The sequence below is a fragment of the Thamnophis sirtalis genome, unplaced genomic scaffold, assembly GCF_051295495.1.
Source record: "Thamnophis sirtalis isolate CommonGarterSnake01/CBP01778 unplaced genomic scaffold, rThaSir2_p1.2 scaffold_24, whole genome shotgun sequence".
Classification (NCBI taxonomy): domain Eukaryota; kingdom Metazoa; phylum Chordata; class Lepidosauria; order Squamata; family Natricidae; genus Thamnophis; species Thamnophis sirtalis.
This window is the reverse complement of record NW_028261404.1, coordinates 260503-332591: the sequence shown is the minus strand read 5'-3', so window position 1 is coordinate 332591 and position 72089 is coordinate 260503. Positions and strand designations below refer to the sequence as shown.

Here is a 72089-nt window from a genome sequence, read left to right as displayed (position 1 = left end):
TGATTGAGGGGGGGCTACTGCATTTCCCTACGATAGCCGTGTCCATCCGGTATCCTGGGTCAGAAGCCTGTGTGGGGTGATTGCTAAATCCTTGTTGTCTGGTACCCTGGGAGGAGTTGGGGGGGCAGCAGTGTTCCCTTGACCCCTTACAATGTATGTTAAATCATTTTAAAGAAGGATATGTGACTCAGGACTATGGCATTGAGTGAAGCAGGCATGAGCTTAAAAAGTTTTGTGAATCTGAATGGCCCACTTTTGGTTTTGGGAGGCCTAACAAAGGCAATTTTTGATCCCAACATAGCTTTGAATGTCCATAGGTTAGTGTTTGATCCTGATCAAACAGGATCCATATATTGACGTGTAGTACAATTTGTTGAGGAGACAGCTTGGCTAAAAAACAAATGCAAAAGACCAACAGTGTATTCTTATGGCTGCTTGGGTTGCACACCCCAAATGTCCCAAGCAGAGACCACCAATCCTAGCTAGTGCCCCAGAAGACTTGCCAGAACAGGAAGAGGATCACCACGACCCTCACCACGACCATGCCAAAGGGGGGCTACACCTAGTAGCTCAAGAGACTTGAGGGCATCAACAAGCCGAGCATCTGTGGAGTGGATAGAGTGAGGGCTGGACGGTGTGACCTCTATGATGTCAGAAGAAAGTCCTGTCAGAGGGACAGGGGATGGGGACCCTCTGAGCTCACCAGAATTTTGGGAGAAGAAGGAAGAGGAGATAGAGCAGTCTGAAGAGAGGGAGAAGATTAGAATTGCAGTGTCTAACATTCTAAAACCTGATGTTCCTGCTCACACCAATCTGGCTGACTTTACTGAGCAACAATTCCCTTCAAGGGACCCGAGATGGAGCCCCTATGAGCCCCACCAGTTGATTCTGCTACGTAATCATCAACAGTTAATTGTAAGGGCTGTCTGGCTGGAAGGGAAGCCAGCCACTAAAATGTCTGAACTCTGCCGAAAGCCCTGAGGTTTTTTTTATGCTAACCACTAACCTTCCTGAAAATGCTCGGATGCTAGCTATGGCCTTTATTTCTCAGTCATCCGACACAAGCTGTAGAAGCTGGAAGGGGCACTGGGGAAGCCCCTCAAGGAGCTTATGGAAGTAGCTAGAAAAACTTACGTCAATAGAGACTTGTTGGAGGAAAAGAAAAAAAGAATCAAAAGATGCAGAAAAAAGCAGAAGTGCTCGCGGCAGCAATTAGGGAGGGGAACAGGCCCCCACCCTTGGGACGGAACCGATGTGCCATCTGTTACGAACATGGCCACTGGGGAGGGGAGTGCCTCAACTGGGACTGGGCTCCACCCCCTGAGGAAAGGGAAGATGACCGCCCTAGGACCCCCCCCCCCTACCAAGCTGCCCCAGGAGACGTGAATCTCACAGGAGGCCCTTCAATGGCATGCAGAGGAAAATGGTTTTCAGTCATTGATTCAAAAGATGCTTTCTTGTTTGCCTTCGAATGCCCAGTCACAGGCAGAAAGCAGCAATATGCTTGGACACGTTTGCATCAAGGCTTTGAAAAAACTCCCCCACCTTATTTGGAGCTGCATTAGCCATGGATTTGAAACTTTTAGACATTGCCCCACCTGATGTGGTTTTGCAAGATGTAGCTGACTTGTTGGTCACAGGCCAGACGGAGGAAGCTTGTCATGCCACTGCAGCGGCCCTACTGCTCCTGCTACGAGGCCTCTCGGACCAAAGCCCAATTAGTCCAATTGGAAGTTAGGTATTTGGGCTACAACATCCAGCAGGGACAAAGGACTCTGGGCCATGAGAGGAAGGAAGCCATTTGCCAATTGCCGGCCCCACGAAATAGGAAGGAATTAAGGAGCTTTTTGGGGGCAGCAGAATTTTGTCGCATTTGGATTCTCAATTTCGCATTGTTAGCAAAGCCACTCTATGAAGCTACCAAGAGGACCGGAAAAGGAGCCCTTGAGGTGGGAAGAAGAGGAACAGAACAGCTTTTTGGAATTGAAGCATGCTGTGACTCAGGCTCCTAGTTTTCTGACTTGACATCCTTTTCAGTTGTTTGTGGACATTAAGCAGAATATGGCCATTGGGATACTGACCCAAGAGTTGGGAACATGGTATCGTCCGGTTGCATATTTGTCCAAACAGCTGGATCAGGTGGCCAAAGGGTGGCCAGCCTGTCTCAAGGCTGTGACAGGAACTGCCCTACTTACCCAGGAAGCCAATAAGCTCACCTTTGGACAGCAATTAAATATCTACACCCCCCATGCTCTTCGAGTTGTCCTAGACCAGAAAGGTCATTTGTGGCTTACCAATCCACGAATGTTGAAGTATCAGGGGCTTATTACACATAACCCCCTCATCAAGTTTGTCCAATCTATGCTTTGAATCCAGCAACCGTGTGGCCTGAACCAGACTCTGAAATTACTCATGATTGTTTGCAAACCATTGAAGAAACCTATGCCAGTCACCCAGATTTGAAGGATAAACCCCCATCGCACAAAGATGCAACTCTTTGTACAGATGGAACCAGCTTTCTACATGAGGGCGTGCGAAAAGCAGCTTATGCTGTAGTCACCCTTGATGATGTGTGGGAAGCCATGCCCCTACCACCAGAGACCAGTGCCCACTTGGCAGAACTCACAAGGCTTTGGAATTGGCACGAGATCTACGAGTCAACATTTGCACAGACTCCAAATAGGCCTTCCTAACCATCTAAGCCCATGGAGTTTTAGGAAAAGCTCTTCACAGGAAAAGGGACTCATCACAGCTGGAGGAAAGGACATCAGATATGACCCCAAATTATGCGTTTGTTGGACAGTGTGTGGGCCCCCAAACAAGTTGCCATTTTGCATGTATGGGTCATCAGAAAGGGGTTTCAACAACTGAAAGAGGAAACAACAAAGCTGATCAAGTTGCCAGAGCAGCAGCCTTGGATCCCCCTTCTCTACAAGCCACATGCCTCACTCAGCCCCAGGAAGGACAACCCCCATCGTATAGTCACTCAGGAACCCAGCAAGCTGAAGCAATAGGGGTGGAACTACTAGATGGGTGGTGGGTTCTGCCGGACAAAAAGGTGTTTGTTTCCCAGCAGTTGGCATGGGATGCTGTCTCCTCCCTGCATAAGCATTTGCACTTAGGAAAAATGGCTTTGAAAAAAGCCTTGGCTCAGGGAGGTCTATATCAACAATTTGTCTAGCCTGGCAGCTGCTGTTTGCTCTCAATGTCAGGTATGTGCTGCTAATACCCTCCGTCAAGGCCCAGTTCAGGTGGGAGGGTCAAGAGGGCAGATCACACCATAGAGGATAAGTTGGCCAAAATTTGTCAGGAAACCCATCTCAAATGGCCGGATGATGCCCACAGCATGGCGTTGCTGGCAAAGAGGTGCACTCTCACCGAGGAGTTGGGTGTCTCACCATTTGAATTGTTGTATGGGAGGGTTCCTAATTTGCGTGGCCCACAGGTGTTGCCCAACCCCAAGTTACAGACATGGTGAAGCTCAAACAGTTGCCAGCCCTGAATGCCATAGTCCACAAATTGCAAAAATATGTTTTGTCTTGTCGTTCTCATGGAAATGTAACTCCAGTCCACAACTTCCACCCAGGACAAGAAGTCTGGGTGAAGGACTGGTAGAAGGAACTATTGGGCCCCAAATGGTGTGGGCCGTATACTGTTGTTGTTTTTTCTCCCCTTGTTGTTAAGGTAACTGAAATTAGGCCTTGGATTCACTGGACCCGTTTTAAATTGGCTGCACAGCCCCAGGCCTGCTGGAACAGCCAGGTCTTGGTGGCTTTACAGAAGGCTGGGAGAATGGTAAGGGTCCGGATAGTAGGCTATCCTAAACAGGGTGGCTGGACAAGATTCTGCAGATGCAATAAGAGCAGAAAAATTCGCACATTTTGCCGCCCGTATCGCCACTAGATATGTCCTAATAAAGGCTCTTAATTGTGTTCGGTTGGATTCAGAGTTACTAGCCCTCCAGCATCGCTCTAGGTGTCTCTTTTGGCGCTTCATCTCCCGGAATTCCTTGGTAAACCAAGGAGCCCTCCTGGATCCACTGCCGCAGAGAGGCCGTAAAGGCGCAATCCGGTTTAGATCCTCCGCCGCCGCTATATTCCAAGCAGCGACCAAGGACTCTGCCGGACTGTGAGCCAGAGAGTCAGGTATCTCATCAAGTGCCGTCTGAAATCCCATAGGGTCCATCAGGTGCCTGGGGCGGAACCACCTAATCGGTTCCCCCTCCCTACAGTGGGGGATTGGTTTCCAAAAGTCAAGCCTCAGTAGGAAGTGATCTGACCATGACAAGGGCAAGATCTTAATGCCCTTCAAATCTAGATCATGTCTCTACTGCTCCAAGAGAAACATGAGATGGAGCGTGTGACCTGCTGTATGAGTCGGACCTTGAATTACCTGGGTCAAGTCCATGGCTTTCATGGAAGTAATGTACTCCTGTGCTCCATCATAGCGTTCGCCGAGAGACTGCAGGTTGAAATCCCCCAGCACTATAAATCTGGGGAACTCAACCGCGAGCTCGGCTACTGACTCGAGGAGCACAGGCAGGGCTGTTGTAACGCAGTTGGGAGTTAGGTATGTTAGAAACAAACCCGCTTGACCCCCAAGGTCCAACTTCACCAGAAGGGACTCACACCCGACAGTCTCCGGAGCAGGGATCCTACGAGGAACTAGTGACTCTCGGATGATGACTGCCACTCCATCACCCCTTATCTGGTGTCACGGCTGGTGGAGCACCTGAAACCCTTCTGGGCACATTTCAGTGAGGGGGACTCCACCCTCTTGGCCCAGCCAGGTTTCAGTAATACATGCCAGGTCTGCCCCCTTGTCTAATATTAGGTTCCGGACGAGAGGAGCTTTGTGAACCACAGACCTGGCATTTAGCAACAGCAGCCTGAGACCAGGGCCCTGACAACTCTCGCCATCTGGTCCTGGAGTGGAGCTAACAGGGCCGGAAGGAGGGATCGCTGTGACGTAGCGAACCCTCCTTCCCCGGTAATGGCTAGCCCTATAACTCCCGTCAAACCTGCCTCTCCCAACTATGACCGGGATGTACTGGCCCGTCCCCGCACCCGTAGACCTCACTTCCCCTCCCGTGGCCTCCATTCTCCCCAGCAGGCCATTCATATCATTCATTCTGGGACGAGAGGTAGGCCTGGGCCCCCTACCACTTCTGCTTATGCACTCAGTGGAGGAGGCACCAGGCTGCACTCTCAGTCCTCTCATGCATACCCACGGTCACTCTCTCATACATTCCCCACTATGGTCAATTAAAAAAAAGGGTACAAGAATACAATAGGTAATATAAATTAGTTAAAATTAAGTGGGTTCATACATCAACAATCATACCATACACACTCCATCCATAAAATTGCGCAGGTCTTGAAAGTCCAGTCAAGTGGATTTGTGCAGATATGGAGGTGAGGATCAATGATAGTGAAGGAGGGAGAGTTCCTCTGTTCTCTCCCTTCCTGTATGTCTGGAAGAAGCCAAAGAGGGGCCAAGGGCCCAGAGTCTATAATGGCTGGGGTAGTTGCAGATGTGGGGGATATAGGTGCCAGTTTGGAACAGGAGGCAAGTTCATAGCCTCATCCCCCCCCCCGCTTCTTGCTGTTAGTCCAGAAGAGGCGCAGTCGAAGAAGAGCAGCGTGCAAGCCCCGCAGCGGCAACAACCCGGAAAAGGAGGCCGCAGCAAGAGAGAAAGTGGGGGGAGGCCTGGAAGAACTGTGGCGATAGCAAGGCCCAGCCTCCCAGTCCTGGCCCACATAGCCACAGTGCCTCACCACCCCCTCCTCGGGGCGGGGCACAGACCATTACTCCACAACGTCCAGCCCAAGTCCAACAAGTCCAGCAGTCCCTGTATAAATCAAAAGAAAGACCTCTCTCCAGCAGCACAGCTAAAGGGCACCCACTGTCTAAGCACCGCCGCCGCCGCCTACGGAACACCACAGTCGCCGCCGCCGCCAGCCAGCAAGGGGATGTAGAGAGCATGGGAACGATGTCCAGGGGCTGCCAGAATGTGACCCCCCGAGGCACTCGCCGCCCAAACGATACCGCCGCCGCCGTGCACAGAATGTAATATAAATATATTCAGTCAGTAAAATACATCACTCTTTGAAGGTGTCACAGATCAACAAATACCTCAAGAGTTGTCAGTTATTCTTATTTAGGTGATCAGACAAGGTCACATTTTTTTCTTACTTTATTTATGGGCACAACATTTGTTAATGTTATAGTCTTCATAGATCTCAAATTGAAGCTTCATTGGTTTCAGGCAGGGCCAGTACATAAATAAAGCCATAACGGTTAAGATATTATGGAGTTAGTGTCTAACCCATAATGTTATGTTACAGGAGCTGAAGCCCAAATACCCAGTGTTGGACTGCAGACATGGATGAGGGAAGGGTTCTTTCTCTATCCATTCATCTATCACAAGAGGCCCTATTTGGGATAAATGGCAATTTAGAGGAAAAGAGCATTATTCCTACATTTTGTTCCATGCTCTGGAACATGGAACATCTTGCACAGCTAATATCTTACACAGCTAATATCAGATAACAAATTCCTTAAAAAACTGAGATTCCCCAACATACTGTCAAATTTTATAGAGTGTGAATATTTGCAGCTTTTTTCTCCAGCAAGGACAGACTGTATTTCTGTTTTTGACAGGCTTACAAAGGAAACTGCACAGAAAATTAAGAAGTATCACTAATTCAGTTAATTCTCAGGAATAGGGGGAAGCCCCAGTTCAGTCAGCAACAGCTGAATGCAAATGTGAGAGAAATAACCATTTTTTTAAAAAAGTTAGTCAACCTAAAATATGAACAGCCTACAAAACAGATGGTAAGGAAAATGCATCAACAGTAGTGACATTCCCTGCTTAGCAAATAAAAACATTTTTTTCAGCTTTCCTTCTACCCTCCAGAAATATCATTGAATAATCAGATTTGGAAGATGGCCAAAAGTCCCTTAGTTCAAAAGTGTGTACTTTCAAAAACAGTCACAGCCTGGGAAATGGGCAAGATAGTAGGTGATCTTTTTAATCATTTTCAATTCCACAAAATCAGATTACAAAAGCATACTTGAGATCTTGGGCAATTGAGTACATGGGAGAAAGAGGGGGGAGCGGAAGAGATTTATACCCTCCCTTGGGCTTTGAACTTGCTTCCTGTCCCTGTGAAAGAAATGTATTCTGATTGGCCATGCAGGAGTAAATTTGCAGGTTGTCTTGAGTCCCAGGCTTGGTTGAATCTTGCTGGGTGATGTAATGAAGGGGCTCTGGGCAATATGTTTTCCATGGCGTGGGCTCTTTTTGGCCACTAGAGGCTACCTTTCAGGAAGCATATAAAAAGAGGAACCAGGCAGGGAGAGAGTGGGAACAAAGCCACTGGCCCGAACCGCAGGACCGATGGCAGGGAGTTGGCGAGGCTCTGCATGGCTGGAAGCCCATCCGCGGAGCCGGGAAGACAAGGAACGTGAGGGGGACCAGGGGGGCCTTGTCCTTCTGAAGAGGACTTGACGAAGAGGGTCTGTCCCCAAAGAGGGCAGATGTGTGGCATCGGTCTTGGGATCTTCTGCGGAGCCCCCCAGGGAAAGATACCATTGCTCCCATCACTGGTCTTCAGCTAATAAAGCTCTTTTTCTTCCTTTTGCAGTAGCAGCCTTTACCAGCAAGGATTAAAACACAAGTATTCTTACATAAGTATTCTTCATGATTCTTATTTAAGTATTAAATGCACAAAATAATTGCTATATTTTCTTTTTGTAGGTCATAAGGGCAAAAAAATGACATTGACTTGGCCATGCCTACCCAGTCACATGACCACCAAGCCACGCACCAAGCCACGCCCACAGAACCTGTAGGGAAATTTTTTAGATTTCACCACTGATCAGGACAAATAGAAAGAGATGGCTTTAGGTTGTGTAGTGCCCTTTTGACGGTATCTTCAGTAAAATCAATGTGGATTAGATCATTGCAATTAGTTAGGATAATGAAATGTCTGCAAAAAACCAAGCAAGCACAGAGAGCGCCAAGGATCCCTCATTCCAATCCTGAACTACAAATATTCTTTATTGGTATTATTTGGTCATTTCTGTCAGTCAGGTTTAAATGGTTTAATCAGGGATCTTCATTTGTGTTTAGAAATTGAACTTCAGCTTTAAACTGAAGACTTACAAACAGTCTTAATATAGCTGTATGTTACAGATTTAAGTAACTCTGCATGTCTTTCATGAGGGATGATGTGTATTTTACACATGCAAAACTACTTCTTCATTTAAAATGAAAAATAGCTTCATGTATTTTCTTAAAAGAGGGCTGTTTTCCTACTAAATATCAAAATGAGCTTCACATCTAAAGAATGTACTACATGTAAGATCAATGAAATTAGAATTTCATTCAAGTGCTTTGTACAAAAATTTATATATCTGAAAATAGATTTATAGAACATACACATCTAATGTGCAGTCAGTATGCCTGTATTATATGAATGCTAATCAAATGGATGTCATTTTAATTTGTGCAAAGTTATCACCCAACCCTCTCCCAGAAAAATGAAATATCCTAGGAAATATTGAAATGGCAGAATATTATATTTCCCTGGATGTGAAAAGGAAGAAACATTTTTAAAGAGAGAATAGCTCCCTGCAGCTTCCTGCCCCCACCCCCTTTGTCAATGGGCCATTAAGATGGCCAAGCCAGTCTCTTTACATAATAAAGAGTTATCCCCTTCAGCTCCAGGGGGATGGGATTAAGGCATGATAATATTGGCCCTTTACCCAACTCACCACATGGCATCTGAGAACTCAACCAAACCTGGATTCAAAACAGAGCCTAGAGAGTTGTCCCTGCATGGCCCCATGGGAGTCTGACAACCAATCAGAATACAAGAACAAGATCAAAAGCCAGAGAGGGCATAAAACCAGGGACTCAGCATCGCAGCCCGCCCTTCTCTTTTTCTCCACCAACACTGAAGCATGTGATCACCTTTTCTGTTCAGGACTCAAGCCATGTGGTCCTGTCCACCATTAAACCATCTTTCCAAGCAGCAGTGTCTTTTTCCCCACTTGGAGCTGAACCCAGAAGGACATTTCTTTCAACAATATGACCCAGATAAGCCTCCCATGCTGGCACAGACCCCACTAAGTCTGTGGATGGACTTTATCTTGACCATAGCCATTTGGATCTGGGTTTGAACTCAAAGGCTGTCTGGAAAGAAGGTGAGTGCCTCTAAATTTTAATTCTCTAAAATTTAATTTTAAAGCATGGCAAAGTGTGGGAAATATGTGTATGCCTGCATGTGTGTGAGTGATGATGAAATCTTTCTTTCAATCACAGCTGGATCTTGGTTCCTCTGTGTGTTTTACCAAGAGAGCCTGGAAAGTATTAGGGTCAGACCAGAGCACAGGACTTTCTGTTAGGGAAAGGAGAGTGTGTGTGTGAAAATGGATGGAAAAGTGATTTTTGTTGTTGTTGTTGTTGCTTTTGTCCTATGAAAGCAAAAAAGCAAAGGCCCATTGTGCATAAAGAGAGAAGGAGGTTCTGGTACTCCGTGACCCAACAAAAGCACGAACGTCATAAGCGCGCCGACAAAACCGCGGTGCTAAAACCGCGATGTCAAAAGTGCGCCGACAACAGCGCGCCGACAACAGCGCGCTGACAGAAGCGCAATTTAAGTTAAGGTAAGGTTTAGGGTTAAGTTTAGGGTTAAGTTTAGGGTTAGGTTTAGGGTTAGGGTTAGGGTTAGGGTTAGGGTTAGGGTTAGGGTTAGGGTTAGGGTTAGGGTTAGGGTTAGGGTTAGGGTTAGGGTTAGGGTTAGGGTTAGGTTTAGGGTTACGTTACAGTGCGCTTCTGTCGGCGCGCTTTTGTTGGCGCGCTTTAGGGCTAATTCATCGCTCATTCGTCGCACGGTTTTGTCACCGCGCTTTAGTCACCGCGCTTTAGTCAGGCGCGCTTTTGTTGTGTGCGCATTTGTGGTGTAACCCTGGTACTCACTGCAGAGGGGCAGAGGTCCTACCCAGATCACCTTTTTGGATCCGGAAAACCTTAGCGAAATTCCCTACAAGGAAAGGGGCCGAATACTTCGTTGAGGGAATCAAAGTCCTTCCCGGAATTTTTTTCCCAAAAAATTTTACAGCGGGTCACCCGGCTAGGCCAAAGTGAGCCCTACATCTAAAGGGTCATGGGAAGCTCGTGGGTGACAGAAATTTCCCTTGGAGATTTCTTTGAAGCCTGGGATGCCAGGCACATGCCTGCCTATCTTGGTTGGCATGGAGAGCAAGAAAACTGTGTGGCAAATGAGCTTTGCTGAAAGATGATACAGGAAAACTAATTTAGCTACATAAAGGTACTTAAAAGAAAATTTTGTCTAACTCAGTCATTTTATTATAAAGACCTTTAGTTTTTCTATCTTCATTATATCTAGATTGTATCTGTACATATGAATACCAGTTCATTTCCATCCCTTCTTGTTTCAACTCTTGACTAGATTTGAGCTCACCCTCTGTATTCAATAATTCTGTATATCTAACTGTTTGTTCCTTTTTATATATTATCGGATATGAAAATGCTTCAATTGTTGATATCCAGACTGGAATTTTTAAATAATGTAGTCTTTTAATCTTTTCCCAATTTAACAACAACGCCTCCCTTACATAATGTCTTCTAAAGTAACCATGTGATTTAGTACCCTTATACCATAAGAAAGCATGCCATCCCAACAGCAAGTCGTGACCTTCTACATTCAATAATCTAGAGTTTTTTAATAATATCCATTCCTTAATCCACATCAAGTTTGTTGCCTGATAGTATAGCTCCCAATCAGGTAACCCAAAATCTCCTCTCGATCTAACATCTTGTAGTAATTTAAGTTTTATTCTAGCTTTTTTCCCTTGCCAAATAAATTTCAAAACTATTTTATTTAAATCTTGAAAAAAATCCTTACCCAATCTGATTGGGATTGTCTGAAACAGATAACAGATTTTTCTCTCCCTTCTGCCCACCTTCCCTTACCTCTTTCTTCTTCCCTTACCTCTCCTCCACACTTCTTCTTCCTCGTGACCCGTCAAAACCGTGCTCGACTAAACCGCGCTCGACTAAGCCGCGCCCGATTAAACTGCGTCGCTGACATCATCAACAGGGTGACAACAGCCAGCACGGAGAAAGAAGGGCGCTTTAAATAGCGCTTTGAAAGCAAGCCAATTCAACTTAAGGTAAGGGTTAAGTTTAGGGTTAGGTTTAGGGTTAGGTTTAGGGTTAGGTTAAGGGTTAGGGTTAGGTTTAGGGTTAGGTTAAGGGTTAGGTTTAGGGTTAGGTTTAGGATTAGGTTTAGGGGGGGTTAGGTTTAGGTTTAGGGGTTAATTTTAGGTTTAGCGTTTACAGCGTGCTTCTGTCTCCGCGCTGTTGTCGCCCTGTTGATGACGTCAGCTACGCAGTTTCGTCGAGCGCGGTTTAGTCGAGCGCAGTTTAGTCGAGCACGGTTTTGTGGTGGAATCCTTCTTCCTCTCCTACTTCCTCTCCTTCTCTTCCTCTCTCTTCTACCCTCCACTCCTTTCCTTTCCTTCGTCCCTCCATTCTCTACTTCCTTCCTCCCCTCCTTTCCTTCCTTCTTCCCTTCCTTTCTTTTTCTATTGTTATAGGTGTCTCTTTCAGATCCCAGTTCATGTTTTCTTGGGGATGGTATTTCCACACACCCAACTTTGTTTCATATCCTTTCCTTTTTTCTTTAGGATTCTACAGTCTATTTTCCAGCTATCATCCTGATTTGAATTCACAAATCTTAGTCCCCTTGTTTTACTCATAATTATTATTTTTGAGTGTTATTCTATTTTTTCATTTTATTCCTTTGCTCCATCCAACTGTACCAATTATCCCATATCGATAAAATTCTGATTCTTCTTTTCCCTGTATTTCTTTCATTAATTTATCCATTTCGGCACAGTCCATAATTTTTCTTATTATTTCATCTTCATTTGGGGTTAGTTTATTTTTCCACTTCTGGGCGAAAGCGATCCTTGCTGCTGTAAGTATATGTAATATTAGATATTGTATTTCTTTTTTGTATTTCGTCAGTATAATCCCTAATAGAAAGAGTTCAGGTTTCCAATCTAATTTAACCTTTGTTATTTCTTCCAACCAATTTTTGATCCTTTTCCAGATTTTTTTTTTTGCCTCTTCACAAGTCCACCATAAATGATAATATGTGCCATGTACCGAATCACATTTCCAGCAATTTGGAGAGGTATTTGTTGAAATTTTGGCCAACCTTGATGGTGCCAGATGCCATCTATAAAGCATTTTGTACTGGTTTTCCTTGTATGGATTGATAGTGTCATTCTTAAATTCCCAAAAATTTTTCCCATTTGTCTAGTTCAATGTTATAGCCAAAGTTCTGTGCCCATTTTATCATTGGTTCTTCTACAATTTCCTCTTCCATTTGATACTTCAAGAGGAATTTGTATATTTTCCCTATCATCTTTCTGTCCGGACTTTGAATAATTTTATCCAATTCGTGTGGTTCTGTTTCAATACCATATATTTTAGTTTCTTTATTGTATTTAGTTTTAATTTGGAGGTAAGTTAGCCAATCAACTTTCATATTCTGATCTGCCAATTCTTCAATTGTTTTTAAATTTCCCCGTCTGTCAATTAGATCTCTGTATTTTAGGATTTTGTTCCAATCTGTAAAATTTGGGTGTGTCATTCTTTCTGTTGGTGATAGCCAATTTGGGGTTTTCACATAGTGGATTCTTTTGATTTTGAGCCATTGTTGCAGTAAAGTTCTTCTAATTAAACGAGAAAACAAATGCTTTTGTGAATTTATGTTTTAATTTTATTAACCTTCCAAGCTAGAGCAGCTGTGTTTGTTAGCTGAGAGAATGGCACAATTTCAAAAGCAAACGGAAATTCTAAGCTTGCAAAAGATACTTTCAGAAATACAGAAATTATCAAATACATATGAGAGGATAAAGATGATGCTGGAAGACTTAGAGCATATAACAGCAAAATATGATGAAGAAGTTGAGAGCCGAGGTGGCGCAGTGGTTAAATGCAGCACTGCAGGCTACTGCTAGATCAGCAGTTCAGCGGTTCAAATCTCACCGGTTCAGGGTTGACTCAACCTTCCATCCTTCCGAGGTGGGTAAAATGAGGACCCAGATTGTTGGGGGCAATATGCTGACTCTCTGTAAACCGCTTAGAGAGGGCTGAAAGTCCTATGAAGCGGTATATAAGTCTACTGCTATTGCTTTGTCTATCAAATGCAAATTGTGGTGATTAAAACTCAAAAAATAGAAGTGGGAAATGAATATAAAGAGATTAAATCTGCTGATATTTATGGTGATTGATTTGTCTCTGAAAATGGAAAGAATGGAATACTGAAAGAGGAATTAAATGGAGAGGAAATTTATCCCAGAGGGCAAGATACAGAAGAAGAAAAAAATCAAAGAATCTATGGATTTAAAGAGAGAAATTATATTAGCAAAAACATTGATAACACTGCTGACAATCAAAGATAAGCTGACTAAGGAAACAGAAAGAGGGCATCAAGATTACATGAAAGATCTTATAAACAAGGAGTTGCTAAGAGGAGTCCATACAAAGTTGATCAAGAAGATGATTAGAGGACTGGCACCACAAATGGCAGAAGATATGAGACTGTTTTGCTATTGGAAAGATAGAGGTTGATAGATGGAAGAATATAATTTAAAACTAGTTAAATTTAGTGAAATTTATTGACAATAGATATGGTTTAAATAAATAACCTTTAATGTTACTAATGTATACAATGTGTAGTGTTATGATGAGTATAATTGGATATGACTATTGAATGGTACCCATGTAAGGAAGATTAGCAATCCCTTTGGATTATACATAAAAGTTAATAATAACAATTTTAAAAAAAGAACTAAGTTAGATACAGTTAAAGTTTTGATTATTAGGGAGAAAATGTTATGACATAGGATATAGTCAAATAAAAGAGGGATAAGAATAACAACGTATATATAGTTATGGGTATAACGTAAGGAAACTGGATGTAAACTTTAAACAGTGATTTGGAAAGGAGGATTAGAAAACTTTGTTATTAAATATTATGGATGTTTAGCTAGAATAGGACATAAGGATTTAGTGTTAGTGGAGGATTTTAGAAATAGAAATAAATTTTGGTATATTTTATGATGGGCGTTTAAACAATTATAGTCAAATGAAAATGGAGATATGATGATGGAGACATGTATGAATATTTGAGTTAAAATACTTACGTTAATATGAATTATGTTTGTTGACTGTGGAAGAGACGCACGAAAGTCTTTTTGTGACCAACTGATACACTTTCTATAGCATGTAAAGAAGGATGTTGTATTTGTTTCAAATTAAAAAAAAATTAAAAAATTAAAAATAAAGAAACAAAGGACTGCTAGCTCAAACTATAACTCTGGAATTGGCTGCTGGTGATTGCGTCCTGATAAAACCTGACACGAGGAAAAAACTTAGCCTGGAGCAGACTCTACCAAGCCTGACTGACCACTCTTACCAGCAAGCTAAGCCCAATACCATCCAGCAGATATGAAAGAAAGGACCCTGAGATGGACAAGTAAAGACCCAAAGACTCTTCAATCCCCAGAAGACAGCTGTAAACACTATGGGGGAGGGTGGAAATTGATTGTAAAGTTTTCTTTCTTTGCTTCCTTCACAGAAATTCATTTTAAGGTTTCTTTCATCTCTCATTTATATTGTAATCAGTTTAATGTATTCATGTAAGAATTATATTTTAGAATGGCTAGCACAGCAAGTTCTGAACACCTTAGATTTCTGTCTAGTGGGAGGGAAATTTTGTCCAAAATGTCTGTATTTTCTGTATTGTAGAAGCAGCTGCACACATGCGCGTGTGCACACGCACGTGCGCGCGCACACGCACGTGCGCGCGCACACACAGACCCCATTCAGAATTAGATTAAAACTGTCTCCCCCACACAAAGCTTATCCTAGGTTGATTTTTGCCCTAGCACAAAAAAGCCTAAGCAGTGATATCTCCCTGTTAATCCCATAGGGGAGGGTCAATTCTCCTCAGGCAATTCCCCCACTTGAAGAGTAGCAGAAAGGATCTTCAAAACCCAAGCCCTGACTGACTCAAAAATGATGCTGCCTCATTGCCCAGTAAAGCAGGATATGTTGCACTGGTGGTCTCATGAGTAGGAGTCCCAGGGCTCATTGTGTGTAATTTTAAAAATATTAAATAGCCTGGATTGCACACTAGCTAAACTCAATTTGGCCTCACTAAAATAAGAGCTAGGGCAGGTTCAAGAACCATCCCTTCAAAATGGGCAGCCTGTAACTTAAAGGAAAAGCATGGGTGTGAAGAATTTTGGGACTTCTGCTTGCTTGAAACCTGTCTGGAAGCTCACAGAAAGTGATATCTGACATTAATTGGCATGGAAAATTGGATACTGTAAATTTCTTTCCAGAAATTGTGCCCTGGCTGGTAGACCTTCATGGTTGAAAGCTCTCTGGGAGCCACTGAAGAGATCCTTCTGCTGTCTCTCTCAATGACTTTCCATCAGGAAACAAATTAAGTCTCCCCGATCTGTCCAATTTTAATCTTTTGTCAAAAACATGTTTGTTCCACTCACATGTTTTGAAAAAAAAGGAGGGATTGTAGGAAGTTAAAACCCATCCCTCTCCCAGAAAAATGAAATATCCTAGGAAATATTGAAATGGCAGAATGTTATATTTCCCTGGATGTGAAAAGGAAGAAACATGTTTTAAAGAGAGAATAACTTCCTGCAGCTTCCTGCCCCCACCCCCTTTGTCAATGGGCCATTAAGATGGCCAAGCTAGTGCCTTTACATAATAAAGAGTTCTCCTCTTCAACTCCAGGGGGTGGGATTAAGGCATAATAATATTGGCCCTTTACTCAACTCACCACATGACATCTTAGAACTCAACCAAACCTGGATTCAAAACACAGCCTAGAGAGTTGCCCCTGCATGGCCCCATGAGAGTCTGACAACCAATCAGAATACAAGATCAAGATCAAAGGACAGACAGGGCATAAAACCAGGGACTCAGCATTGCAGCTCCCTTCTCTTTTTCTCCACCAACATTGAAGCATGTGATCATCTTTTCTGTTCAGGATTCAAGCCATGTGGTCCTGTCCACCATTAAACCATCTTTCCAAGCAGCCTCCATGTCACCAGTGTCTTTTTCCCCACTTGGAATCGAACTCAGAAGGACATTTCTTTCATCAACCCAACTCACTACATGGCATCTGTGAACTCAACCAAACCTGGATTCAAAACATAGCCTAGAGAGTTGCCCCTGCATGGTTCCATGGAAGTCTGACAACCAATCAGAATACAAGCTCAAGATCAAAGGCCAGAGAGGGCATAAAACCAGGGACTCAGCATCTCAGCCCGCCCTTCTTTTTTTCTCCACCAACACCAAAGCATGTTAAAGCTGGATAAAATGTGAATTAAAATATAAGAATAAGACATGGCAAAACGGAAAGCCTGCTTGTAAGTCGTGTACAAAGACAGGAAAATATCATCAGTCTTAAACCACAGAAGTCCAGAAAAGGTTCCGGTAAATGTCCTTATGTCAAAAGCCCAAAAACACAAGGTTCAGCTAAAGTTCGTATAGAGACACGTAGTCAGTACCTATGGCCCAAGACAAAAGGAGAAGTAAGACCATATCTACTTATAAAGCTTCTTTCCTCAAGGTAACCAATAAGAAATGAGTTAAGTGTTTCCATGTTACGCTGCTTTTGAGAATGTATAAGAATGCGTGCTTCGATAACAAAGGTTGTTCAGAACTTGCAATACTAGCCTTTGGCTAGTTTTCTGAACCTGGCTGCCAATAAACTTCTCCTTGCATCCTGAGACGCCTAAGCCCTGTCATTTTCTGCAACAATTAGGTCATCTTTTCTGTTCAGGACTCAAGCCATGTGGTCCTATTCACCATTAAACCATCTTTCCAAGCAGCCTCCATGTCTCCAGTGTCTTTTTTCCCCATTTGGAGCCGAACCCAGAAGGACATTTTTTTCAACAAATTAAACGGCTCCTAAAGGCTAGCATCTGATGAATCAGATGAATTTAAACACAGCCTCTCTAATCTGATATGTTCCAGATGTGTTGCTTTTTAATTTCCATGTTCCAGTTAGGATGTCACACTGACTAGAGATCAGGACATAAGTACATAGGAAGGGCAGGGATTGAGGAAATGTGCTTTTAGGTGGCAAGAACTGTATCCTACACTCAAGGCCGGATTTAGATGAAAAGAGGCCCTAGGCTATTCCACTTATGAGGCCCTTTCACCTCCCATTTTTAAGTTTGTAAATTACATGAGAGACAATAAAATACATCATTACTGTGATTATATATCAATATATATCAATATATATAGCTGGCCTCCCGACGGAGGGCGGCTCTGCTCTGCGGCAAAGGCAGCGAGGCCAGCCGCCTCCCCTGCTGCACTCAGCTGCCCGGCTCGGCCCCCTCGCCCTCACCTGCCTGGCCACTGGTGGGCTCCGCGTCAACGGGGCGGCTACTGGGAGCAGCCGCGCCTCTCGCCCAACCGCTGTGCCAGGAACGTGGGCGGGCTCCCCAACTGCCATGGCGCTGGAACGATCTTAACCAATACATTTTTATGTTTGTTTATTAATCATATGCGTAGAATTTCTCCTTATTTTCGGTTCAGTGTTTTAGTGTTCACTGTTTTTAGAATAGTGTAATTTTAATTTTGCTAACAAGGTGGCACAGTGGTTAAATGCAGCACTGCAGGCTACTTCAGCTGACTGCAGTTCTGCAGTTCTGCAGTTCAAATCTCACTGGCTCAGGGTTGACTCAGCCTTCCATCCTTCTGAGGTGGGTAAAATGAGGACCCGGATTGTTGTTGGGGGCAATATGCTGACTCTGTAAACCACTTAGAGAGGGCTGAAAGCCCTATGAAACAGTATATAAGTCTAACTGCTATTGCTATTGAATGTAGGCCCCTCTTGATCTTGAGGCCCTAGGCTGAAGCCTAGTTAGCCTATAGGAAAATCCGGCCCTGCCTACACTTACCAACTGAAGCCTATGTCTACTCATTTACTCGTCAGAAAATTTCATTCATTGTGCAACAATAGTGGAACCCTTTTATTCAGTGCATGGTTATTCCAGCCACGGTACTAAGTGGGGTTTATCAATCCCTTATAAACATGCTCAAGAGCGGCACCAGCTGCTGCCAGCACTCTTGCAGCTTCTGTAAACGAACAAAGGAGATCCACAGCCAGTGTCCAAACAACCCACACATTTGTGTTTTCTTCTTGCTCCATAATGACTGGGGAGGGGGAGAGGTCTCATGCTTTCCAATCCTTCGAAAATTTCTCCCGGGAAGTAACGCATGTTCTGCCCATCCCTATCGATTTCCTCGCTCCGTCGCCTCCACTTCCTTTAGCTTGATGGCACGGCATGTATTGGCCCCTTGATAAAGGAAAGTGGCCAGCGGCAACGAGGAAATCTACACGCTTCGATCTCTTCGAGAACTGAGTATTTGTAGCTCAATTAATCGCCAGGATCGTCTGCGCTTGGGCCGCTCTTCCAATCCAAAGGCGTCTGCTCGGGCGCTACGAGCCAATCCGCCGTCAAGAAGTGGGCGGAGGCGGTAGAGCAAATGCCCAGGGAGGGTTGAGTGCACGGCCAGAGCGCCGGTCTGCCGCTACCGCCTCCGCCTTTCCAGTTGCTTCAGACCTCAAACTTCAAACGTAGACCAAGCCTGTGCAAAGGGACATGCATGGCGGCTGGGAAAGGCGAGCGACGCGGTAAAGTCCAAGGCGCAATCCAGACTCGCATCTTTTCTTGGACTTGCCATGAATCACTGGTTCCTGCACCATCATAATACGAGGTAAGCTTTCCAGAAAGGATGATCACTTTGCAAGACCCAGTCATTCATAGGGAGCTTCTCAGCCCAGAGATTCCACATGAAGCTATGTATTAAATGGAATGGGAAGAGAACACGGATGTTCACAATTTCTTTCGCGCTTAACAAACAAAACTCTGTCCTTTGCGCGCGATCCTTTAGCAAAGAGTAGCGTCCTTATGATTTCATAATCATCTAACCCAATAAACCCTTTACCACAGGGCCTTCTAGTAACGTGGCGCTGCTTATTTTTGAAACCTGTATTTGCCGTCTAAAAAGGAGGGTTCACGCAGTGTCGGAGAATAATTAAATTTGATTCCAAAGAGTGGGAGAGGTTGCCCAAGCCTAGCACGGAAGCATCAGTCATTTCAGCAAATTTAGGGAGCAGGCCAGGGTTTAGCGTTCTTTTGAGAACGGTGCTCCCGAATATCTCGCAGACATCCAGGATAGCAATGATGTTCTACAGAACGTTGAGGCACCACAACTCCACAGGATCACTTGTTCTAGAAACTTTGGAATTCAGGTGTGCTTGGTGGTAGGGATGCCCTGATGGAATGGCCATCTTTCCCAAATCTATTTTAATTTAATCATAGAACAGTCAAGGATTGTCGCTGATAAAGTGATCATAGTTTGTCCTATGATGGCACGAATTTATATTTAGGTTACAGTCATTCTTTTTATATTTTCATTTATAAATACTAGCCAACCTATACAAATATTATGAATAAAAACATCCGCTCTCTGCTTTTTGGATGGTGTTTTTCTGACACTAATTGCTAAACCATGAACCAGAATGAGAAAAAGAAGTAATGAAATATAATACTGAAAATATGTCGAAGTGTAAAGTAAGGAATTTGAGGTATCACAATCAAGATGAACCAATAAATCAAAGAACATAAATTCTTAATGAACCCAGTAAGAAAAAAAGGACGAAGAATTTACTCTATGTATGTAATTGAACTGCTGGAGATATCTATAATTATCTGTAGATTGTAGGCCTACACATAATTCTATAAGAGTAAGTTGTATAACTTACTGGATGTCTATGTTGACATTCATACAATTTTGCAATCAATATGTACTGAAGTGAAAAAGGTTGGAGGGAGAGAGAAATGCTTGGTAAACAGAGGAAAAAAATCAGTCTGAAATTGTCTGGATCAGCTAGAATGGTAGGTAGAGTAATTGCAACAACTGGGGAAAAAAGATTGTCAAAATTACATGGTGAGATGACTTCATAGTAAAAGGAGAAGATACTATATGAATCAAAAACCTATGTCACAACAGACTACATAAAGGTAAAAAAAGATAAATCTGACTATAATTAATAATGTAAGTTGTTACTTGTTTGTTTATTCAGAAAAATCCAGTGTATGTCCACCTAACACAAATTAAGGTAGATGGTATTGTTTGCAACTGATACAACCATAACAGTCACTGATGACTGACAGCAAAACTATTAAGAAACATACTATTTTATATATATATATATATATATATATATATATATATATATATAGAGAGAGAGAGAGAGAGAGAGAGAGAGAGAGAGAGAGAGAGAGAGAGAGAGAGAGAGAGAGAGAGAGAGAGAGAGAGAGAGAGAGAGAGAGAGAGAGAGAGAGAGAGAGAGAGAGAGAGAGAGAGAGAGATGTCTGCAAAGTTTCCTGTGTATATTAAATAGACAGCTAAAGAGTTATATTTTATTTTTAATTTTGGTAGAGAATATGTTGAGGCAATTAAAATGCCGATGTGTTTACTTTAGTACATTTGATTAATTGAATCTGCTGGGTACATTAATAAATTAATAATGCAGTTTTCAATAAACTTCTGAATATGAAAGTAATACTTTTAATGAAATATGTTCAATTGTGACCTAGATTTTTGGTAGACATGAAATGCTTCCTATGCTAAGTAAGACTAGCATTCATCAGCAAATTCCTAACAGATTAACCGCCTGTCCTTTACGTAAACAACACAAAAAACCAATAGTACATTTTCATTCATTTTTATCCAAGGCTAGTAGATATTTTGCATTTTGGAAAGAATGAAGCAATTGTGTTTTTTTTTTCTACTAATAAGAACTGCAAGCCATTGAATTTGACAGTACTAGCTGAAATAAACATTTTGTTTTTTCTGGATCTTTCATTAGACTGAAAAATGCTTTTAAAAGGATTAAAAATAATTATATGTTATCAGATACTTCAGGGAAAGTGCAAGGAAATTCTCTCCAAAATTGCATAAAACCTATACATTTAAATGCAATGCATACATTGATTAAGAATAGTTATGACCAGTTAACCAGTTTGGTTAACTTAAAATTAAATTAAATTTCAAAAGTGCAAAGACTTCTGGCCTAGAGTAAAGAAATAATTTAGATCTCATACTTTAGTATCAATCTGTTATGATGGTTCAGCAATCAAATTAATGGGATTTTTGTCTTCTAGATGTTTACCCTAAATTCAAATCTATGTTATTGATAAATAATTTTGAATTTCAAAATGTATTAGTTTTTCTAATTCTTTTTTCTTCTAATACTTTTTTCTTGTAAAATAATAAAAATAAAATTAATATCAATGGTTCTAGTTTTTACCAGCTTTTTCTGGAATGATTGACAGTTAAGAAAGCAGAAATACTTATTCTTGTAGCTTGTCATTTTTAAATTCACATTCAAATGAATGTCTTGTCTGGTAAATCCCATTCCTCTTCCATAAAATCTTTCAACCACAATCTGGACCATTTTCCACATATATCTCTGATGTTAAAGTATTTTGCTCTATTCTCTGTTAGAAAGTCAAGCGTAAATGTTCTCCTTTAATTGTAATCTTATTTCCTTCTGATTCCCTTTAATGTGCAACCTTCAAAACCTTCATGGTTTTTTTTAGGAATTCAAAAGAATATTTAACATAGGAAGGATTCTTATAATTAACTTAAATCTTTAACTTAAACTTTAAATCTTATTAAGAATTGAGGTTTGGCAGAATGTTATGTCCACATAATAAACTACATTGCAGCTATGAGCTTAATTGGACCCCCTCAACTCCAAGTCAAGGGCTCATAAGCTAATCACAAAAACTTCAGTTCCTACAGTTTACTCATGAGAAGCAGCTTTCCAGAGTTCACATGGGTGATCTTAAGATCTCTCTTTTATCCGGATTGATTTTTAATGGCCATCTGAAGTAGCTTCTTCAGAAATGCTTAATTCACAGTGACTACTCACCAGACGTCAATGCAATCTGTCAATGACAACAAAATAAGAGGGGAGAAAAAGCATGGGTTGTTTCATCTGGCTTTCTGTTTCTCAACTCTACTAATTCCAGTGTAAAATGTATCCAAGGTTGTCTTCTCCTAAGTATCTTCTTTGAAAGCCATTCTACATATGGTAGCCCAGTCAATGCAATTACATTTAAATTGAGCAGAAATAATTAGCAATAGATCCAATGGTGGATTCCTACCGGTTTGACCCGGTTCGGCCAAGTAGGTAGAACCGGTTCTATTGTCAGTGGCACCATCTTTATTTTTGCTATGCGCAGAACAATCTAATTGCAGAAATGTAATCCCCCCCCTTTTTTCTTATTTTCTGTGCATGCGCAGACCCTTTTAGGTGTAAATGCATACACACACATTTTTGCGCGCCGAACTGGCAGTAATGCCGGTAGCAACCCACCCCTGAATAGATCAACTATCTATTCCAGACAATTCTAGATTTTTTTGTCATAATATGTCCATTTCAGAAAAAACAATTGCCTTGAAATGGAAGTTCCCTATGTACAGTTACAAGTCAGCTACATATAGATGTAATTGGCCATTTGGTCATCAGAGCACACATCTCACTTTAAAATGAACTACAACTGTATATGTTTTCCTCAGCACCTTAGAAAACAATATTTGGAGGTCTGGCTTTCCACACTAGAGTTTTGAATTCCTGATAGATGTTTGCCATCGTGAAGCAATGGGCTGTAATATTGTCAAAATAATTTTTGATCAGCCCTTTATGTTTAGAATTATATCTTTTTGTCTCTAATTTTACATATAAAGTAGTGCAGGTGCTAAATGCTGCCTTTTTATAAGCATTCTGTTTTTTACATTCTGTACTGCTAAAAACATGTTTTCATATCTGAATGTGTGTTCTTTGTGTGCACTTAAGCATTCTTGGTATTGCGCAATTGTTTACTCCTAAATGGAATTCTTCTTCAGTGCAGAAATTGAGGAAAATGCTCCATGAAATCGATAATAATGATCAATATCAAAAAATAAAAATAAAATAAACCATCTATTTTGTAGATAATCGAATGGCTTATCCAATAGATAATTCAATAGATAGCTGTTCCTTTCCACGGCATTGGAGTGAATTTAAGGAGAGATTCTTTTTCAGTCTAAGCTCAACTGTTAGCAACCTCATGGATATATTCATATTTTTCTTAGCAACAGTATAGATGAGGTTTACTATTCCATTGTTGGGTTATTTAGATTTCCTTAAAACTTCAAAATCTAGCTTGGTTTTCTTCAAAGTAAACACTAATCAGACTTGACCTGCTTTGATTTTGAGATCAGCCATGATGGGGGAGGGGTTGACAATTAGTGGGGTGTTGTTATGACACAGACTGAAAGAGAAGAAATTCTGAAACCATCGTGGATTGAGTTTTGTGGTTTCAGTTTAGATGCATCTTAATCAGGAAGTATAACTCAAAAACAGAATTGCAGAATACACTTGTTATTTATTTGACTTAAAGTGCAACTTGTGAAGAATACATTTTGTCAGGGCACAAATTCCCATATAACCATGTTTGCTGAAAACAATTATATTTTCCTGTCATTTTTGAATTAGAGGTAAAAGATGGCAATGTAAATTCTAACATATCACTGTTAAAAAATAACCCCATAACCCCCAAGTTTTTCAAAATCAGTCTAACCTCCTTATCACAAAAGGACCACATCAAACTACCAGAAAATTAGATCAGCTGTTTTCATACCTATTATTATTTTAAAGGAACACCTAGATTCCAAATGAGATTCTGTATATTCAGTAATCGTAACTTGTGCCTCATAAAGAAACCTATCATTATGTCCAAATTTTCCCAGAAAATGAATCTGCATTTCAAGTGTGAATCTTACCTGGGGGCATGACAGTGAATCTGAGAACTAGAAAGCTCATTCAGAATGTGTAGGTGAGTTTTTTTTTTAACAGTTTTTCCAGAGCTGCAGTAAACCAGGAAACCATTTATTTAACAAGATAGGTTTCCAGCGTTTATTCAATATCATCATTGTTTTCCTCTTAACAGAGTAAGTCAACTTTATTTGCATAGCAATACAATAAATCTGCCAAGAACATGTTTTATAGCTGTTAATTTAGCCTTATTACATTTTGATTAAACACTAAGAGTTCATTTCTATACATTTCTATTTTTGAGGCAAGTCCTAAGGTGACAATGGCTGTAAGTCTCTGGTAGGCGTACATTGGATTTAGAATCTAAATTTATATATTTATTTTTTAAATAGTTTTTGTCTCTCTTCAACCCTCTTTGCCTCAGGAAACTTGGGGGCTGTTTGAGAAAACAATGGCAAAAAGTTGTTGGGTGTTAACCCATTGCAAATATGAATGTTTGTGCATTAAATACATTTAGTTATTAGTTATATCCATTCTTCAATGTTTAGCACAACCTCTAAAAAAGGAAAGAAGTAAGAAAGAGAATTCCTTTTTTATTTAAGCCTCTCAAATCACTCTGGTGTTTACAGATTATGGTAATATCCAAACAAGCTAGAACTGCAGGATTGGGATTTTCTAATTCTTATCTAACAGCATTAAGTAGTTACAGAGATGAATGGACAAGCATCAGGGTGGTGTGTGTCTGAAACCATTTTTAAACCAGCACATCCGCTCTTACTGTTGGAAATAAATCCTTACAAAAACTTGTATCGGTAAGAAAAGAATTTTATTTACAAAAATAAAAGAAAACAAAAAGCAGTTTGCAAAGTGCGGTGAGCTTGAGCAAGACTTCAACTGTAAATTCTAGGCTCAAGAACACATTCCTGAATTCAAAAGTAAGGGTTTTATACCCGGTCCCTAACACGGCACCCCTTTCCCTCCCCTTTGGTCCCATTGGATAGGTCCTCAGGGGTTACAACTAATCTGAGGTGCCTATTAAGAATACATTAAGCCTCTTCCCGCCCCTTCCTGCCCCTGTGCAGTTGCAGTTTTAATCCCCAGATAATCCCCAGTCAGAGGCTTTTATTTTTAAATTTTAGCATTCCCTACCCTTTCTATTCTTTAACCATCTTCAAAAATAAAACTTACTTATTAAAAAGTTCCAAACTCTCCCCAATTTCTTAAGCGTTTTCATATTTCAAAATTGCAGTATGTTCAGTTACCACTGCTAACATCATCATTTGCTTATCTCTTTTCTGTTTTCTGTTGGTCCTTCCTCGCTTACATTTTACCCCTTGGATGTTGTTACATAACCTTAGGTTCTGCTGGTCCTTACAACTCTGGTGCAATGTTTGCCTAATTTCCTTTAACTGATTGCAGTATAAGGATGATAGGTTATAACAGCTCAAGTTCTTAGGGGCCTCAGACTCCCGATAGTGTAGAGCCTGGTTATTTATTGTCCAATGGCTTTGGCCATCTAAAATACACAGCCCCTGTAAAGTTCAAAAAAGTTCCAGTAACACCAACACTTGGAAAAGGCTCGTCATTCTGGGATTAGATCCTCAATAATGGCAAGCCACACTCTTCCTTACAGTCTCCATGTACTGGGGCAGCAGTAGCACTCGTACCAGCACTTACAGTCACAGAACCAACACATCCGCAGTGGTTACTTATATTCTATTGCCTTCTAAGGGTTAGTTTCAGGGGGTCGGCTTGAGGAATGCTTTCCCACTCTATCTATTATTTACAAAATTATTATCCACTGGTCTTTTCACTCTGGTATAGTGAGTCCAGTTTTTTTCTGCTGTTCAGACAGGTGTTTCAGATTTCAATAGCACCTGGAAAGTTTCTTCCCATGGGTGTAAGTTTCTCCTCTTTCCACCTTCGGATCAGCACCCAGTCACCGATTTGGAATTTGTGGACTGGAAACTCCAATGGAGGTGTTTGTGCCAACACTCCTTGTTCTCCTGTAGCTCCGGTGGGAGGGGTTACAACTGGGCTTGTGACAGCCTGATTGATCCAGAGACTGAGGGATTTTTCTTTAATATCACCTCCTTTTCCTTCTGGCTCCCAGTTTCCCTCAGTCTTTTGGTCCAGTCACTTGGCTCCAAGCGAGGTTATTAGAGATTTGAGTGCTTCTGAAGTATTTGAGATAAATTTGCAATTGATTTGGCTTAATTGGAAATCCTAAATTTGCTAAACAATTTGGATTTGCCTCCGAAGGGGGGTTATTTCCCTCCGCGATCAGCGGAGGCCGTTTCTGAGCTGTGCGAAGGGCCCGCGGCTTAAAAGCTAGCATCAGGCAGCTGGAGACAGCAGTAGCGGCAGCAGTTTCCTTCGTGGAAATTGCGCTTTTTGGCGCCGCTTGGATCAGCTGTTTGGCAGTGCGGGCAGCAAGCAGAGCATGCGTGCAGCAGTTTCCTTAGGCCTAGAGGCTTGCCATGCGCAGGAGAAGCCGGGAGGAATGCTGACTGCACGGAGGCTTTCGGAGTGGTGTTTCTGGTCAGCATGAGGGTTGGAGGACCCAGGCTCGTTGCGAGGGTAGCCCCCTTAGAGCCCTTCTTGTAGTCGGGATCGTCTCCACATGTCGTGGCCATTTTGGAAAGTGGCCTGATAGGCCTGAACTGTTCGCGATCCCTGCAACACCAGCAGCACACGAGCCCACAGAACAAAGAGGTACAGAGGCCTGAAGACACGTGAGTGAAGCATGGCCTCTTCAGTTTCAGACAAGGCCCAGGGGGATATGGTGGAGGAGTCCCAGGGGGGGCTTAGACCCAGGGCAGCGGCCCCCAGGCCCTCAGCTGACCAACGCCCTTCCAGGGCCACTGCCAGGGACGAGTCACGGCGCCAGAAGGCCCTGGAGAAGCAGGTGGCCAGGGCAGAAAAAATGGCTCAGGCTTCTAGGCCTGCTTCCCACAGTAGATCCAGATTCCCCCATTGAAACCAGGTCTCAAGTCTCTGGTTCCCCAGCCAGGGGGTTTAGCCCCTCTTGTCCCTCCAGTTCACCTGCCAGAAACAGGAGGGAGGCGACTTCCCCATCTCCATCCATATCGCCCAGGTCCATAGGCATGACCTGGAGGATCCAGGGGAGGGGGGGTCTCGTGATTTCTTGCCCGCTGCACAACTGGCACCCAGGGGGCCTCCTTGTGGCCCTTCAGAGGAGGAGCTGGAGGAATTGGAGCAATTACCAGATAGTATTAGGAGACTTATTTCCCTTCCTATATATAGGGGCATTTCTTCTGGTCTGTCTCAGAGAGATGAATCGCGTGGGGGACCTAGGCCGGCAGCAGAACCCAGACGTAGGTCCTCTTTTTCCACCAGACAAGACAGTGCTAGGCCCCCTTCCCCTTCGGTGGTCAGTGAGGGTTCCATTTTGGGGGAGGCTGCACACCCGGACCTGGGGTTCTCAGAGGATGAAGATGCTGCCCCTCCTGAGGAGCCAAGGTGGCGCAGTGGTTAAATGCAGCACTGCAGGCTACTGCTAGATCAGCAGGTCAGCGGTTCAAATCTCACCGGCTCAGGGTTGACTCAGCCTTCCATCCTTCCGAGGTGGGTAAAATGAGGACCCAGATTGTTGGGGGCAATATGCTGACTCTCTGTAAACCGCTTAGAGAGGCCTGAAAGGCCTATGAAGCGGTATATAAGTCTACTGCTATTGCTATTGCTATTGCTGATGCCCCTGCCTTTCCAGGTGTGTTCCCTCCCCCAGCCTTCAAGCCTATGCTGCACAAGGCCAAGAAGACCACCCAGATTGGTACGGGGGCTCCCCCAGTTTCCCAACACAGGGATCCGAATTTAGCCATGTTCATAAATCCCAACACGGATAAGGAGGAGGTTCTCCGCTTTTCCTTGAAGTGGTTCAGAATCAGTGGGTCAGACCTTCATCCTTACCTAACCCGGGGGGAAATGATAAGCGCTACTACAATATGGAACAGGCCTTTGTCAAGGCCTTACAACTCCCCACGGTAGATGCCCCTGTAGTTTTGTTGGCAAGCACATCCACGGTGGTCTCTGGGGATGTGGCGGATAGGTTGAAGCCAGAGGACAAGCGGGCAGAGCTCACGTTACATAAAAACTTCACTGCTTCCGTCTGGGCCATTAAAGCGGCTGCAGCAGCGTCATATTTCAACCGCACGACGGTCATGCGGCTTCGTCAACTCCAGGATCGTATTCCAATCCAGGATGAGTGTCTTCACTAAGACCTCACCAAAATAATCTCTGCCACCCAGTTCTCGGTGGACGCCACCCTGGACTCCATTAAGTTCGCGTCCAGGGTCCTTTCCACCTCTGTAATGGCCAGGAGCCTGCTTTGGCTCTGCAATTGGTAGATGGACAATAACTCCAAATGGAATCTGGCAGCGACCCCTTTCTCGGGCCCAAATCTCTTTGGAGCGTCCCTTGACTCCATTCTAGTTGAGAATAAAAACAAAAAGAAGGTTCTTCCCTCAAACGCCAAGAAGCTGGACAGACGCCCGTCTTCCTACCGTAGGCCCTCTTCTTCTTTCAGGGGCTCTGACTAGGACTATCATCAACAGAGGTATGCCCCTTACCTGCATTGCCTAAGGGATTCAGATGTTGCTTTGCCTCTAATGGTTTCCATCCTTCTTAATTAAAGGTTCCTTTTGAAATAATCCATTTCAAGAGTCTTCATTTTCTTAATTTAGGAGAGGAGCCCTTACAGATTTTGAAATATGAGAGTATGCTTATGGAACAAAATTATTTAGTATTAACCACTGATGTTTGCTTGAATCAAGCTAGGATGATCGGATATTGGCCAGGATGGCAGTGGCAGAAGGAGCTGAATGTTTAATGTTAGATGAGAAAAAGGAGTTAGTGAAAGTGTGAAGTGGAGAAGGTAAATGGGTAGTACCTGATGCAAATGTTTATTTTGGACATAGTACATCAGGGTAGTCATTGGAGAACTAAGGTATGATGTGACTTGTTTGTAGAAGCTTATGGATGCTGTGGATTGAGATGAATATGTGAAAAATATATAGTATGTAAAACAGTAAATAAGTTCTACACAAAGAAAAGGGAGGGCAACTTTAGTGTGAGACTATTTCAATGCATTTGAGTTCATTTTATTAAACTACCTCAAGTGGGGTGACTTAAATATTTATAGTGGGTCAGTTGACTGGATGGGTTGAGGCTTATCCAGCCATGAGTGCCGCTGCAGCAGTAGTCACCAAAATTATATTGGAATAGATTATATCTAGATATAGAGTAGATGAAGCTGTAGACAACAACCAGAGGACTCATTTTACTGCAAAAGCTCTTCAATCAATCATAGAGGCAGTGGGAATGTTATGTTCCATGGAATGCAAAATCGTGTATGGTGTGAACCAAATCTTTACACTTGGCCTTGCTCAGACTTCGAACTTGCCCAAAAAGAGTTACTGGTATTTTACCTTCTGAAATGATGTTTGGATTACCACACTTGGGCAGAATGGGGGAAATTCCACAATATAAAACTAAAGATATGACTGTAAAGAACTGTATTCTTGGCCTCTCCTCTTCTTTATCTTACCTCAGAAACAAAGGACAACTAGCTCAAACTCTACCTCTCAAATTTTCTGTTCATAAGTTCCAGCCTGGTGGTTGGGTCCTGATGTGAGGAAAAACTTAGCCAAGCATAGGACAGGTCCTACCAAGTCCTGCTGACTACTGAAACAGCAGTCCCAATAAAGACAAAGAGTGGACCACTACACACGTGTAAAAGGACCAGTGGAAGAAGTTAAAGAGTGGAAAGTGATTCCTGGAGAAGACCCACTGAGAATAAACATTCCCAAAAACGGATGTGGTCATTGTAGTATGAATGGGTTGTTTGTGACTTTTCCTGTTGCAGGAGTAGCAACCTTTTGGTCTTTCCAGTCTAAGTGGTGGCCTCTCTTATTCCATCTGAAGATCCAAAAAGAAGCTGTACAACTTCGCACTCTACAGATTGTGTTGGTTCTGTGATTGTAACTCTATCACTGAATTATTGTTGTGATTGTGAACTGATACACGCCTGTGGGGAATAATTGGACACTGTGATTGTGGAAATGTGCAAAGGATTGCTTCCCATATAAACTATATATTGGGGCATTGAATCAGATCAACCTCACTTGAACACAGTCCTAGGAGATAGTGATATCATAATCCCTGAAGATATAGATGTCAGGATTCCAAATAGCATCCAAAAGTAAATCAAAATCCAAGGCAAAGTATTGCTCAAAGTTCCAATTTATTAAGAGAGCCATGTTCACACATCTGGGAAAACCTGAATCTGAAAGCTTCCAGGTTATCTCCACCTAGTTGAAAGTTCAAGATCTTGCCCCCACACCCACAAGTCCATCACATGGTCCAATCTCCCACTGCCATGCTGGCAGTTCCACCTATCCAGTTCTGGTCAGGTGCAGAGGTGCAGAGACAAAGGATGACCTTGGCTTTCTAGAAAGAATTTTGTTTTGGCTACACAGTAAGTAACTCCGTACAATCCCCTCCCATTTTCCCGCAATAGAAAAAGGCATAGTAGAAAAATAGAAAGTGTGGCAGGCCAGAGATCCAAAATAAAGCTGCAGGCCTGACAATAGAATGGGTTGATTTAATGCAATGGTTCTGTGAGATGTAGAACCCCAATTTTTGTACTCACAATGCAAAGACAAGTCTGGTTCACAATTCAAATGTTTATTGAAGAGAAATGAAAAAGTGGTTCCAATCGCGGCCTCCTAGACCCTTCTCAAATGGATTGAGGAGAGCAAAAAGCAGTTTTCAAGCTACACAATTTATACCCATCTAAACAATGCATACCACACCTAAGAAGAAGCCCCCATCTCCTAAAGCATTCCTTTAAGTCACTTTACACTACAAAGGGTCAGCATGACCCTTTGTGCTGAACTCCAATTATTGTCAGGGTTCCAAATATCATCCAAAAGTAAATCAGAGTCCTTGGCAAAGTATTGCTCAAAGATCCAATTTATTCAGAGCCATGTTGGCACATCTGGGAAAACCCAAATCTGAAATCCCAGTTTTCCCCACCCAGTTGAAAGTTCAAGATCTTGCCCCCACACCCACAAGTCCACCACATGGTCCAATCTTCCACTGCCATACTGGCAGTTCCACCCATCCAGTTTGGGTCAGGTGCAGAGGTGAAAGACAAAGGATGGCCTTGGCTTTCCAGAAAGAATTTTGTTATGGCTACATAGCATCTAACTCCGTACAATCTTCCCTCCCATTTTCCCACAATAGAAAATCCATAGTAGCATAATAGAAAGTGTGGCAGGCCAAAGATCCAAAAGAAAAGATGGCTGTAGGCATGACAGGCAGCCTCCCCTCAGAAGAAAAGAGAATAATATAGGGGGTTAACATAAGCATAACTAATCACCTCTTCCCCCTGGGGGGCGGGGCTTTGGCTTATAGAGCCAAGGTGGCGCAGTGGTTAAATGCAGCACTGCAGGCTACTGCTAGATCAGCAGGTCAGCGGTTCAAATCTCACCGGCTCAGGGTTGACTCAGCCTTCCATCCTTCCGAGGTGGGTAAAATGAGGACCCAGATTGTTGGGGGCAATATGCTGACTCTCTGTAAACCGCTTAGAGAGGCCTGAAAGGCCTATGAAGCGGTATATAAGTCTACTGCTATTGCTATTGCTACTACTATTGCTTATAGGGGAATTTATCGTGGAATTGTTTTACTAACTTGTCAGCCCTTACACTCCAACTTTTCACCCATCTAGCTTCAGACAAAGGGTACCCCTTCCAATGCACTAAATATTGCAAACAACCTCTATACCATCTAGAGTCTAATTTTTTTTCAGGAGGGGGTGGTTGGGTCTGTGGTCTTAGATTAGACCCAATCACAGTTTTCACAAGTTACACTGAAAGACTGGGTGGATTTTCCCTAGAATTCTGGGCAGACTGAGCTGAACTGCAACTGGGTTAATTATTTTCACTATTGAGAAGAGACCTAAAAATTTTGGTCCTAGGTATTCTTAATCGTATATATTTGGTAGACAAGAAAACTTTATCCCCCACATTTGAGGGGGGTTGAAGCGACCAGTGTTTGTCAGCTTGTTTCTTGTATTATTCTGCTTCTGCCAGAGCTTTTTTCGTATTCTCCCACCCCTTTTTAAGAGTGTCCATCCATTCAGTCAGAGACATGGAAAAGGGGTGGTTCTCTGGGCAGTTCAGGCATGGGAACAAATTCCATGCTGCTGGTAACTTGAAATGAGTTAATCCAGTGTTACTGTGGACAGCTTTGTTATATGCTACTTCAGTGAATGGTAGCAGGTCCAACCAATTGTCTTGCTGGTTATCCACATAACAATAGATATATTGTTCAACCTTTGCTTTTACACATTCCGCTGCTCTGTTCATGCTTGGATGAAGGCTTAGTTCTTGTGTGGACTCAATGGACCTCAGGAACTCCCTCCAGAATTTGGTGGTGAATTGAACTCTGCGGTCAGAGATGATTCTCCTGGGTACTCCGTGTAGGTGGTAAATGTGTTTGATAAACATCTTTGAGAGACTTCTGGTTAGCGCTGCAACAAGACAGACTTGAAAAGCGGTCCTAAGGGGCCCGTGAAATCCAGGCTGACAAACCATTGGTGAGGGGTCTTTCAGACCAGAGCCTTCTTGAAGAGAAAGTGAAAAAAGAGTGGCATCTCCAACGGCCAAAAGGGAAGAAACTGATTCCTTGAAAGCCAAAGACTAGCTTTCTGACCTGGCGGTGGGGGAGACAGACATTGCAAAATGTCTGCCACAAAGTTGGAGGCAACTGGGCTAAGCATGAGTGCAGAAGCAATGGCTGGACGAAGTGACAAGACTGGGTGAGAAGATTTAAAACCCACTGATAGAGTAAGAGTGGAGTTGTTATTGGGAGAGAATTCAAACATAAAATAGCATTAACAGAGAAATTGGGAACTGTAGTAAAACAAAGAGAAAAGGAAAAAAGATGGTGGTTTAGAAACATTAAAGCCCAAAGAGAACGGACTATTTATCTAGCTTAGGAAGTGGAATTAAAAGAAGGATTGGATATTTCAGCAATATCCGGGGGGGGGGGGGAATCTTTTATCTAGTTGAATTTGAAACCTGGAAAGACTTTAATAGCAGGTAATTGATAAATTCCACACTCCATGGAAACCTTACGAAGGAGCTGAAGGGGAGGAGAGGAAAAAAAAATCTATGACTTAAAATTGAAGAAGAATACCTCCACCCCTCACCTGCTTCTCTGCTACAATTTGTATTCGGTGCTCCTGTGGAGTTGAAGATTAAAGACTGCATTTAGGATTTAAGATATCTGACTGAAAAAAAAACCCTAAGAAGCAGAGGCACCTACCAGAAGAAGAACTCACCAAGCAGTAACAAAGGAAACGAAATCAAGAGCTGAAAAAGCTTGATTCAACAGAACTTAAGATACACCGTCCCCTGCTCCCTTGCTACAATTTGCATTTTGAGTCTCTATGGAGTTAAAGGTTACATTTACATCTCTACCGGAAAGAATGCTTATTTGGCACAAACAAAGAAAATGAAAGAGCTGATTTTGATGGTGAGGACTTTGGAACTTTGAATTGAGCACAGGCTGTTTGACCTTTCACAATTTAGTTTAGTTTAGTTTAGTTTAGTTTAGTTTATTTGGTCTTGTATGCCACCCACTCCCGGAGGACTCCGGGCGGCTTACAATAAACAAGGGAAGGGGATAAATAGACAAAACAACACTTTAAAAATACGCAACATTCACAATTACCGTGGGGCTGGATATTTCACAAGCCCCCCAGCCTGCTGGAGCAGCCAGGACTTGGTGGCTTTGCAGAAGGCCGGGAGAGTAGTAAGGGTCCGGATCTCCACGGGGAGGTCATTCCAGAGGGCTGGAGCTGCAACAGAGAAAGCTCTCCCCCGGGGGATCGCCAGCCGAAAATTGGCTGGCAGATGGAATCCGGAGGAGACCTAACCTGTGAGATCTGATCGGTCTAAGGGAGGTAATCGGCAGGAGGCGGTCTCTCAGGTACCCAGGTCCGATGCCATGTAGGGCTTTATAGGTGACGACCAGCACCTTGAAGCGGGTCTGGAGACTAATGGGTAGCCAGTGCAGCTCACGGAGGATAGGTGTGACGTGGGTGTACCTAGGTGCACCCACAATCGCTCGCGCGGCTGCATTCTGGACTAACTGAAGTCTTCGAACACTCTTCAAGGGCAGCCCCATGTAGAGTGCGTTACAGTAATCCAGTCTTGAGGTCACAAGGGCGTGAGTGACTGTCTGAAGGGCCTCCCGATCCAGGTAGGGTCGCAATTGGTGCACCAGGCGAACCTGGGCAAAGGTCCCCCTGGTCACAGCCGACAGATGGTGTTCTAAAGTCAGCTGGGGATCCAGGAGGACTCCCAAATTGTGGACCCTCTCTGAGGGGCGTATAATTTCACCCCCCAGCCTGAGAGATGGAATACTTGGCCAATCTTTGAGAGGGAACATCAGAAGCCACTCGGTCTTGTCTGGATTGAGTGCCAACTTGTTTGCTCCCATCCAGACCCTAACAGCCTCCAGGCAGTGGCACATCACTTCTACTGCTTCGCCGAGTTGGCACGGGGCGGACAGATACAGTTGCGTATCGTCCGCATATTTGTGGTACTTAATCCTGTGTCGGCGTATGATCTCACCCAGTGGCTTCATATAGATGTTGAATAGGAAGGGGGACAGGACCGAACTCTGCAGCACCCCATAGTTGAGGGGCCTTGGGGTCGACCTCTGCCCTCCGACCAACACCGACTGCGACCTGTCCGAGAGGTAGGAGGAGAACCACCGTAAAACGGTGCCTCCCACCTCCTGCAACCGTCGCAGAAGGATACCATGGTCGATGGTATCGAAAGCCGCTGAGAGGTCAAGGAGTACAGAGTGGCAGACTGCAATACTACAACCCCAGCCGCATGGCCTGAGCCAGTCCAGGTGAGCCCGGTTCCATCTAGTATAGCCCAGAAAACCATGAGGAAAACTCCAAAGAAGTCTTGGGGTGTTCAGCAAGCTGCCACTGAAAACTCCACAGTGGCAGTTGACAACTCTCAAGATATAACATACTCAAGCCCTCCAGTGGAAGGGTGTGAGAATGATGAAGAGGGTGAAAATGACCCTATGGTGTATATGCTAATAAAACCCTTCTGGATGCCTGTTATTCTCAGTGCTCAGAGACATTGGACATATGATGCCTTAATTGATCCTGGGAGTACTTGTTGCCTCATAAGTCTAAGTATGGTGAGGGAGCTGGGGATAAAAGTTCAAAACCTGTCCCGTCCCCTATGGTTTGCACAATTAGATGGGTCAGTGTTCCGGGGGGGGGGAGGTGCCAGCTACCCAGATTATGGAGAAAATAAGACTTGAGCTTGGGGAGCACTGGGAGTTAATCCGGTTTATCATAGTACCACAGATGACGGAAACCGTGATACTCAACCTTGCATGGCTGGATAAGTGGTGGCCCCTTATATGGTGGAGGAGTTGTTGTCCGCATATATGGAGTGGATCCTGAACCATCGCCATATGTACAGCTAGGCACGGGAAGATGGCTCACGGGGAATGGTCAGCAGCAGGAGGTAGAGATGATGAAGGGTGTGGACCAGTTAGTAGGGGTCCCAGAGGAGTATGCCAATTTAGTTGAGGTTTTTAGTGAAAAAGAGTGCAATGTCCCCCCCCTCCACATCGTTTTACTGACTGTGCTATAGAAATAGTGCCAGGAGCCAAGCTCCCCAAGCCAAGGATGTACTCTATGACACCCAAAGTCTTAGAGGAGATGAGACAATATATTGACAAGGACTTGGCACGGGTTTTATACAGCCAGCAAGATCCCTATTGCTTCCCCTGTTTTATTCAGAGGGAAAAAAGGACGGTGGTCTGCGTTTATGTCTAGATTTTCGGGGTATAAACGGAGTCCGTGTAGAGCATATGTATCCGCTGCCACTCATAAAGGATATGCTGGCCCATTTAGCCAAAGGAGTGATTTTCACTAAGTTAGATCTGAGGGAGGCTTATTACCATATCAGGTTTCGAGAAGGGGATGAGTGGAAGACAGCTTTTAATTGTCCCCTGGGGAGCTACCAATATCGGGTGATGCTATTCGGGTTACAGGGGGCACTGGTGGTGTTCATGCAGTTAATAAACGAGGTACTGCATGAATATCTCTATAAAGGTGTACTCATTTACCTGGACAATATTTTAATTTACACGAAAACCATGGATCAACACATTAGATTGGCAAGAAAAGTTCTCGCCCAATTGTATGTTAAAGTACTGCATCTAACATACTTCTTGGGGTTTGCCAACTTCTACCGTCAGTTCATACCATCATTCGCCAAGGTGGCTTTACCCCTTACTGATCTATTGAAAATAAGACACCTTGCTGGAAAGTCTCGTCCAAGTCAACACTTACAGTGGAATATGGTTTGAAACGTTGGAAGGAATTGTTCGCACATGAGCCAATATTGAGACATCCTGATCCAGCCTGGAAATTTATAGTGCAGGCAGATGGGAGCAATGCAGCAGTGGGAGCTTTCTTACTCCAACTAAATGAAAAAGGAGAGCTGCAGCCATGTGCCTATACCTCCCGCAAACTGACACAGAACAACAATGGGCTGTATGGGAAAAGAAGGCTTTTGTGGTGCGATGGGCGCTGCTTACGTGGAGACATTTACTCGAGGGGGCTATGGTCTCCTTCAAGGTATGGACTGACCATAAGAACCTGGACGCTCTACAGCAGACATGTCCAAAGTCCGGCCCTGGGGCCAATTGCAGCCCATTTTCAAATTTCGATTGGCCCGCAGTCTCTTCTCCCCACCAGAGTTATTTGTTTAGTCTTTCATAAAATAGTTCATTTGCATTTAGTGTTAATGGTTCAAAGACTGTCAGGCTGAATGGTTGGCCCCACACATTTTCACCTCACCAAATCTGGCCCTCCTTGCAAAAAGTTTGGACACCCCTGCTCTACAGTCTCCCCGGAAGTTGTTGCCCAAGCAGGTACACTGGATACTCTACTTCCATAGGTTTAACTTCCAGCTGAAATATATTCCTGGTGGGTGAAATTTTATTGCAGACGCCTTGTCACGGAAGCCACAATTTAATAGTGATCAAGAGCAGACCATCCAGGTTATGTTTCCCCAGTCGGCAAATATAGCTTTAGTGGCCAGCATTCAATTGCAGAGAGCCTCCAGCTGATATCACATAGTCTATTAGAGATGCATTCCACTAGACCCTTGGTTCCAGGTGAATCAGCAGACTCTAACCAAAAGAGATGGTTTAGCCTGGAAAGGGTCATAAATATATATTCCAACCGAACAAAGGATAGCGTTGTCGTGATGCACGGGTAGCAGGACGTTATGGATTCCTGAAGACACTGCACTTGACAAGCTGGCAGTTTGGGTAACCCAAGATGAAGCGGGATATTGAGGAATATGTTCATGGTTGTAACATTTGTGCAACTATGAAAAGCCGACCGGGAAAGCCTCCTGGCTTGTTACAACAAGTAGCAAAGCCCACCCAGCCCTGGGAAGAAATAACAATGGATTTTGTTGTGGAGCTGCCGGAGAGCAGGGAGAATACCGTTATCTGGACAGTAGTTGATTTGTTCTCGAAATAGGCTCATTTCATCGCCTGCCCAGGGCTCCCGTCAGCTAAAAAGTTGGCCAAACTATTCCTAGCACATATTTACTGGTTACACAGTGTACCTAAACATATAATCTCGGATCCTGGGATACAGTTTACTGCTCAATGTTGGCACAGTTTCCTGAGGGGGGTGGGGTCCTTTCAAGGTTTGAGTTCTGTGTTCCATCCATCTACCAATGGCACAGCAGAGAGGCTAACGCTGCAATAGAACAGTATCTCCGTTGTTATGTGCAATATCAGCAAACTGACTGGGTGGATCTACTGCCATTTGCTGAGGTTGCAATGAGGTTGTATTCTGAATGGGTTTGATTTTATGGCTATACCTGAATGTCCCCAAGCCACTGCTGATCACGGAACCATAAAGGAATGGGTAGACTACATGCACCCAGTGTGAGAAAATGTCCGAAAAGCATTGCAGGTAGCAGCAAAAACTTACAAGAGACACGCCGACAAGAAACATAGTCCACAACCAAAGTTTCAAGTCGGGGATAAGGTAATTTTATCTACCAAGTATATAGACCTTAAAGTGCCCTGCCATAAGCTGGGTCTGAAGTTTATAGGTCCATTCCCAAACGTCAGAGTAATTAATCCGGTAGAACTAAAGCTGCCTCCCGCCCAAACATGTATTTGAGGTCTTCTGTGCTTCCATGCACGGAGCGCACGGAGCCTGTGTGATGCTCCGCTGAGCAGCTGGAGCGTCGCGGAGGCCTCGCAAGAGGTAAGAATGCTTACATGCACTGTGCATGTGGTGGATGCCAGGCCTGTTGCAACTGTACCAGTTGCAATGGGATCTGGAACCCACCACTGATGGCTTCCCTCACAACTCTGCAGGTGTGCCTCCTGGACAACAGCTGCACTTCAGAGCCTACTCTGAAGTAACTTCTACTCGGGTGCAACTGCCTACTCTGATGTAACTCTTCTACTTAGGTGCTGCTGATAGGAAGGAGGCAAGGATGACACTGAATGGGAATGTGGCTGAGGGTGACTAGGGTCATGGTGATTGGTGCTGGTGGTTAGGGGTGTCATCTGGGTGGATGTGTGAGTGGAACTGGGTGGGGTAATGATATACATATATATGGTGATGGTGTTAACTTGGTTAGAACTGACTTGGATTTGCTTACCTTTGTATCATTGTCATTCAGTGCCGGTTAACACTTGATTACCAGAGAGAGATAAAAAATTTGCATCAAACATATTTGTCTCTCTATTGGTTTCTTCCATGTGACTGCCAGAATGTGACAGACTAGGTACTTGTTTATGAGAAAGCAGGCATTTAAACAGAATAATTCTGGTGTACCGATCAGCCACCAGGGCAGAAGCTGGAATGTATGGTTATAGAACTCCCATTTATCATATTTTTCGACATATAAAACGCAGTTTCCCTCCTAAAAGAGGATGTAAATTTGGATGCATCTTATACACCGAATGTAGCCCCGCCCACCTGCTGGCCCCCATACTTAGGCCTCTGCGTCCCAGCAATTTGCCTCCTTGCAGCAAACAGTGAATAACCTGTTTCAGTTTCAACTTCAGCACAGCCTGATTAGCACAAGCAGTTGATTATTGATGAGATCGGCCTCCAGACCATCAACTGTTTCAAATTGCAAGGATTGCCATTGCCTTTTGCCCTCTTTGTGTGCCCCATTTTTGGTCTCTGCATCCCAATTTTGGCCTCTGCGTACACTGTTTTTGGCCTCCACGTGCCCCATTTCTACCCATTCCAATCTCCGCTGCCCAGAATGGGTGGGAAATGGGGTTGCTGGGTGGGTGTAACTGGGTGGTCATGTGACTGGGTAGGCGTGGCTAGGTCATGTGACTAGGTGGGCATGGCCAATTTAACAATCAATTGCACAATTCACACAAATTAAACTTTAATTTGTTTTGCTCCTGGGGCTGTTTTATTTGCTTCTGTTGGCATGCTGTTCTTTTGGTTGCCTTTTCTTTTTACTATATCATTTTTTCAGTTGTTTAGGATTCTAAACAACAACACTTCAAGAAACTAAGTTTTGCAGCAATTCTTCTCAGCCCCAAGGAGCTTGGGAAATCTCTCCTTCCCTCCCTCCCTCTTGCTCTCTCCCTCATTCCCCTCCCCCTCTCTCTCCTGGTGGCAGGGGAGGTGAAAAATGGGCCATTTTTGCCTCCTGGAGCAACTATGTGCCTTGTTTTTCACACATACCCCACCTCAAGAAGCATTCTGCAGGGCACAAAACCCATTTTTTTGGCCTTCTGCACCAACCTGCACCTTGTTTTTCACCCCACCCCCCACTTCCAGAAGCATTCTGCAGGGCAAAAATAGGTAAAAATGGCTCGTTTTTTGGCCAAAACTGGGCCTTTTTTGCCCATTTTTTGGCCTCCTGGTACATCTGTGTTCCCCATTTTTCACCTCACCTGCCTCCAGAATGTATCTACAGGCCAAAATTGTTGGCCTTACCTTTTAATTCCAGCCCACGGGGTTCGAGAAGGGAAGTGCAGCACTCGGCTGAAGGGTGGGCAGAGATTCTGAAAGGGGAGGATGCGGGGGAACCCTTACAGGGAAGGGCTGAGGAATTTGCTCAGTTTCTGTCAGACAAAATCACTCAGATTCAGACGGACCTTGACTCCACTTGAACAGTACCAGCGGAGATGCCGAGGGAGGGCCTTGATCAGATTTATTGGAATGAGTTCCAGCTTGTCACCCCTGAGGAAGTGGACAAGGCCATGGGAGCAATGAGTGCCTCCACCTGTTTACTGGACCCCTGTCCCTCCTGGTTGGTCTAGACCAGCAGGGAGGTAACACGAGGCTGGCTCCAGAGGAACACATCTCTGCAGGAGGGATCTTTCCCACAACCTTTGAAGGAAGCGGTAGTAAGACCCCCTCCTTAAGAAGCCTTCTCTGGACCCAGCTATCCTCAAAAACTATCATCCAGTCTCCAACCTCCCTTTTTGGGGGAAGGTTGTTGAGAAGGTGGTGGCCCTTCAGCTCCGACGGACCTTGGATGGAGCAGATTATCTAGACTCCTTTCAGTCCGGTTTCAGGCCTGGGTACTGACCGATGATCTCTGGCGGGCCAGGGATAGAGGACATTCCTCTATCCTGGTGCTCCTTGACCTCTCAGCGGCCTTCGATACCATCGACCATGGTATCCTTCTGCGACGACTGGAAGAGGTGGGAGTGGGAGCCACTGTTTTATAGTGGTTCTCCTCTTACCTCTCCGGCAGGTCGCAGTCGGTGTTGGTCGGAGGACAGAGGTCGACCCCTAGGCCCCTTAAATATGGGGTGCCGCAGGGCTTGGTCCTGTCCCCCTCCTATTTAATATCTACATGAAGCCACTGGGAGAGATCATTCGCTGGCACAGGATTGGGTGAATAAATCGATCTCTCAGCCAGTCTTGGCAGGCCCTGGTAGGAGCAAAAAGAGCCAGGACATGCACACAAATGTGGCAAAACTCCACTTTAATCCCCACAAATAGGCCGGAGCCTCAGAATGCAATGAGTAGGTAACAAGTTCCTTGTAAAGTCAGCCCTGGGAGCATCTGCCTCTCAGTGCCTTTTCAAGTCTCTGGGCCCCACCCCCTTTCGTCTGGCTACCCATGCCCTTTAGTAGCCACCATCCGGCATTGGGCAGTGTATGTCGAGCCGTCGATGCCCAACTGGTGGCAAAATCCTCGACATTCGAGATGGCCCAGCAGGTGGAAGATGGCTGCTGCGGAGGCCGCCAGGACTGATCCGCTGAGAGCTGGGTGGTGCGGCCTTATTGTTGGGAATAGTCCAGCAGCCGGCATGTGGCTGCTGCAGAAGGCCACTGGGACCAGTTAGCTGAGCAGCGCAGATCTGATGGCCATGCGGCATCATCAAAGGTAGGCCCATCACCAGTGACCTGCTGCCTCCTTGTTGCCTCAGGTATGGCAAGTCCTCAGGCCGAGGTTCAACAGGCAGCTCCCCTCTATCAGGAATCCACCTGGAAGACAGGAGACAGAGGTGTTAGATAAGGCTCTATGACAGTGATGGCGAACCTTTTGTGGCTCACATGCCAAAAACGGGGGGAGCACGGGTGGGCATGTGTGGGCGTGCCACACCCATAATGCTATGCGCACGACCCCAGCATGCATGCATGCACAACCAGTGCTCCCCCCCATTTTTTGCATGCTTTTTTTCACCTTCCCCAAGCTCCAGAGGCTTTATAGGAGCCTGGGGAGGGCTAAAACAGCCTCCCTCACCTTCCCAGAGACCCTCCAGAGGCTTCAGGAGCTTCCCTGAAGCCTCTGTAGTGTAAAAAACTGGCCCTATGGGCAAACCAGAAGTTTGGGAACAGACTTCTGGTTTTCTCGTAAGGCCGGTTTTAGCCATCCGGAGCCTTCAGGGGCCTTCAGGAGGATTCCCTGAAGGCTCCGGAGGACAAAAAACAACCCTATGAGCAAACCAGAAGTCACATCTGAAAATCATAGGCCGAAAATCAGCCGGCCACCACATACATGCGCTGGAGCTGACAGGGCAACGCTTTGCGTGCCCTCAGAAATGACTGCATGTTACCTGTGGCATGTGTGCCATAGGTTCGCCATCACGGTGATAGTGTGTGTTTGTATGCGTAATTGTATACATAAAATTTACCTATTTATAACTAATTTACAATATATTAGAAATACATATGATATATGGCATTTTTAAATCCCTAACTTTTTCATCGGTATTATATTAATTTATTCTTTTCATGTTATCTTTTGTACTTGTCTATATTTTTTCTTTAAACTGTCCAATTTTTTTGAAAAAGGAAACTGGCATGAGATTTTATGAAAGAATAGTGTCCGTATGAGATATTTAAATTTATTTATTTGCTGTCACCAGACACTTACCTATAGAATTTTTGTAGACTACCTGTGATTCCTAGATCAAAGATTAGAAACCACTGACATAGGGTATGATAACAAGTATAGTAATTTGGGCCTTGAAATGTGCTAGCCTAAATTATAATTCCAAAAGTGTCTATGAGGTCTGCTGGCTGGGAATTCTGGGATTTGCTGTTCCACTTGAACTACATAAAAATGGAGAAGAAAAGAAGATCATATCTTCCAAAAGTGATCTGCTTATTGCCAAATTAATAAAACCTGCTTTCATAGCAACTGGATTTTACCACTAGTACAAACATTTGAATTTGGTTTATGTGAGAGTTGGCTACCTTTCCAGGATGTGCATTAGTGGATCGAGCACTACAACTTTTTTATGGTTGGCATTTCAAACACCAAGTCCACACGTTTGATCCAGTTGACCCGTATCTGAGACACCACATTAATGCTTTCCTTCTATATGAATGCAACCATTTCTGTCGTCATGAGGTATATTTCCTCATATTAGCATGTCCAATGTAAACTTCTAGCATTGTTAGTAAGTTAATATTGATGAATAAGGGAGTTGCTTAGTGAGGACAAGCTGTATAATGATTTTCTGCCTATTTTTCCATGTGAGTGAAGGATGGGCATAAAGGAAAAAATAGTGATAATAAACTTTTTAAATGTAATTGCTATTTTAAAAGATTAATGATAAATGCAATACAAATATTAAAAAAGAAACAGGGAAATACAGAAGAATAGTGAATGTGAAAGTAGAGAAAGAAAGTAGAGAAAGAAAAAACAGAAGAAAAGATTTTAAAGAAGTAGCTTCCAATCTTCTTGACTATGGCTATAAATGCATTTATATTTTACCTCTCTCTCTAAGGATACATCATAATTTCTATCTTCCATAAGCTTTCCTTTTTAATTGACCAGCTCATAAATCACAAGTTCTTTTTATTTTTTTAGAAAAAAAAATCCATAAAGGTTTTCCAATCACTAATAAATGTAATAGTTGATCTTTTCTAAGCCTGTAAGTTAATTTTGTCATCGTCCTTACTTTTATCATCTTCATCAACCATTCTTCTATTGTGGATATTTCAAAGTCTTTTCATTTTTGTGCATATAATAGTCTTGCAGCAGTGATAATACAGTGGTACCTTGGTATTCAATTGCTTTGAAATTCATCAAATTTGGTACTCAATGCATTTTGTCCGGTACTCATTGTTTATTTGGTACTCAATGCAAAAGCTAGAACTTGTCTGTGTCAGCTGCCTTGGCTCTCTACATTATTCCTTACAGGAAAAAATTGTTTGCTACTCCTTGTTTTTAGTACTCAACACGCCTGCCAGAACCAATTAATGATGAGTACCAAGATACCACTAGATATAAAAATATTTATCTGTGGCTCTTTTTTAGTTGTCTGTCCATTAATCCCAACAAGAAGAGGTGATCTTATAATATGTTTCCCGGAAATATGACAGGGTCTTATTTTCTTTTGTCCCACGAAATATGGCCTTGGGTTTATTATCAGAGAGGGCTTATTGTTTTGGGGTTGCCGGGTGGCTGCTCCCTTGCATGTGGATTCCTGAAGAGCCGAGCACAGCCTCCTCAGGAGCGAAACAGCCATGTGGTAACAATGCTCACGAGCAGCCACACGGCAAATCCCCTCTCCAGCCGGGCAGAGTGCCATTCACTGACCTAGGGGGGCATCACTAAGGCGCCAAGTCATGTGGTGCTTTCCCCGACACCCAGCTCCTGCGGCTTGGCACATTCGGGATACCCCCTAGGTCAGGGCATATAGCTGTGCCCGGCTGGAGAGTGGGATTGCGCGAGCGCCTGTTCTGCCCCCAGCCTCACCAAGCCCTTGCGCAGCTCTCCTAGGGCACCGCCACTGGCCGCCACCACCCACTGCCACCACTTCCAAACTCCGAGCATAACTTCCAAACTCCAAAACTCGGGGACGAGTCTTCCAGCATCGGCCGCTCTAGGAGTGCTCTCTATGGTGGGCCGGCTGCTGGACAGAGAGTCTTCCAGCAACTGGCCCACCATAGAGAACACTCCTACAGTGGCCGATGCTGGAAGACTCGGCCCCGAGATTTGGAGTTTGGAAGTTATGCTTAGAGTGTGGCGGTGGCGGGCGGCGGTGGTCAGCGGCGGTGCCCAGGGAGAGCTGCTCGTTACCATGGTTACCTCATGGCTGCTTCGCCCCTGAGGCTGTGCCTGGCTCTTCGGGAGCCCGCTCACAAGGGAGCAGCCACCCGGCAACTCCCCCCTCCAGCTAGGCAGAACGCCACTCCCCAACCTAGTGGTATCCCAAAGGCGCCAAGCAGCGTGAGTGCCTTTCCCCCTCCCTCCCGGTTCCTGCGGCTTGGCACCTTCGGGATACCACTAGGTCAGTGAGCGGTGCTCTGCCTGGCCAGAGGGAGGGTTTATTTTCAGGGGTGGGCTTATATTTTTGCCCACACGAAAAATATGGCAAGGAGTTAGTTTCGGGACAGGTCATATTTTCGGGAAAACACGGTATCTATGAGCAACTTCATTTTGGATGAATATGGTAAAATGTTGAATGTTTTTATATCTTAATATCCTTTTTTTAAAAAAAGTGTATCTCTCTCCCTTTCTGTTTTAACAGTGATTGGTACAAAGGGACTTACATGCCTAAAGGAAGAAAGGAAGGAAAATTAGAAGACGGCTAAAACACAGTCATGTCTTCTGTTTGGCACACTATTCCCCCTCTTCATGGGAACTACAAGAGGTTGGGTTTCCTTTTAATTTTCAGTGTAAGTGTATGTTGTAGTGCCTCTTTAATGTGCCCCACCACTTGCATCTGTGCCAGTGACATTATGAGTTGCACCAGCAGAAACCTCTCAAGGGTGCCATCAACTCTTTACAAGCACATAAAAAGACTGGATATGAGTCATAACAAAATTGGGATTTTGGATCAAGACTGGATACCCATGCTGCTTGAGAAGTTGAATACCCTCATCCTCAATCATAACAACATTTTTAGTATTTCTATTGGGAGCTTCTCAGTTGTTCCAAATGTCAAGTACCTAGACCTGTCATCCAACAATTTGAAGTCATTGGGCAGTCCTATATTTCAAGAACTGAGAATGCTGGAGGTTCTGTTGCTTTATAACAATCATATTGCACAAGTTGATTCTGCTGCTTTTGGAGGAATTCATATGCTGCAAAAACTGTATTTAAGTTACAACTCTCTCACACGCTTCCCAATTGAACTCTATACTGGGAAATACAAGCTCTCCGAACTTGTATTCTTAGATCTTTCTTATAATCAGATCCAGTCAATACCAGTTAATGGCATAAGACTAGTACCAGCCCGACACTTAAGTGGAATCTATCTTCATGGGAACCCATTTCATTGTGACTGCATACTTTATTCTATGCTGAACTTGTGGTACCTTCGACATTTTACTTCAGTGGAAAACTTCAAGACTGAATATACATGCAATAAAGATTCCCAAAAACTGCCTTTATTGCAGAACAATTATTTAAATTGTTCAGAAAGCACCATTAATGGTTCTTTCCATGCCTTTGGTTTTATTCAGGAAGCACAAATTGGTGAGCGAATTATAGTACCCTGTGATACCAAAATCAGTGATGCTGGGACTAGTTTTATTTGGATCAGACCAGATAATCAAGTATTAGAGCCAGGAAAGATAACTGAACAGTTCAAAGTATTTCATAATGGGAGCCTGGAAATAGATGATGCTCAGTATGAAGACGCTGGACTTTATTCCTGCATTGCAATGAATAAGAAAAGATTACTGAATGAAACAATTGAAGTAAGAATAAATGTCAGCAATTTTACAGTGGACAAATCTTACTCACATGAAACATTTAACACTGCTTTTACAACGCTTGCAGCTTGTGTAGCTAGTATTATTTTGGTACTTCTTTACCTCTACTTGACGCCCTGCCCTTGTAAGTGTAAATCAAAGAAAAGGAAAAGGCAATTAAACCAAAATAGCACATCTCATGCATCCATACTAACCTCCAACACACTCCTCAATCTTCCATTAGATGAGAAGAAAGCTAGCAGTGGCAAAAGGGTGGTGTTTCTTGAACCTGTGAAGGAACCTAAACCAGGTCAAAATGGGAAAATCAGAATATTTCCCAATGAGACTGTAATTACTGAAAGCATCCTGAAAACACCCCGAACAAAATCAGACTCGGTTTCTACAAACTCAGCATTCTCAGACATGCATTTCATGCCATCATCTTAAGTGTTCCTCCTGCACTAATGCCATAAATCCTATCAGCAGCAGCCACAGCTTTATCCAATATTGAAAGAAAAGTCATGGAAAACCTCTGATTTTTTTAAGAAAACGGAAATCTTGAAGGTTGAAATTAATTGCTGTTATCTTCTTGTTCCTTCTCAGTGGGAAGAACATGTGTTAATCTTACAACATTCAGGAGGAGCTCGTTGTTATATGACAGGAGTAGCAGAGTAAGATGGTATACCTTGTATTCTTTCTAATATTTCCTCTGAAATGAATTAGGAGGTAGCCTTATGAAGGAACTTATCTGATCATTGTCCTCATTCAGTGGAAGAAAGCTTACACAGTAGAAATCCCATTGGCTTTAGGCCCTAGGTGTTTCACTGTATAGAATCAGTGGGATTGTATTATCAGACTTTGAATCAAGTATGTCTTACAGTGTTTATAGAAGAACAAAATAGCCATTTATTCAATTTCTGTTCATTGCCTTGAGAAATATATTTATAAATAAATTTATATAATCCAGAGCATTCCCAAATAATGTTTAATGTTTAGATTTATTTCAAAACTGGACAGGGATAAGGGTTTTTTTGTAATGAATTTTAAAATCTAGGAATGTAATGTATGGTAAATCTAGAAAGAGATAACCCCCCAAAATGATAACTTTTACAGAACTCATACTGACCAGAGATATGATTATTAAACCAATTAAGCCTTGAAGGTCTGTATTTCAGAAGGATATCACTTTAATCTTGTTAAGAAACCCATAGTCTAAAAGTATTTAAGAAGTACTATTTTTCCATCTACTGTATGGTGAGCAGAGAGGTGCACTATTGGAATGTCTGTCTTTACAGGTCTTAAAGGGATAAGAGCCATGATACTGTAGAAGTATATTCAGCCTATTTGTTTGGATTAAAATTTATGTATGTGTGTGTCTGGACTGAGCAGAAAATGTCTACAAAAAGAATGCATAGAATTAGTTTTGTAAAATTATTGAAATGTGCAATTAGATATTTTATATACGTTCCACTGCACTTTGACTATTTTTGATGACCTATTCAGAGCCATAATCCAAACTGTTGATCCCAAGATAAATGTTGCTTTCACATCAATGGCATGAATACCTAGACTTTACCTTCTGTAGAACCTAGAACTCCAGTTTGAATTTGATTTTTAGAGCTTTATTTGAAAAATTCAAACTAGTTAAGCTAATTCTGTTTGTCATTGTTTAATGTGTAACTATCAAAGCAACAATTCATGAAGCTTCCATCTTGTGACGTTTTGATATAAAATTGACATGTCATAATTTCAGGATGATCTATTCCATTAGAAAGCTGGAACTTTGTACAAGTCTGATATATTTTAGCATAGTTTTGTGTTAATAAATGAAATACGAAAAACAATAAGTTATTTGCAAATATTACTTATTTTGCATAGCATTGTTTGTCCCATTTGGGTTTCTGTCAAATTAGTAGACTGCAGTAACATGCAACATAGATTACAATTTCTTGGTTTTCTCCGCTCGCTGTCAGCTGCAACCTTCAATCAGAATAGAGCTGGAAGGTCTTTAATCCAGTCCCCTGCTCAAACAGGAGACCCTATACAATTTCAAATAGATGGCTGTCTACTCTTTTCTTAAAAATCTCCAGTCATGAACCACCTACAACTTCTGAAGGCAAGCTGTTCCACTGGTTAATTGTCCTTACTGTTAGGATGTTGTTGCTTCTCTCCTTGATTAGTTGTTGCTTCTCTCCTTGATTAGTTTCCATCCATTGTTTCTTGTCTTGCCTTCTAGTGCTTTGGAAAATATTTTGATCCTCTTCTTTGTGGCAGCCCCTCAAATACTGGAATACTGCTATCATGTCACCCCTAGTCCTTCTTTTCTCTAGACTGGCCATACCCAATTCCTGCATCTGTTCTTATATGTTTTTGTCTTCAGGCTCATAATTATCATAGTTGCTTTCTTTGCACCTTTTCCAAAGTCTCAACCTCTTTTTGAAATGCGGTGACCAAAACTAGGAGGTGTGGTCTTACTAAGGGTTTATAAAGTGGTACTAATACTTCAAGTGATTTTGATTCTATGCCTTTGTTTATACAACCAAGGATTGTATTAGCTTTTGTGGCTGCTGCTGCACCTGCTGGCTCATGTTTAAGTGATTGTTCACTAGGATTCCAAGAACTGTGGTGGCACAGTGGTTAGAATGTAGTACTGCAGACTACTTCTCCTGATCAGTGGCTGCCAGCAGTTTGGCAGTTCAGGTCTCACCAGCTGAAGGTTGACTCAGCCTTCCCATCCTTCTGAGGTTGGTAAAATGAGGACCCAGATTGTTAGGGGCAATATGCTGACTCTGTAAACCACTTAGAGAGGGCTGTAAAGCACTGTGAAGTGGTATATGTCTAAGTGCTATTGCTAGTGCTATCCCTCTCACAGTTACTGTTTTTGAGCCAGGTTATGCCTCTAGTTTGGTTTTTCCTGCCTAGGTGTAAAAACTTGCTTTTCTCCACATTAAATTACATGTTATTGGATTGGGCCCATTGTTCAAGTCTTTGTTCATTCTGAACCTTTGCTTTCCTGACCTCATCTTTGCAGATTTGGGCTATTTGCTGATATTCTGCCTTAGTTATGTGTCCCATTTTCCATTTTTTGTACTTATCCTTTTTGTCTTTCAGTTTATCAGAGAGATCTTTGTGCAACCATGCTGGTTTCTTCTTGGGTTTCTTGTTTTTCTTTTTTAGTGGTATTGTGTTGGACTGGGATTTTATGATAATATTTTTCAGTTTCCCATGCTTCTTGAGTTATTTTCTCCTTTAGGATTTTTATCCATGGATTTTTTTCTTAGTCTTCCTCTGAGTTTGTTAAAATCAGCTGTTTTAAAGTATGACAGTAATTGGATTATATTCTATTGCTTGTGTTTGCATTATATTGAATTCCAGAATGATATAGTCACTGACGCAATTTCATCTCCCTCTAAAAAAACAACAACAACCCAGCAGCTCTGCTCTGCTGGGAAACTTGATCATTGCCTCGGACTTGCAACATCTGGTAAAACAAATAAGTACTTTTCCAACAACCTGTAAAATCCAAGGCATTGTGCTTTCATAAAGGAGGAAAATGATGGTGATGGCAAAGTCTGGAGCAGGAGTCCTGGAGTGAGGAGGAGTGCTGGAGGAGTAACAACCCCCCAAAAAAAACCTTGGTCCAACTGGCCCGGCTTGTAGCACCTCATAAGGGCCTCTTTTCCAGGGTTGCAGGAGAAGACGGTCAATGGTTTTGAAGGTGGAAGTGCACTCTACGCCCCAATGGCAGATAAAGTGGCGGAACCATCTTCTAGGAGAAAGGAAACTCTGATTACAAACTTCCACTGCCTTGTGGCTATTGGAAAAGGCTTCAGGAGTCAGCCTCTAGGCAAAATCCGGAGCCGGAGTTCTGGAAGCAGTTCGTGACTGTGTACAACCATGTTCTGGTAACTCCTGCGACACAGCTGGAACCAATCGTATTGGCTCTGCCATTCCACTGGACTATTTCAGTGACGTGGAGAGTGGGGATCTGCTGCTTGGGTAACAGTCTATCCTTCATATCAATCTACCCAGGCCTCGTGCTCTGGAGAGGACACTCCAACTTTGCATACACCATTAAAACAATATGGAAAGGGGCAGTTACTGGTTATAAGTCTTTGCTTGATTGGCGTAGAGTGTGACGCCAGGGGCCACTTTCGACAGGAGAGGTCGCCCGCTACCGCCCGCCTTATGCTGGCCAGCCCCCAACCAGTAAGGTGCTTCCTCACCATGGTCTATTACCTCACAGGGTGTATATGGAGTTTAGGGTCAAAACCGACAAACAGATTGATAACTTTGCACCATGCAACAACCATAAGAAAACTTCAGCCCTAAAGTTGGGCACTTGGAATGTTCAGACAATGACTCCCGGCCTTTCTGATGATTTGCAAGAAATAGGTCACATACGTAAGACAGCTGTCATTGACATGAAGCTGAGACTGCAAATGGACATCATTGCCCTTCAAGAGACGAGGCTGTCAGACTCAGGATCTGTTAAGGATCTGTTGAGAAACTTTTTGTTTCTCAAATGAGATTAGGGAATATGGGGTTGACTTTGCGGTCAGAAACACCCTACTAGGACTCATTACTCCACCTGCTGCAGGAAGTGAACGAATTCTCTCCTTGCAGCTCCTCTCATCAGCAGGGCTGGTTACTCTTATTAGTGCATATGCACCGACATTATCCTTTTCAGTAGAATCTAAAGACAAATTCTATGACCATCTGGCTGCTACTATCAAGAAAATCCCTGAGAAAGAACCACTGTTTATCCTTGGCGATTTTAATGCCAGAGTTGGAGATGATTATAGTTCTTGGCCTACTTGTTTAGGTCAGATTGGCGTAGGGAAGATGAGTGAAAATGGCTAACACCTGCTGGAATTTTGCTGCTACTATGGTCTTTGCGTTAGAAATACATTCTTTAAAACAAAGCCTCAATACAGAGTCCCTTGGAGAAATCCAAGATTGGAGCACTGGAACCAGCTCGACTTGATTCTTACCAGACGCTCTAACGTTCCCAGTAGTATAATCACACGCAGCTATCAGGGTGCTGATACAGACCACTCCTTGGTGTGCAGCAGAATAAAACTGCAAACAAAGAGACTGTATCACTCGAAGAAGGAAGGAAAGCCACGAATCGATAACAGCAAGACCCGCAATCAGGGCAAAGTGCAGGAATTTGCACAAGCACTGGTGGAAACTCTTCCAGGCTCAGCTGAAGCAAATGCATCTGAAAGATGGGAATATTTCAAGAATGCTGTTTATAACACTGCCTTGTCAGTATTTGGAAGGAGAACAGAAAGAAAGCAGATTGGTTTGAAGCCCATTCGGGGCAGCTGATGCCAGCCATCGAGGAAAAAAGGAGAGCACTTATTGCATATAAAACCTGTTCCAGTGAGCTCAATCTACAGGTTCTGCGAGCTGCTCATAGCAAAGTCCAACAGGCCATCAGGAGATATGCTAATGATTATTGGCTGCAGCTTTGCTCTCAGATCCAGACAGCAGCTGACAAAGGCGACCTCAAGGGGATGTATGATGGCATCAAGCAGGCCTTAATTCCAACACAGAAGAAATCTGCCCCTCTGAAGTCTGCTACAGGTGAGGTTATCCAGGACTGAACACAGCAGATGGCACACTGGGTGCAGCACTACTCTGAGTTATATTCCAGAGAAAATGTGATAACTGAAGAAGCATTAAATAACATTGAGTTATGTTGCCTGTCTTGGAGGATCTTGACAATGAACCAATCTTAGAAGAGCTAAATGTGGCCCTGGATTCCCTTGCCTCAGGCAAGGCACCTGGAAAAGATAACATCCCTGCCGAAGTTCTGAAGTGCTGCAAAGAGAACATCCCCACTGAACTGCATGAAATATTCTGTCTTTGTTGGAGGGAAGGTAGAGTACTGCAGGACATAAAGGATGCAAATATTGTCACATTGTATAAGAACAAAGGAGACAGGGGTGACTGTAATTACTACCGCGGATCTCTCTTCTTAGTGTTGTGGGGAAGCTGCTTGCCCATGTCATACTGAAGAGGTTCCAGGTGCTTGCAGAGAGTGTCTATCCAGAATCACAGTGTTGATTCCGAGCCAACAGGTCCACAACTGACATGGTATTTTCCCTTAGACAGCTGCAGGAGAAATGCAGGGAACAAAGACAGCCACTTTTCATAGCCTTCATAGATCTTACGAAGGCTTTTGACTTGCTTAGTAGAGACAGCCTTTATAAAATTCTCCCCAAGATTGGATGTCCACCTCAGCTCCTCAACATCATCAGGTCCTTTCATGAGGAAATGAAGGGCAGTGTAGATTTGATGGCTTAACATCAGATTCTTTTGACATTCGAAGTGGAGTGAATGCTGCTTCTTTGTGCTGCGTGCTTTCCAGATGGAACTTAGAGGAAAGTGACAACTCATAGCTGTTAAATTGCACAAGAGACGCTTTCTCTCCCAGTAAGAGCAGCAGCGGAGAGAAGCAGCTGTGGTCCCTGGAGCATCTCAGTGAGCGACCAAGCCTCGGCAAGGGACTGCTGCAAGATCTCTGCTGCAGCACTTTAGGTAAGAACTGCCAGTAGTTTGAGGCCAGAGAGGGGTGGTGGCATGCGGGTGGAGGCCTGAGATAAGGCTGGAGCTGGGGAATGGCATGTTTCCTGACCTGCCCAAGGCAGGCAGTGAGTGGGCAGAGGCTCCGGGGCAAGGCTGGAGCTGGGTAATGGTGTGTTCCCTGACCTGCCTGAGGTGGGCAGAGGCTCCTGGGCAAGACTGGAGCCAGGGAATGGTATGTTCCCCAATTCGGCTGAGGAGGGCGGTGAGTGTGTGGAGGCTCCAGGGCAAGGCCAGAGCTCTGGAATGGTGTGTCTATCAGCTCCATGGGGCTCTGGCGGCTCAGGGCTGCCATAGCGAGAGGGAATGCAGTGGGAACACTACAAATTGCTTGGGAGTCTCCTCTGATGCTGGCAGCCATTTTGGAAAGCCTCAACCCGACAGCATGTAGCGGACGGCGTAGCGGATATCAGTCAGCTGGGAGGTGGCCAGGATACCGAGCGCTGCCTTTGCAATCAGAATGAAGACAGCTAGGAGGCAGTCTGGTGGCTGCTAACTCATGCAGTGTTAGGAACTGTGGAGGACTGACTCCGGCAGCTTTACCACCCCAGATATCAACATGCAGGAGGTGCTGTGAGCGTTGGATGCTTGTGGGGGGGGATGAGCTTCCAGGTTATAGGTGGCGCAGCTGGGGAAATTGGAGCCAAGGGGGTTTCATTTGGAGAGAGTCTTATTGGAGTCACAGGAGTGTAATTTGAATAAAGCTTTATAAGGTGGTGGGGAGCACAGAGCAGTAGCTCTAACAATTTTCCTTCATTTGTATTTGCAACTTGGTGGTCAATTCAGGCGGGCATGGATTAAACAGAGTTTTGATCGTCATTACTGTTCAGAATCTCTGCTGGCCATCCAGAACCTGACAATGTCCCTGGGTCCTGACCTAAGGCGAAGGGTGAGCGGGGAGCATGCTGACCTTTGGTGAGCAGAGCAGGTGAGGCACGGAAATTAGCTGGATGGTCTGGACCGTGTGGAAAAGGGAAGTTAATATATAAGGCAGGCAGGGTGGGCAAGGCTAGCCAATGGTCAATTTTACCGGTTCTCCAAACTGCACAAAATCATAACAAGCTGTTCGCCCGAACCGGTCCAAACCAACTGAATCCCACCCCTGGCCTTGGGTATGTTTCTTATATCTCCTACATTGTAACTGGGATTTTCATCCTTTCATCATTGGAAATAGGTTCTAAAGGTCATAAAGAATCCCCCTCTCCCAATCTTAATTTAAAGTCCTTTTGATGGCAGAGGGCGAGAGGAGGCCGTTGCAGCCAAAAACAGAGGCTGGGAGGGCCATGTGTATCTTCCCAAAGCTCCTTTTTTGTTGGTAAAGGCACTGTGGGCTGGTTCTTTGCTTTTTCTAGGGCAGCCCTGCGGGCCATATCAAAATACCCGGCAGGCCGGATCTGGGCCCCGGGCCTTGAGTTTGACACCCCTGGTGTAGATGTATAGATGAAAACAACTTTTAAGAAGTTTTCTATCAAAATATTGATAATGTATTGTTACTTTTCCTTGCAGGTAAGCCATAAGTCTATTCTCCTTAGTCCCACATCTCCAGAATTTGAAAACCTCCATGATGATGATCACAACAGCACAATAAAAAACCTGCTTTCTCCATGTGTGAATGTTGACACATGTACAGATATGTTGTATGAGAACTTCAGTAACACTGCCACAACCATCAGCTTGTCTTTTATTTTTAATTATTCTTACAAATATTGCTGTCTACTATATCTGTTCTGAAATATGAAAGAATGTTAACTGGTCTCTCTTGGTCTACACTTAATAAAGTTGTGGCTATCTTAGTTTTACTATTCAATTATTGTTGATATCCTAGTTTTTTTTTCCTTTTGTACAAAGCCTTGAAGCCCTTACTTGCTACTATGTAAGTTCAGGGACATTCAGTCCTTACAGAAATGATTTAGAATGTCCAAACCTAAAATGCTGTTTCTCTGTAGTTAATGTAAATTAAATTATGTCCTCTTAAGCAAAGGAGAAGCAGAGCAGTTTACCCTGCTGAGAACTTGTATTTGTAAGAGTTATATGTGCAATAGGGCAGTTTACAAATCTATGGTAAATATAAGTCTAAAGCTGTCTATACCTTTACATTCCATGTGACTTTCCTGTCGTCTTGGTTCAACAATAAAGTATCTTGAAACAAATATTCGAATCCCTGTGTCTTTGATTTTGTAAGTGACCAATTAATAACCAATTAAATTAAAAATGAAATGAAGTAAAATGAACCTTTAATAATTATGTACTGCTTTATTCCTTTTGTTCTGTGCATATTTATTCATTTGACTATGAATGAATAGGGAGAAGCAAAACTTCTACAAAACATTCTGCAACTGACATCACACATTGTGCTAAGCCATGGTTTAATCATAGTTTGCTCAACCATGCGTTACTGCATAACCCCTATTAGCTGAGATCAGAAATGCTAAGACAACACAAGATACATTACCGAATAGCATAATATACTGTATGTAATGGATATGATCAAAGTATAGTGTATAAGACCTCTAAGAGTATATTAGGTCACCATTTTATCTTCAAAAGTTTCAAATGTGCAGAAGAAAGAACCAGTTTTGCTCTATTGCAATGAATGTTTAATGTCAACAAAGTGATTTTAACTAATTTGGTGTAATGGTCAGCATTAACCATCTATTCTGGCTTTCCATGAGAATTGTAAATAAAGCAAGATAACAGATCAATGTGGCCAAAATAGTAGATAAACATACTAAGCATAGCCTTGGCAATAAAGTCAGTGTTCTTGGTTGAAGTCTCTTTAAAGAGACTTCATAGTCAGTAGTCATGATAGGATTTCTACTTCAAATCTATTTTAAAGATAACAGCATAATGAAATATAACACAAAAGATTTACCTGGTCTAAAAAAACTGAGCAAAAAGAACAACAATTTTCTGACAAGATAAGTTGTTCAGTATTCATAATTTAAAATATTTTTAAAATTTTTACTAAACTGCGGGTTTCAAGCTCCTCAATGCAATTTTCATTACATCCTGGTTCAAAATGACAAGAAACCACCCTGCTAATTTTTAGTAAGATAATATTCTGAGGTCACAAAATAATTTGTCCTGTGGCTGTATACAGTCAAGAGTTGTACCATGAGGAGATAAGTAATGTTTCTTAAATGTTTGGCTACTGCTGCTGATGGTGATGATAGTTTTCAAAAATATTTTACTATACTACCCTTGATATTAATTAAGCAGCTATTCTTTATTTTTCAGATGAAAACTTCATGAGCATCCAAAGCACTGGGGCTTATCTCCTATTTATGAAATATTATTTATTTACTTAATAAATAAATTTATATGGCTACCCAACTCACAATAATTGTATTGTATTGTATTGTATTATTTGTATGCCGCCCTTCTCCGGGAGGACTCAGGGCGGCGAACAATTCAAGGGGGAAAAAAGGGGAGCATAAAAGACAAAATACAAATAATAAAAGTAGACAACAGTCGCACAGCCATACATGTCGAGAGGGGAGGGAACTCATCACCCCCAGGCCTGCCGGCAAAGCCAGGTTTGACGGCTTTTGACGGAAGGCCTGGAGAGAGGTGAGGGTCCGAATCCCTGCGGGGAGTTCATTCCAGAGGGCCAGAGCTGCCACAGAGAAGGCCCTCCCCCGGGTAATAGCCAGGTGGCATTGGCTGGTAGATGGCACCCGGAGGAGGCCAACCCTGTGAGATCTAATGGGTCTGTGGGAGGTAATTGGCAGCAGGCGGTCTCTCAAGTACCCAGATCCAATACCATGAAGGGCTTTATAAGTTACGACTAGCACCTTGAAGCGTATCCAGAGACTGATCGGTAACCAGTGCAGCTCGCGGAGGATAGGTGTAACGTGGGTGTACCGAGGTGCACCCACAATCGCTCGCGCGGCTGCGTTCTGGACGAGTTGAAGTCTCCAAATACTCTTCAAGGGCTGCCCCATGTAGAGCGCATTGCAGTAGTCCAGTCTTGAGGTCACGAGGGCGTGAGTGACTGTTGCGAGCGCCTCCCGGTCCAGGTAGGGACGCAACTGGTGCACCAGGTGAACCTGAGCAAATGCCCCCCTGGTCACAGCCAACAAATGGTGTTCTAAAGTCAGCTGTGGCTCCAGGAGGACCCCCAAGTTGCGAGCCCTGTCTGAGGGGTGTAGATTTTCACCCCCCAGCCTGAGTGATGGAATATTGACCAAGTTTTTGGGAGGGAAACACAACAGCCACTCGGTCTTGTCTGGATTGAGTACAAGCTTGTTAACCCCCATCCAGACCCTAACAGCCTCCAGGCACTGGCACATCATGTCAACCGCTTCACTGAGTTGGCATGGGGCGGACAGATACAACTGTGTATCGTCCGCATATTGATGGTGTTTTACCCCGTGCCGTCGAATAATCTCACCCAGTGGCTTCATGTAGATATTAAATAGCAGGGGGGACAGGACCGAACCCTGAGGAACCCCGTATTTCAGGGGCCTAGGGGTCGACCTCTCCTCCCCAACTAACACCGACTGCGACCTGTCCGAGAGGTAGGAGGAGAACCACCGAAAAACGGTGCCTCTCACCCCCACCTCTTGCAACCGTCGCAGAAGGATACCATGGTCGATGGTATCGAAGGCCGCTGAGAGGTCAAGGAGCACTAGGATGGAGGAATGACCCCCATCCCTGGCTCTCCAGAGATCATCGGTCAGTGCGACCAAAGCGGTTTCCGTGCTGTAGCCAGGCCTGAAACCAGACTGAAAGGAGTCTAGATAATCGGCTTCATCCAAGGACCGCCGGAGTTGCGAGGCCACCACTTTCTCAACAACCTTCCCAATGAAGGGGAGGTTGGAGACTGGACGGTAGTTGTTCAAACTGCCTGGGTCCAGTGATGGCTTCTTCAGGAGGGGTCTCACCACCGCTACCTTCAATGCCGGTGGAAAGAAACCCTCCCGAAGAGAGGCATTCACCATCGCCTGGATCCAGCCCCGCGTCACCTCCCTGCTGTTCGCGACCAGCCAGGAGGGGCACGGGTCCAGTACACATGTGGAGGCACTCACCGCTCCCATGGCCTTGTCCACTTCATCAGGAGTAACAGGTTGAAAATCAGTCCAGAGGTGTCGTTCAAGACCTTCCCCCGGTACCTCGGCTGGCTCTGCGCAATTGGAGTCCAGGTCCATCCGAAGCCGAGCAACTTTGTCCGCGAGGAACTGGACATATTCCTCTGCTCTACCTTGTAAAGGGTTCCCCGCAACCCTCGTGTTTAAGAGGGAGCAGGTCACCCTAAACAAGGCGGCAGGGCGGGACTCAGCGGACACAATCAGAGCGGCAATGTGGTTGTTCTTGGCTGTCCGTAATGCCGATAGATATGCTCCGATGCAGAGTGCATCGGTCTGACTCGGATTTACTGGCCCTCCAGCGGCGCTCTAGGCGTCTCTTTTGGCGCTTCATCTCCCGGAGGTTCTCGGTAAACCAAGGAGCCCTCCTGAATCCACTATAATCATGGGAATAGGAGATAAGGTCATTTTTGCAACCAAAATATACAAGTAATTTCAAGTGAAGTATTATTTGAAACATTTGAATGATCCATCTTTAATTACAAAGAAGCAATTGAATCACATGAGCTATGGATACCTTCCCATATGCATTATTTGAGTTTAACAGCTTTGGAAGACAACTGTGTAAAGACAAATTAATGCAAGTAGACTCCAATGGTATCAAGGTGCCAAATGAGGTTTCAGATTTTGCTGCCCACCCATCTATCTGTTTATTGATTATATTTACCCATTGCATTTAAATATGGAATTTGGGCGCTTTGTAGCAAAACCTGCAAAATATTTTTTGAAGACTGTGTTTGCAACTTAAACATGGTCTCCAGTTTACACAATTATGGAGGGAGTGGGTCTAGGGTGGGTTCTGCCGAACTTTACTGCTTGTTCGCTTGTGCACGTATGCACAGTTGAATTAAAATTGTTCTGCGCATGCACAGGACTAAAAAATAAGATGCCGGCAACAGCGACCAGGGAACCGGTTCAGGAGCATGACAGGCCTGGGTCGCTGCCGATTCCAGTAACCCAGGCCACCATACCACTATCGGTTTGGCCAAACCGGTAGAAACCCACCATTGGGGTGGATGGGAACCCCAAATGTTAGTGAAAGGACTCATACAGCTGCTCCTTCACGTTCCTATGTTTTCAAAGTTAAATTAAGCTAAAGACTCCAAAATGGAGCACTATGCAACTTCCATGATAATTAATGATGCACGCAATTCAACAACTAGAAAGGAGCTAGTTTTTTTATAATTTGGTGCAACTGCAAACTAATCTGAAATATCTTGGAGGTCATTTGGCTGGAGAAGGTTTGTTTTGGCCGTGATGTTGCCTAATCTCTCAGCATCATGCTGCTAACATTTGGCTGATACTTTTGGCATTTCATAAATCAACTGAGTTCGGAGTGAATCATGATTTCCAATCAGTGGTGGGTTCCGGATCTTGTTGCAACCAGTATGGTTGCAACTGGGCCTAGTGTCCACCACATGAACACGTGCAACATGTGCACGCACTCGTAGCGTGCACATGCGTCTTACCATCCAGCGAAGCCTCTGCAACGCTCCAGCTGCTCGACGTAGCGTTGCACAGGCTCTGTATATGATGTGCGCGGAAGCGCTGAAGGGTTTAAAAACAGATAAGAAGTGCGGGCGGGCAGGTGAGCCCTCCGGAGCACCATACCGGAAAGGTACCCGGTGCTCCGGGCAGGCTCTAGTACACCTGGACCGGGACGTACCGCCTGCAACCCATCACTGTTTCCAATACACAAGGAGTTTATTATGGATGTCATCATGTCATTTATAAAAGATCATAGAATATGTATTGTCTTCTCATAGGACTACTAAATATGTCCATGGAATACATTTTTCCTAATATGTACAAAATTTCCATTGATGTATGCTTCAAAAAACATGAGAGCTATGTCATCATTCATTTGATTTGCATATCTTCTGAGTAGCTTTCTGCATGCTTGGAAGATGGCTATGTTTTCTTTTGTAGTGAAAAAACAAATAGTTTCAAGAAACAGAAATTAACTTTCTGTTAAGTCTGCCTTTCCTAGACTATATCTTCAATATAATTAAAAAGAAGTTCTAGCTAGCATTTTTAAGAAATAGGCATGAGTTTGTCCACATTGGTGATTTATTTGTTCAGGCAATTGGGGGCTTTGCCATAATAACCAATATACATATACATATACATATACATATACATATACATATACATATACATATACATATACATATACATATACATATACATATACATATACATATACATATACATATACATATACATATATATATATATATATATATATATATATTCTTTGATAACAGCCAATAATTTGCAGGTTCTCATTTACAATTTCTGTAATGTTTACTTTGCAGAAAATGTGTTATCTTTTTTGCTGAAATTAATAGAATATTTATATATTTAATACTGACTGCAACATACAGTTTCTTTTATTTTATTTTTCTATCAACGGAGGGATATTTTATCCATCTGTCACTGATCTATGCTGTGATTTGTTTATTCTGAGGCACAGAAGAAGGGATAAGTCGTAATGGTTCGTGCATGATTAAGGTTTAAAATACAAGGTTCACAATCCTATTGCTACCCATATGTTCCACAGTGATAAGCTCAACATTTCCTGCTTAAAAATATTTGGTAAAAGACAGTTTGCTTTAAATATTTTTCTTCTTACAAAGAAAATGTATCGCTCTGGTGAAGAATTTGATATATTCAGAAATACTTTCTGCTGTGGTTGCAGATGCTAAGAATTGGGAAAGCTACTGTATACAGACATTTTTACTTTTCTTTCATTTGCTTCTTTTTCTTCCCCCACTCTTCCTACTTACAATTTGAAAAAAAAACCCTGATTGTTTGACAATACAGATTTCAGCTGTGTTTCTTGATATATGCATTCTTGTGCATATTTTTGCATGAAAAAGTCACACAATAAATTCTGGAAATAAATGAACATACCTCGACATTCCAGCTTCTTTATATCTAGCAAGTCCAAAAGCTGTAAGGTAAAGGTTCCCCTCGCACATATGTGCTAGTTGTTCCTGACTCTAGGGACGTGCTCATCTCTGTTTCAAAGCCGAAGAGACAGTGTTGTCCGAAGACGTCTCTGTAGTCATGTGGCTGGCATGACTAAACGCTGAAGGCACACAGAACGCTGTTACCTTCCCACCAAGGTGAATATGAAAAACAGGATAAACCCGGCTGAGATGCTTAGGCAATTGGAGACGGACGGAAATAGAGTTGATGATCTTGACAATTGGAAACGGGCCAACATATTTTGGGCCCAACTTCTTCAACTTTTGAGTCGTTTGAAGAAACTTAGTGGATAAATAAACCCGATCACCAACCCTGTTTCCGTCCATCTCCAATTGCCTAAGCATCTCAGCCGAGTTTATCCTGTTTTTCATGTTAATCTCCTGAAACCAGAACATACTTCTCCATTGAGGACTCCTCTTCCTCCTCCGCCCGCTCCACTTTTGATAGAGGGAGAAGTCCGGGAGATTTTGGACTCTCGTAAACAGAGGAACCGTATTCAGTATCTTGTAGCTTGGAAACATTTTCCCCCGTCTCACATTGAATGGGTTGACAAGTCCCATGTTCGAGCTCCTCGTCTGCTCCACAAGTTCTACTCTACTTACCCTGACAAGCCCTGATTTCTATATGGACTGCTAATTTTCCTTTTCCCCATTCCCCTTTCTCTCTTCTGTGTCATATTGTTTGTCTGTGTTCTTTCGTTTCTGCAGGTGTGACCATCCTTTTCTGGAGGAGGGCCAGATGTCAGCCTCTGCTTCGCTGCTGCTTTTCGGCTGCCATTGAAATGGGGAGGGTATTTGGGAGGGGAATCATTATGTACTGGAGGATTATTAGGAGCTGTCCTGACTATCTATCTGCGCATGTGGAAGAAGGGAGTTGGCGGGAAACTCCCTTCTTCCACATGCGCAGATAGATAGTCAGGACAGCTCCTAATAACAATCCTCTAGTACATAATGATTCCCCTCCCAAATACCATGCCCCCCTCCCCGTTTCAATGGCAGCCGAAAAGCAGCAGTGAAGCAGAGGCTGACAGATGGTTTACATGCCAGAGTTCTCAAGGAGCTGACAGAAGTTATCTCCATTGCACATTTTTTTTAAAAAAAAATCCTGGGGCACCAGGGAACTACAAGAAGATTGGAAAAGAGCTGATGTGGTTCCCATCTTCAAAAGGTGGGGAAATAACAGAAACAGGAAAAACCAGACCAAACAGTGTAACATAAATACCTGGGAAGATATTGTTAAAAAATAATCAAAAAACTGATCTGTGAACATCAAGAAACAAATAAATTTATCACTAGTAGCCAGCATGGGTTTGTTAAAAACAGATCATGCCAAACCAATCTTGTCCCAAAGGTGCTTTTTCAAGAGGTGATTGGGTTTTGTGGTTTTGTGGTTTCGCTTCCCCTCCAAGAAGCTTCTTCAGCTCCAAACCAATCTTATTTCATTCTTTGACAGAGTAATTCAATTAGTAGACTAGAAAAATGCTGTGGACATTGACTTCAGCAAGGTAGACCATACCCCACTTCTTGGTAAGCTAGAAAAATGTGGGATACACAACATCATCACCAGATGGATTTGTAATTGGCTGACAAACCATACTCGACAAGTAGTCCTTAATGGTCTACATCAGTGGTGGGATTCAAATTTTTTTACTACCAGTTCTGTGGGTGAGGCTTGGTGGGCGTGGCATCATAGTCATGTGACTGGTTGGGTGTGGCTGGATGGTCATGTGACTGGATGAGCATGGCCAACTTGACATCACTCATATCACCCAGCCCCTCCCCTCCCAGCTACTCCTTGTCACACCCAGCCTCAGCGTATCTATAATTCTGTAAAAATGTTGTTCACCTTTTTTCAACTTTATTATCTGCATTACATACCATAGATGTATTTTCATGGACCACTGAAAGGAGGAAATGGCTCCCATGATTTGCCCAAGAGTGTGATAGGCAGGTCACAAAACAGGGGCTGCCACAAAGAAGGCGGGGGGGAATATATTTTCCAAAGCAGCAGAAGGCAAATCAAGAAGCAATAGATGGAAACTGAACAAAGAGAGAACAATCTAAAACTAAGGAGAAACTTCCTGATAGTGAGAAAAATTAACCAGTGGAACTACTTGTCTCCAGACATTCTGAGTGCTCGATCACTGGAAGTTTTTAAGAAAAGACTGGACAGCCATTTCTCTGAAATGATATAGGGTCCCATCCAAAATCCCTTCTAAGTGCTATTCTGTTATTTTGACAGCTTTCCCAGGCCCTCCACTCAGATTTTGACATCCTCAGTTTTCCTGCCTGAGCAGGGGGTTGGACTAGAAGACCTCCAAAGTCCCTTTCAACTCTGTTATTCCATTATTTCTGAGCTAATTAGCTAAGAGCCTCATTGAGACCCTATCTCTTTTGCTCCCTCTGTACTAATGAGCTGCCTCTAGACATTCATTTTAATAAGATTTTTAGAAACCTGCAGTTGAAAGTTCTTCATCTCTCTTTATCCTGAAGACTCAATTTCATTTGGAATTTAATCCCAAACTGATTGCCTTTTTAGCATTTCTTTTGATACTTCTCTAAAATGCACTCCCAAGAAGCCGTATCTCCCTCCCACCCTCTCTCTCACATACACAAGTTAAGCAAATTCCCTTGTTTTGGAGACTTTAAAATCAGAAGGGACCTTGGAGGTCTATAGTTCAACCTTCTGCTCAAGGCAGAAGACCTCATACATATGCAAGTTTGCAGACAGCCCAGCTTTGGCTGCAAGAACTTCCCCACCCACACACTTCCTCATCCCACTGCCCCATGCATGGCAGGAGCCCGAGAGAAAGCACCTGGTCTGGGCACAAAGTCCTCCATGACAGAGCCCTTCCTGTGGAGCAAAGCAAGAACTTACTGATCCATCCCAAAGGTGAGCTTCAGAGTGGCGACCGCAGCAGCAGTGACTGCAGAAAGAGAGCTCCGGAGTTGAATACTGTTTCTCTCTGCCACAGTGCTTTCTGGATGGGACTAACAAGACCCAAAGCTGCAATTCACAGTTGCTAAATTTTGCTGTGCTGCACAAGATGCTTTCCAGCAAGAGCAGAAGTGTAGAGAAAACAGCTGCCGACCCAGAGAACATGTGGAGTAGCTCCATGTGTTCTCCGGGTCAGTGGCTGCTTCTCTCCACTGATGCTCTTACTGGGAGAGTGTCTTTTGCAGCACAGCGAGCATCAGGTTCTCATGGAGACACTCCATGTGTTCTCCTGAGACAATGGCGCAACATGGCTGCTTCTCTATGCTGCAGCCTTTTATGGATGAGACAGTAAGGTAAGAACCTTACCCAAACTGCTTCAGCCCACCTGTGCCATGCCAGGTGGCACCTGCACCCACGCTCCTGCTTGCCCCACTTGTACTGCCACCCCTGTGGCCCTTTGGCCGAACATGGCAGCTGCAGGCTAGGTGAATTGCTTCAGCCTGTGGGGAGGATGTAGTGAGGCCAGGGTAGGGTTCTCTGAGTAAGTGTGGACAGCGAGCATAAATTTCCCAGGGGAAATGCATTCAATGGTCCCGGGGGTAAGATGTAAATAAAACAGAAAATTACCTAACTAGGAAGTGGAGAAGGCTTAGGCTGAGAGTGAGGAAGCCAGGGAGTAGCTGAGCCACAGGCGTCATGTGGTGTAGGTTAGGGCCTAGGTGAGCTGCAACAGCTGGGGAGCCAGGAACGTGGGTGAGCTGGTGAAGGAGCAGGAGAGGGCCTAGGTGAGCTGAAATGGCTGGGGAGCTAGAAAAGCAGGCGAGTGAACCAGCTAGGCCATGGGCACCATGTTGGAAGGAGGGCAAGCTGGCTGGCCTGCAGAGGCTGTATGGTCAACCCAAGCGAGGAGCCAAACAAGCAACAGCTATGCTGGGGAGGCGAGATGAGGAGTGACTGGGCAAGGCAGGTGCTAGCGTGTGAGCGGCAAGTGAGCAGGGCAGGTAGGGCAAGCAGGCAGAACGGGTGGGCAGGGAGGGGCCAGCCAGTGGTGGGATTTGCTGGTTCTCCAAAGTGCTCCAAATTTTCACTACCAGTTCACCTGAACCTGTCCAAACCAGCTGAATCCCACCTCTGATCTACATGGAAGTGAGCAGAGGGGTGCCACAAGTTTCTGTCTCAGGATCCAAAAAGATCTTAACAGACTTGAACAATGGGCCCTGTCTAACAATGTCAAATTTAATGTGGAGAAAAACAAGGTTTTTGGCGGGACATGGAAAAGCAGCTGGGAGTGATTCTCCAGTGCCTCATTCTTGCTGGAGCTTCTTCTGGCCCTTGTCGGTGCTGGGCATGCCTCAGTCACTTGGGGAGATGTGCAATATGTTCTCCGTCCTGAGACTCTGTGGCGACCTGACCATGACCGATGCCAGCCTCGCTAGCATGAGGGCTGGTGGGGTGGGAATGGGATCCAGGAGGAGAAGATGATAGAAAGGAAGATGGGCCCGCAGAGCCCAGCCATGGTTTTAAAACTTGCACGGGAGATTTTCACCGCCTACAGGATGCTTTTCAATGAAAGCTGGTGGCGGCACCTCTCCACTGGACAAGTAAAGAAGCTCAGGGCAGTGAGAAAAGGGGTTTGGCCCCACCGAACCTTGCACAGCTACCCTAGGGATCAGGCTCAGAGTGCCTTCACCAAAGATGCTCACCCGTCAGCCGGTCTCCCCTTCTCTCTGTACCTCTTGCTCTCTGTCTCTCTCTCTCTGTATTTCTATCACTTGCTCGCTCACTCTCTGTCTCTGTGTCTCTTATTTGTCTCTCTCAGAAAGCCAGTGAGCTCTCCTTGGGGCTCTTCACTATCCTTTTCTTCCTTTTTGGAAACTTTTTGAAAATCTCTGCTGGCTGAGGAACAAGCACGACCCATGGTGGAGGTGTCCCTTTGGGTGACCCTCCTCCCCCTCCCCCTCTCATGACTCCTGGCCAGATGTGGCAGGGCCAAGAGGGTGTGCATGAGCAGGGAGATCCTCCTCAAGCAAGTGGCCAGCCACCCTGTGTGCACCTTTGCTGCACTTTGGTTGAGACTGACCGCTTGCTTGAGGATGGTCTCCCTGCTCATGTACATCATCCCGGCCCCACCACAGCAAGACGGGGTCGTGAGAGAAGAAGGGGGAGGAGAAGGGTTTCCAGAACCTTATTGCAGGACTGAAGTAGCCCTGTACGTGCCTTCACGCCACATTTAGCAATATCAATAGCAGTTAGACTTATATACCGCTTCATAGGGCTTTCAGCCCTCTCTAAGCGGTTTACAGAGTCAGCATATTGCCCCCGACAACAATCCGGGTCCTCATTTTACCCACCTCGGAAGGATGGAAGGCTGAATCAACCTTGAGCCGGTGAGATTTGAACAGCCAAACTGCAGAACTGCAGTCAGCTAAAGTAGCCTGCAGTGCTGCATTTAACCACTGAGCCACCTCGGCTCTCCATTTGTTTGTTTGTTTAATTGTTTGTTTGTTTTGTTTGTTTGTTTAATTTATTTGTATGCCGCCCTTTTCCCTGAAGGGACTCAGGGCGGCTCACAACTCAAAAAGGGAGGGGAAATACAAACAGAGTTACAAAAACATAGAAACCATACATAGTTAAAAGCACAACAATCATACCATTCGAAGTGGGGCAGCGAGTCTTTAGCCCCAGGCCTGTCGGAACAGCCAGGTTTTAAGGGCTATGCGGAAGGCCTGGAGGGTGGTGAGGGTACGAATCTCCACGGGGAGTTCGTTCCAGAGGGTCGGAGCAGCCACAGAGAAGGCTCTCCTCCGGGTAGTCGCCAGTCGACACTGGCCAGCTGATGGAATTCGGAGGAGGCCTAGTCTGTGAGATCTAATTGGTCTAGTGGAGGTAATTGGCAGTACTGCCTGCACTCCAGGCAGCCCTTGCCTCCTGTTACATTGGGCTTAGAGCTGTAAGCCACATCATGTTGCTAGGGGCATGTGGGGCAGAGTCATATTGTGGCTCTGCATCATCATGGGATCCAGGAGGAGGAGGGGACCCCATCTCCCCCTTTGTGAAGCATGCTAAAGTTCACTGTGATGCACAAGGCACTGCAAGAGTGCCTCATGGCCTGCCCGATGCCTCATATCAGAATCAGAGAGAGGGGGAACAGAGAGACAGGGCGAGAGAGAGACAGAGACACACAGAGAGAGGTACAGGAGAGTGAGAGAGAGACATGGAGAGAGAGATACTGAGAGAGAGGGGAGAGGGAGACATAGAGAGAGAGATACAGAAAGAGAGGAAGGGAGGGGGGAGAGAGAATGAGATATGTGAAAAGGGTTTTGTGGCTCCCGGTGTTTTTTTAATTCTGCCCTAATGACCGGCTGGGTAGGGGTGGCTAGTGGTCATGTGACTGGGTTGGAGTGAGGGACGTAGAGTTGGCCATGCCTACCCAGGTTTTGTGGCTCCCAGTGTTTCCTGTGGAAACAGGTCCAAATGGCTCTTTGAGTGTTTAAGGTTACAGACCCCTGGTATAGGGTCTCCTGAGAGTAGAAGACCTCTAGCTCTTGGTTGACCTCTTAGTTTATTAAAGCTAATAATAGAGCCGTAGTGGCACAGTGGTTAGAATGCACTATTGCAGGCTAACTCACTGCTCACTGCCAGGAGTTCAATTCTGATTGGCTCAAGGTTGACTCAGCCATCCATCCTTCCAAGGTCGGTAAAAGTGAGGAACCAGATTGTTGGTGGCAATATGCTAATTCTATAAAGCTCTTAGAGGTGGCTATAAAGCACCATAAAGCAGTATATAAATCTAAGTGCTATTGCTAATAGTCATTTTTTAGAATTGAAAAATATGCATGACTAAGCAGCTATGTTGGGCCGCCAATTAAAATTCTGTTATCCAGCTGAATGGTCTACAATTCTATCCTTACTGCAGGCCAATGGTTGGAAGAAAATAGCTGATCATAAAGATTTTAATTAGGGAAGAGTTGAAATGTTAGATGGTATTGTTATAATCCATGCAGGAACATTTTATAGGCAAATTATTTTAATCAAAGGAAATGAAATGCACAGTTTGAAATAAAGCCAGAAAATTTGAATGAGCACAATCCAGCTTGGTGCTGATATGGGCAAGCTTCCATTTTTGAAAATATATATTATTTATTGCTGGATTTGCTTTTACTTTTGCAGGTAAACTTGAAAAGATTTGCTGCTTCAATATTGCTGGAAGGATTCAGTCCTCCCAGCAATAAAGAGCTTCTTTACCAGTGGCAGAAAATAAAGCTTGATTCATGCTGCATAATTGTCATTACACAGACTAGTCAAATTTATAAGTTAACCATGGGACATTCACTATAAAATATACATTTGATCTTACCATATCAGTCAGCAGATTGTATGAAAACAAATACTATGACTGAAAGGACCCCGAGAGTTCTTTTTTTTTTATTCAAAAGGTTTTATTTCTTTTAAAACACAAATATTTCATCATTCCTCAATCATTAAAACATCGAAGTACAATTTTTTTGTATGCCCCTCCCTTGTTTCTCCATTCGTCTAGTAATCATGCAGCTAGGTCTTTGTTCCATAACACCTTGCGCTTCTAGAAGAGAGAGATGCTCCATCTTATCTGGTGGTTGTGTAGTTTGCTGTTTATCCTGTCCTTCTTGTGGTCTTTCTCCAGGTCCAGATGGTGCAGGATATCCAGCCTTCAATATATTATAATAAAAATCTCGGACTTTCCATACAGAGTTGAGGCGATATCTTTGCCTATCAAATGTAAATATAATGCCAAATGGTGCGTCCCATCTATACTGTATCTGACGATTTCTGAGTTCTTCGACCAAAAAAGCGTAGTCTCTCCTGGCTCTTAACATTTGAGGTGGTATCTCTTTCAAAACAATCAGGTCTTGACCGCCAATTTGAAGCTTAGTGTTATAAGACTCTTGCAGTACCATATTTCTAAGCTCTCTTGTAGTGAAGTATATAACGATGTCTCGAGGAAGCTGCTTCTGCTTTGCCAGGCAAGAGTTAACGCGATAAGCTTTGTCAATTTGCCAGTCAAGGTTGGTCCCTGGTCTTCCCATCAGGCGGTCAAAAGCTTCTGATAGGATCTGTTTCAGGTTCTCCTGTTTCTCCTCACGGAGCCCCCTTACTCTTAATGCAAACTCCATTTGTCGATACTGTATCATAATAATTTCTTTTTCAGCATTTTCCACTTTTTGTTCCACCGCCTCTGTTTTCAATGTCAAGTTGGTATTGGCGTCATTAAGATCCTCTAGACTATCTTCAATTCCAGAAACATGTTCTGTCAATACAGTTACAAGTCTCAGCATTTCATCTTTAATTTTAACAACCCTGGCATCGATTTTCTCATACAACTCCTGTTTAAGTCCTTTTCTTTCACTTTTGATTTCTTCTTTCATTTCTTTTATTTCCTCTTTTCTCTCCTGCTTTATCACCTCTCTATGATCTCTAAGCTTATCTTCCATTTTAATTGTCTGTGCATTAAGAGCCACGCTTAGTTCGCTCAGGAAAAATTCTTTCGTTAACACATCCCCAGCAGGGAGCGTAGGAAGCGGAGGCTGCGGCCTTGTGCCAGGCACTGGGGATGTGCCCCTGGGAATAGAGGGTGACGGCTTCAAATTAATATTTAGTTTTGAAGCCATTTCAAAATTTATCTTCCTGCAATTAATAAAACTCTGCTGCCTGACTATGCAGCTTTAAGCAGCTTTAAGTAAAGAAGCTGAATTTCTCCCTTTACTTTGAAATTTGAGGCTTGGCAAAACTTTCAGTGAGTAAACATTGTAACAAGACAGTTCAGCAGATTCATCACCATTTAACTTCCAGATAAGCAAGATTAATGAGAGAGTGAAAGTCTTGTAAAAATGAAACTAATTAAAAAGCTTCTGCTGGCCGATTGTAAAACAAGTGATAAAGATGCTCCTTTGAAATTTTGAGTTCTTGTAACAATTAACAAAAAGTATTCATTATTACTGGAGAAACCAGCCTGCTCAGCGCCATTTTAAAAGCCTCTAAGTAAATAGATTTTCAGAGGAGAAAAAAAAAGAAGCTAAAATCTTGATAAACAATTATTGTCCACGCAAACGGATCCAGCTCATGATAAGATTAAATCAATCAAAACTTTGAACTGAGTGGGGGAGACCTACTTTGTTCCGCACAAGGCAATTTGAAGTTCCCAGCACGGACGCCGTTCTGCTTTGGGCTAGCCCCCCTCTCTCTGCAGGCACAAAAGCTGCAAAAATCGAAGAGCATTTGCCAGCAAAACTATTTCTTCTTTCCTTCTTGCCTGAAGGATAAGAAAACCTGTTAAGATGTCAGATGGATGATCCTCTAAACAGGTACGTAGCCAGGAATTCGGAGGCAGCTGGTTTTTTGCTGCCACCAACAGCAGGCTCCACCCAGGAAGTCAGGACCCCGAGAGTTCTAACACCAAAATATGTGTACGTGTATTTAGAGCATGCATAAATAAAAAATATAGTGATTGCTGAATTTCAAGTCATGCTTTCCCCTTATGAAAGACTACCATGAATTAACACCATTTCCCTTCAGTTGCTGCAACTACTTTAAATCTGTGGTAGTCTTGTTCTGTGACTAAAGCTACCATTAGAGACAGTGGTGAAATTCAAATTTTTTTACTACTGTTGTGTGGCTGTGGCTTGGTGAGCTTGGCAAGAGAAGGATACTGCAAAATCTCCATTCCCACCCCACTCCAGGGGGAAGGTTATTGCAAAATCTCCATTCCCACCACACTCTGGGGCCAGCGAGAGGTGGTATTTGCTTGTTCTCTGAACTACTCAAAATTTATGCTACCGGTTCTACAGAACCTGTCAGAATCGGCTGAATTTCACCCCTGATTGGGGATGATAAACAGAATTGCAGAGTTTATTAAAATAATTAAAACAAGTATAACATTGTTTTCTTCATGTATAGCTGTATTTGAATTTTTAAAATATGCTTCATTACTGACTCTATTGAGAGCCAGTTTCATGTAATGGTTAAGTCATCAGGCTAGAATTTGAGAGATCATGGGTTCTTGCCAGTAGTGGGATTCAAATTATTTAACAACCGGTTCTCTGTCCTAGTGATTTCTTCTAACAACCAGTTCACCAAACTGCTCAGAAAGTTAACAGGTTCTCCCAAAGTGGTGTGAACTGGCTGAATCCCACCACTGGTTCTTGCCCCATCTTAGACAAAAAGCCACGGTGAAAGTCATCAGTTGGGGTGGTGCAGTGGGCATGGCCAACATATGTGGCAAGCATGCGTATGGAATCAGACAGTGTTTGGAAACAGCTGCAGCCTGCATGGGGTGAGGGGGGAGGGACGCAATCTATCCCATCATTTGCCTTTGCTTGCGGAGTGTACAGCGGAGCTGGAGCACAAGATTGGACAGTGGGGGCTGAGAATGCAGGAGCTACGCTGTGGTGCCATCTTGCCCAGTGGTGGGTTTCTGCTGGTTTGCATGGGATTGGAAGAACCGGATGGTGAAATGGACTTGGAAGTAACTTCTGGAATGCCTGCCCCAGCTGTTGGAGATGTCCAGCGGCACAATCCACCAGACAGCAGAGGCAAGCTCAGGAGTTTTCTCCTGGATTCCCCTCTGTCTTGCCTCCTCCAATCTTCCAAAGTTCTTTCCCCAGCATTTGATAGCTTTGTCCTGGATTCCCCTCTGTCTTGCCTCCTCCGATCTCCCAAAGTTCTTTCCCCAATGTGTGATAGCTTATTACTGGATTCCCCTCTGTCCTGCCTCCTCCGATATCCCAAAGTTCTTTCACCAGCATGTGATAGATTTCTACTGGATTCCCCTCTGTCTTGCCTCCTCCGATCTCCCAAAGTTCTTTCCCCGGCGTGTATATGCCCCAAAGCGCATCGCAGAATAGCAAAAGAACTGAATTCAACCTAACAACGTTACCTTTGAACGAAAGCTCAGATTCGAACAACAAACCTATTAGTGGTGTCCTGAGGCGGGAATGCTAAAAAACCAACCCATTTTGTGATCTGATGTTTCCCTGGGGAGTTACACCCAAGTATATCTTAGAATTTGCAGAAAAACTGAATTCAACCAGAACGTGTTACTTTTGAACCAAAGCTCGGATTTGAAAAATAAACGTATATTAGTAGTGTCCTGAGTCGGGAATGCTAAAAAACCAACCCATTTTGTGATCTGATGTTTCCCTGGGGAGTTACACCAAAGTATATCTTAGAATTTGCAGAAAAACTCAATTCAACCAGAACGTGT

General features: G+C 43.8%; 1 protein-coding gene across 3 annotated transcripts; it reads left to right on the top strand.

Moving 5' to 3' along the window:
* The first annotated feature begins 18654 nt into the window (after positions 1-18654).
* Positions 18655-54596, top strand: LOC148042223 (amphoterin-induced protein 2-like). Of its 3 annotated transcripts, XR_015695253.1 has the most exons (5): positions 18861-18871; positions 45071-45193; positions 52618-52787; positions 53619-53760; positions 54339-54596. XR_015695253.1 is itself a non-coding variant. In XM_087703124.1 (2 exons), the coding sequence occupies exon 2, from the start codon at positions 45144-45146 to the stop codon at positions 46683-46685; it is 1542 nt and encodes a 513-aa protein (XP_087559250.1). In that variant the 5' UTR covers positions 18655-18871; positions 45071-45143; the 3' UTR covers positions 46686-47269. The 3 variants fall into 3 exon arrangements, 1 of the variants encoding a protein (XP_087559250.1); XR_015695252.1 differs by lacking the exon at positions 18861-18871 and having other exon boundaries at positions 45110-45218; XM_087703124.1 differs by lacking the exons at positions 52618-52787; positions 53619-53760; positions 54339-54596 and having other exon boundaries at positions 18655-18871; positions 45071-47269.
* The last annotated feature ends 17493 nt before the right edge of the window (positions 54597-72089 follow it).

Bases quoted from the DNA above. Each gene is read 5' to 3' on its own strand.
- LOC148042223 (XM_087703124.1), top strand. From the start codon at position 45,144: ATGTCTTCTGTTTGGCACACTATTCCCCCTCTTCATGGGAACTACAAG.